At 36.0% G+C, this 72,089-nt stretch overlaps 3 protein-coding genes and 1 long non-coding RNA gene across 4 annotated transcripts; 2 read left to right on the top strand and 2 right to left on the bottom strand.

Moving 5' to 3' along the window:
* Positions 1-19,942: 19,942 nt before the first annotated feature.
* LOC143545550 (uncharacterized) lies at positions 19,943-26,259 on the bottom strand. Its single transcript, XR_013137447.1, has 3 exons — positions 26,198-26,259; positions 25,933-26,128; positions 19,943-20,020 (listed from the first exon to the last, which is right to left on the bottom strand). It is a non-coding gene; the product is annotated as an uncharacterized LOC143545550 (long non-coding RNA).
* Positions 26,260-42,926: 16,667 nt separating this feature from the next.
* Positions 42,927-49,278, top strand: LOC143545549 (dicarboxylate transporter 2.1, chloroplastic-like). Its single transcript, XM_077037420.1, has 4 exons — positions 42,927-43,644; positions 47,536-47,849; positions 48,317-48,765; positions 48,993-49,278. The coding sequence occupies exons 1-4, from the start codon at positions 43,015-43,017 to the stop codon at positions 49,106-49,108; spliced, it is 1,509 nt and encodes a 502-aa protein (XP_076893535.1). The 5' UTR covers positions 42,927-43,014; the 3' UTR covers positions 49,109-49,278.
* A 3,738-nt stretch (positions 49,279-53,016) lies between these two features.
* On the top strand, positions 53,017-57,184 carry LOC143545527 (dicarboxylate transporter 2.1, chloroplastic-like). Its single transcript, XM_077037405.1, has 4 exons — positions 53,017-53,137; positions 55,469-55,754; positions 56,223-56,671; positions 56,899-57,184. The coding sequence occupies exons 1-4, from the start codon at positions 53,017-53,019 to the stop codon at positions 57,012-57,014; spliced, it is 972 nt and encodes a 323-aa protein (XP_076893520.1). The 3' UTR covers positions 57,015-57,184.
* Positions 57,185-68,457: 11,273 nt separating this feature from the next.
* On the bottom strand, positions 68,458-70,913 carry LOC143545526 (uncharacterized). The gene is made up of 12 exons (XM_077037404.1): positions 70,758-70,913; positions 70,495-70,643; positions 70,210-70,275; positions 69,954-70,096; positions 69,856-69,862; positions 69,568-69,703; positions 69,303-69,478; positions 69,091-69,211; positions 68,915-68,983; positions 68,803-68,823; positions 68,635-68,709; positions 68,458-68,532 (listed from the first exon to the last, which is right to left on the bottom strand). Exons 1-12 carry the CDS (start codon positions 70,911-70,913, stop codon positions 68,458-68,460), a joined length of 1,194 nt encoding a protein of 397 aa, XP_076893519.1.
* Positions 70,914-72,089: the final 1,176 nt, after the last annotated feature.

Genomic DNA, 72,089 nt, shown 5'->3' with positions numbered 1-72,089 from the left:
GATGTTCAAATGTGTAAAATCAGTCTTGAATGGCCGTGCCACCTGGCCCACCTTCCGATCCTAATAGAGAATGCTGTCCTGGAAATCCCACCAAAATTTCAATTGAAGGTACAGAGAAGATGATATCAACATAAAGGAAGACTAGAAATTAATATTTTTAATGACCCCACCAAACTAGCTTACTTTAAGATTAGGCTGAGGGGTGTGGGGGGCTCTAACGGGGCGCGAGTGGGGGCTCCAGCCAATAATATTGTGACGTGTGGCAGAGAGAGAAACTGGATAAGGTGGGTGTTGGAGCCCCCGCTGGAGCCCCTGGCCCTGGTGTGGAGGGGCTCCAGCTGGGGCTCCAGCGGATTTTTTTTTTTCTTTTTTTATAAATAAATTCAAAAAACGTATTATTAAAAAAACTCATAAATTATTAAAAAAAACACACATTAAAAAAAAACACATTAATATCTAAAAATAAAATAAAAATTAAAGTACTAAAAAAAACATTATTCTTATTCTTCGGCTTGGTCTTCTTCGATCAACCTCTTTCGGATACGTTCCTTTTGCTTTTCCATCAGCATTTGATCGACCGGATTTAGGTTACTGAAGTCTCTTGTAAGGAAGTCCAAATCTCTCATTCGATTTTTTTCCTTTTTGTCATTAGAGACCACCTCCATGGTTTTGTTGAATTTATTGAGGGATTCAACAAGATCGACGATGTTTACGGCTCCCCCATCAGCCGGTTTTTTCCCCTTGGCGTCCCGTCCCAATGGCCGCCTCCTCGGCGGTGAAGACGTTTCCTCCCCCGCAATGTTTAGGTCGAATCCAACGCGGCAATCCGACCCGGCGGAAGTGCTATACGCTCCAGACGAACTAGTTTTAGTCCGTTTCGGCCCTACTTCCGCATCATGGTCCGGCGCCACAAGCTCAACCCACTTGGAACACCTTTTCAACCTCTCCCACAACTTTAAATCGTCCCACGTCTTCACCGTCCCATACCTCCGCAAACACTCCTGCCTCCACTCTTCGACAGTGAAATTGTAAACCGCCAAATCATCACTGCCACTTGGTCACATACGACCGGCGTTCCTGTTGAAAAGATTAGTAAACAAGCCGACAAATTTTCTGATTTCGGACCACCGACCGGAAATCATATCGGCGTTTCGCTCTGTACTCCCAACGAGCGTATAGACGTCTCCCTAACCTTTGTCCAAAAAACCTTGCTTTTTTGGTAGTCGGCTGCAAAATGAGTAATTAAATTAGATTTCCAGTTAACTTTTTTATTTAACTTTTTTATTAAAAATCATTTTTAAAAACGTTAAAACAATTACCGCAACGCCGATCCTCAGAAATGACTATCCAAGCCCGACACAAGGCTTCCTTCTCATCCGATGACCACGGAGTGGTTTTCCGTTTCGTCCTCGGAGTCGAAGCCTGTCCCGGCCCGTCCGTTGCAGGTTGTTTTTTCCGGTGGACGCGTCTTCTTGCTCCGGTAGCATCACCGTGTGATTCTTGTGTCTCTGGAACAACAAAGTTAGGAGACGGTTGTATGTTGGATGGTTGAAAGCCGGATGTTTCTTGCGGCCCCGAATAAAACATCGGTTGGTCTGGTGACGACCATAAATCGTCGTAACTATAATCTGAATCTAGGTTTGGGTACCAATTTCCAGACATTTTTGGGTATTATATAGGAGTTTGGGATATTATATAAGGGTTTGTAAGGTGAAATTGTGTTTTGATATGGTTGAAATGGGAGTAATTTGGGGTATTATATAGAGGTTTTAAGGGTGTTTTTTTAAAAAAATCGGAGCTCCAACGGCTCTCGCGCGGCGGGCCCAACGGCTCTTTCTCTCTCTTCTCCCGCGACCACACTCACGCCTGCCTGGATTTCCGCGCTCGCGCCCGGCTCGCGCCCCGGTGGTGTGGGGTTAGCGCCCCCAGGCGCGAGCGGAGGGGCTCTCGCGCCCAGGTTTGCGCCCCACACCCCTCAGCCTTAACATGAGACGATGAGTAGTCATAACACTTCAACCCCAGGTATTGTGCGTCACGTGGCGTCCAGTCAGAGTTATGGTTTTTTACAAAAACAGGGTGTAGTTATAACTCTCCACCCCCAGACGTCATGTGTCACGTGGCGCCCAATCACTATTAATTTTATTTGGCTTTTTTAAATAATAATTCATTTAAAAAATTAAACATAAAATTAAAAAACAACATTAAAATTTAAAAAATACATTAAACTTACAAATAAAAACTAAATTAAAATTAAAAAATACATTAAATTAAAAAAAATGCATAAATAATACTAATAAAACTACATGATGTATTTTTCTAAAATTTTCGCTTGTCGAGCTGCTTTTAAAGATCGGACTCTCGGGTCGTCTTCGATTGGCTCGCTTGATAAAATCTCGATGTCTTTGTCCATTTCATTCCTTTTAAGTACTTCAACGGCGTCCAAGTTTACTTTAAGTTGTTGGGTTCCAAGTTCGTGTAAATCTTTGAGTCGAGTGTTTATTTCTTTGAATTGACTTTCCATTTCGGCATTCGTACCCGTTGCCGACGACGAAGCGACCCCTTTCCCTTGCCCTTGCTTCTTCTACCCCCCGCCGAGGCATCTCGGTAGTATTCGCGGCTTCATTATCGCTTAGGTTGAAGTTTCGAGCGTCGGAACGGGGCGTGTCTGGATCAACCGAAGACGATGTTTTAGACTTTTTTTACGCGGACCACCTTCGGCGTTGGCATCCAAAACCAGGCCCCATTTTGGGTGAAACCTCAACTCGTCTTTCCAAATGCCAAAGTAATTGAAGGCCCCCGAGACCTTATATTGATACTCTGTCAACGCGTTTTCTATGACTTCCGCGTCCGAGACACCGCTACTCCTCGTTCGATTCATCCGAGAGAAAACCGTATGGAAACCCAAGCATTTGGTGTTTATGTCGCCCCATTTTGACAGTAAGGAATCTTTTTCTCGGCGCGAGTCCCCGCCAAGGTCATGGAACAACTCTTTAATTTTGTGCCAAAATACCCCCGTTTTTGATAGTTCGCTAAAAAAAATAAAAACATTACAAGTTCAATGTTTGTTCTAAGAAATATAAAAAAATATATATGTATTTTAAAAACCTACCGCACTTGGCATCTTCCAATATCGCGCACCAAGCACGAGCACATAGTACGCACTCGTCGATACTCCACGGTAACACCGTCTTTTTAACCCGAGGTTCGCCGGTGGGCTTCTTTGCGTGTTTTCTCGGACGTCCGCGTTGGCTCGAACCGCCGATGGTCTCCAGGACGGGTTGTGTCTCCGGCACGAACTCGTCGTCGGGTTGGGAACTCGAACCGACAAAAATGTTTGTGGTTGGGTTTTGGAAACCGGACACCGCATTTGGCATATATTTTACTAGATATGCAATGTATGCGGCCATTTGCGCGTCGAACGGATGTGGGGGTTGAGGGACGGGGACGGTTGCATCGGGGCGGTAGATGGGTTCGGTTGTGGATTTTGGTTGCTTGCGTTGCCTTGACGGGCAAATTGACCGAAACCGAGAACATTCTGGTTGTTATTCGGAAACATTTTGGTAGTATTGTAGCAGAAATAATTGTGTTATATTTGGTAGAGAAGTAGAAGAGTAGTGTTAAAAAAATGAGGTTTAGGTTGATTTTTATAGTATAGATTTTAGTTAAAATGTTTTTTTTAATCCAAACTTTCCAACGGTAACATAGCTTTCCAACGGTAACTTTTTTTGATTTTTGAGCCAATTGCAACGTTATAGATAAAACATGGAAAAAAAATTTCACAATTCGCCCGGGGGGGGGGGGGGTATGTGCCCCCGGCGTTATAGGCTAAAACGCCTTCACAACTTAGCCACCACGGGTGGTCTGATATTATTCTATAGGCATGTACTTATTTATTATACAATCAATAAAAATATAAATATTACTAAGCTAATAAAATTTGTATATTGACTTCTTCAGTTCTTCATAATCGGCTTCAAGTACGATTCTTACTGTTGATTCGGTAGGAATGCCCTCCAATAGTAACACTATTTGGTATCAACTGTCTTCTTTGGTTGCAACAATACCTAAGGAAAATAATCGTAATATTTATGTTATTACATAAAGATACGACGATACTTACGCAAACACACTCTTTCCCTGTGAAGGTTATTTTGATAGCATTAGCTTAGTGATGTGAAGTTTCAGTTTTTAACCGGGTTATTTCATTTAAGCCACGAATAATAATTAATTGAAACTACGAGAAATGAACAATTGTATTTCATAGAAAATGTATACGTAAAAGAAGCGAGGCTAAAAAACTTATAAGGAAGTTTATGTTCCTTGAGAATTTCCAGTGGTCGTTTGAATACATGAATGAATAAGGAGACGTGGGTCGAAGAATATCAACACGTATACTGAAGAAACGTGGATCGACTCACTGGTAGACGATCTACTTTCCTCGGGTGTGATTATGCTATTCCACCGATGGTTTCTCTTGGATCTGGGTTCTTCCACCTACAAAACGAACAGCACCGTAAACTTACCCCTCAGAAAGGGACAGAGGGGTCCTCTTTGGGGTAACCCTCCGGTGTGAGAATAAGTATTTGTGGAAGAAGATAATAATATCAGAGTAAGGAAATCTGAAGAGTATTGCTTAATAGCTGAATACTCTGTGATTGGATGTGATTGAGTGTGTTACTGGCTGTAACTGTCTGTGATTGAATGTAATTGAATATGATTGAATATCAGTGAATGTCTCTCCTTGTGGAATTGATGCTGTATTTATAGTGCTAGGGTTTCCACTGATTGGGCTCAGCCTTGTTGGCCTCCTCCAATTGCTCTGCGCCACGTGTCCTCTGGGACACCTGGTGCTTTCTCATTGGTTATAATCACGTGGTAGCACATGGGTTATGCTGAGTTGTCCACATTTCATTGGCAGTTGTCAACATCAGCATATTCTTATTCCTTAAAAAGATACCTTCTGGAAGGTTGTCTGACGTGCACAATCAAGGTTGCCCTAATCCTGATTTGGATAAGGGCGAGGTTGATTATGTGCATGTGTGATACGCGCCTATCCTGAGGATGCGCGAGGTCTTCTCTTTATTCTCACGCGCAGATGTTTCATGCGCAGATGTGATATGCACGAGCATGTGATATGCGCCGCGCGCTGATGCGCCACGCGCATATATGATATGCGTGAGCATATGTGGTGCCTGGGCATATGATGCCTGAGCATGTGTGGTGCCTGGGCATATGATGCCTGAGCATGTGATGCATGAGCATATGTGATATGCGTGAGCATATGTGATATGCGCCATGCGCATAGGTTTTGGCTTTGTGCCTTCGTAATGTCTTGATTTCAAGCCTCTTGTCTATATCTTGTGGGTTGACCCGCCTCGCTCGGTGTTGAGGCGGGTACATACCTCTTCAAGCCCCCCCAGTCTAATGTGTGTCTTGTCTCGCGCGAGCGAGGTAAGATAGATGTTAGACTAAATAGTTTGCTCTTTTAGTAGGGGTTTGTCTTTTTCTTCTTATTACTCGTCATTGCGCGAAATTCTATCCTTTTGGTTGAAAACGAATCGTCTATGTACGTGATGGAGACGTGTCAGACCTTTCGTGTGCTCGAGGTGCTACAGTTGCCTTTCGTGTCCCCTCACAGAGTGTCAGGAACACGTGTCACGCTCGCATTGGTCCGTTCCTGCGAGTGGTGGCGCGTGAACTCTGGCAACAGCTGTATTATTTCTTTTCGTGTCCCCTCACACAGTGTGATTGACACGTGTCGCGCTTCCGTTGGCTTACACCTGCGAGTGGGGGCGTGTGAAGTCCGATCAGCACCCATTTTTCTCTCTCCTGGGCCTATAAAAGCCAGCCCTTAGAGTTTTATTCTTCATCTTCTTTGCTGTATTCAGAGCTTTTTTCTTTCTTTCATTGTATTCCGATTACCGTCTTCTGCTTCTAGGTTTCTGTTCTTCAGAAGCATCCTCCGTTCGTTTTTACACTTGTATGTCTGATAGTTCAGACCACACAATCTCCCCCATCCATTGCCGTAGAAAATCGTTAGTAATGTCTACATTGAAGAAGACCGGCAAGGGGAAGAAGGCTGCTGAGGTCTCATCGGAGGAGGTAGGGAGGACCAAGGCGGTGAAGAGGTGGAATGAAATCCCCTGCAAACTGAGGCAGGCCGATCTTGACAGCCTCATCGCCTCTCAGGGTTTCCTCCCTGTGTTTGGCTGCATGTTGCCTGGGGCCGGGCAAACGGCGGCGGACCCGCCTGCCGGCTATATATCCTTGTATAGCCATTTTTTCACCCACTGCAACCTTCGTCTCCCGATGACAAGGTTTGTGGGTGCACTGCTTAAGTTTTATGGGATTCATATATCCCAAGTCCATCCGTTTGGACTCGTGCGCATGACTCATTTTGAGTTCATGTGCAAATCTCAGCGCGAGGAGCCCACCCCTCGGCGCTTTCAGTTTTTTTACAAGCCCAAGATCCAAGATTCTTGGTTCTCATTTATTCCTCGCAGTCAGAAGGTGAAGTGCTCCACTGTTTCATTCAAGAGCCTTCATGACTGGTCTGAGAGGTTTTTCTATATAAGGGCTGGTGTGATCCCCATCCGCATGACCATGCGCGCGATTTCTTCTGCGCCTGCGGATGTGGGTGTCCTCAAGAACCCAACTGGCGCCTGGGTTAAAAAGTTGACCGCTGAACCATCCCCCGCCAAGAACATTTGTGAGGAGGCGCTGGTGGGGGTTGGTATGAGCAGGAGGTGGGCGGACAGCGCGACTGAGCCCGTTATCCAAGTGGACGGCTTGTGTAAGTTAATCTCATTGCTTTACTTCTGCGCGAATATAATTCTTTTTGCTGATATCATTTGACTTGTTTTGTGCAGTCACCAAGGAGTATATCCACGCCGCATATGATGAGCATATGGAGGGTGGCTCCGTCGCGCTCGGCGCTGGGGAGGTTGGTTTCCCCGATCGCTTTGATGACATGTTCATCCCTGTTGATCTGGGATTTGTCTTCGACAGCGATGCGCCTGGTAATCCTTTGTACTTATGCATTTTCCCTTATAATACCAAATTTTGCTAACACTTCTGTTGCGTGTATTGTAGATGCGCTCGAAAACTACGAGCTGGAGCTCGCGGAAGAGGAGGAGGAGGAGGAGGCGCCCCAACTAAAGCGTAAAGCTAAGGGGAAAACTGGCGCGGGGGCCAGTAAGAAACAGAAGAAAGATGTTGCCCCTGTTGTTCAGGATCCTCCTACTCAGGCGGGGGGATTTGGGAAAACCCAGGAGTTTACCACCAAGGTTTCCTTGTCTTCCCTGCCTCAAAAAGTGGGCAGACCTCCTGTCCACCTGAGATATGGTGCCACTACCTCCTCCCTTCGCGCGGCGGAAAAGGGAAGCGGTGCTGCGCCTTCGACAGGTATACTTTGCTTATCCTTTGCTTATCTTTTATGGTTCTATGAGCGCGATTCTGATAGAATTACTAATGAATCTTTGCTCACTCAAATGTTTGTAGAGCCGGCGACAGCGCAACAAGATGCCGAGGCTGCGCCGGAGGTCGCTTCGAAGTCCCCTGTTTTACCCTCAAAGAAGGGTAGAATGGACTTCATGGCGATGTTTGCTTCGCGAACGGAGTTGCGCCAAGGTACGTATTGCGCTCTTTTTTTCTGACTTTCTTTTAGATCAAGTCATGAACCATTTGTTGTTGTTGATTTTTTCATAGAAGCCGTAGCTGGCGTACAAGCTGCTGGCGACACTCCTGGCGCCGGTGCCAGCGCTGTTGGCTCTGCTCCTGCTCCTGCAAGCGATGAGTCTCCCCTCATTGGGATTACTAAGGAGCAGGAGGCCGTTTTGCGCGCCGACCTGGCGGCGTCGAGGCCTCCCTCACCTCCTCCTGCGCACAGCCCTCCTCGCGAGACCGATTTTGGCTCTAGGTCGCAGGAGAAAAGGCCTGTTTCCGAGGAGGATGAGGAGTTTGAAGTTGAAGACTCCTACCGCGGTCGCGCCAGTCCTGCAGCGCCACGAGGCTTCGTGGCTGAGCCTTCTCGTGGGGCTGGCGCTGACTTTTCTGCTTCATCCCCGCAGGTATAGGTTCTTTTTTGCTCCGCTGCGCGGACTTCCATCTTAATGTGTTGACTTAGATAATTACTTTGTTTTTGCAGGAAGCCGATCACATTTACCGCCCGAGATGGACTATTACTGAAGACAGCACATTTTAGTCCATGGGTGTGTGTGCGGAATTCTGGGCTCATGCTGTGCCTCCATCTGAAAGGAGGTTCCAGGAGGACCGCGCTCGCGACGACCTGCTCAACGATCATATGTTTGCTGGGTCGGCCTTCTTTGCTGCCTCCCAAGAGCTTCGCTCTGATTACGTAAAAGTACGTGATGCTCTTGCGGAAGCCAAGCAAGAGGCTAAGGTGTCTGCTTGGCATCTTTCTGATGCTCGCGAGAGAGCTGAAAAGCTCCAAGCAGAGCTCAGTGAGAACAGAGCCAGTGCCAACAGCGCCTTCGTGAAGCGCGGTCATGAGCTTCAGGCTGCGCGGGAGAAGCTGCAGGCGGCGGAGGCGGACGCGGCCAAGTTCGCGCGCAGAGCGCGCGACTTGGAGCTGGAGGCGGAGGCGCGTGACCAGGCTCTTGTCCAGTCTATCACTGAAAAATCATCACTGGAGAGTGAGGTTGCGCGCCTGAAGAAGGAGCTGGCGGCCGCGCAGGCCGATAAAGATGAAGCCTTGGCGACGGCAGCGTCTAGCCAGGAAGCACTTGATGCTGCGCGGGCGGAAAAAGAAGAAACCTTGGCGGCAGCAGCGTCCGACAAAGAGGAGCTGAAAAAGACTAAGGAAACTGTTGAGTTATTAAACTCTCAGGTTCCTGCCCTCGAGACGTCTGTTGCTGGCCTCGCGCAGGATCGCCAATGGCTAATCTCACAGGGCATGACTCGTTGCGCTTTCGCGATGAAATACTCGGACGAGTTTCAGGCCCTTGTGATGGACTGCAACGCTGCCGCGCGCTTGGTTGGTCGAGCTGAAGGGTTTATGGATGGCTATGAATATGGGATGTTGAAGAAGAACCCATCCGAGTACCCTTATCAGAGCGACGCTGCCTGCGCGGAGATGGCCGCGATGGGGGAGAAGTATATGAATACTCCCATTCCCATCCTTGCGCAGGTATTTTAACCTTAATGAGATTACCTTGACTTATTTTCTAAGTCTTTTTGTACTCATATTTTTGCTTATGATTTGCAGATATCCGCGCTTGCTGACCAGCCCGACCTCGGCGCGCTAAAGAAATTACTTGACGAGTGCGAAGGGGCTGGTGGCGGCAATGATGGCGCGGGGAATGCTGGCGTTGCTAGCGGCTCTGGCGTGGCCAAAAGATCCGCTCCTGACACTATTGTAATAGAAGAATCCATTCAAGATGAACAACTTGACTACGGTCAGTATGGAGATGACGAGGAGCAGGCTGCGCCAGATGCCGAGGGCGATGATGAGGATGATGAAGAGGCTGATGTCAACGTGGAGACTTGAGAAGCCCTTCATGTTTTTTATTTTTATTTGTAGTTTGTATCTCATCTTGTAAACTTGTAAATTTCAATGCTTTGGAATGAAATTCTGTTTTTCCCTTCTTCGCATCTTGCGCATTCCCCATTCATCTCTTTATATTGAATGTTTGTTTGTTGAATATAAGATATGCTTGCACGTTGGAATAAGAGCAAGGTTGTAAGGAATTTATTATACTTAACCCTTGTCATATTGTAAGTGATTTTGCCATATCTTGATTATGTTGACACGTGTCTTGGCGCTTTCATTATTCCTCTTTTGCGCGACGTTATCGCTCGTTTATGGAATTATGAGTTTTTTAGCCTTTACGCGTCAATGTGTTACTCAGATATCCACTACAATTTTATGCGCGACCCCAACCTGAGACCTTTTTGCTTTGCCTTAGTTGTGTTTAGGTGTTTTATGGTCAGGCTGCGCAGCATGTAAGAGGGATGTTGTGAGTGATTTGAGCTAAGGCTCACATTATTGGGCTAAGGCCCTGGCGTTTTAGAGTTAAGACTCATTAACGCGTTTGAGCTTGAAGCTCGCGCATGTATGTTTTACTTCGTTTTATTTCGTTTTGATGTCAATACCATGTTGTCATATTGCTCAAAATTAATAAAGAGAAGTGTGAAACATGTATGCAAAAGGTAATAGAATTGGGCTAAGGCCCTGACGTTTTAGAGTTAAGACTCGTTAACGCGTTTGAGCTTGAAGCTCGCGCATGTATGTTTTACTTTGTTTTTATTTCGTTTTGATGTCAATACAATGTTGTCATATTGCTCAAAACTAATAAAGAGAAGTGTGAAACATGTATGCAAAAGGTAATAGAATCCACATTAAGAGAAGATAGCGCGTATCATTATTCATAATGGCCTAAAAAGCCTTGATTACAAACTTGACATTTTTACATGAAACATTTTCTAAGCTGTGCCGCGTTCCATGCGCGCGGGATCTTCTTTCCATTCAAATCTTTTAAAGCGTATGCGCCTTTTCCCAATTCTTCCGAGACTTGATAAGGTCCCTCCCAATTGGGGGACATTTTTCCCGGGGGTATCGCGCGGCTTGCTTCATTGTTTCGAAGGACAAAATCATTTTTCTTGAAGTGGCATTCTTTCACGCGCTGGTTGTAATATTTTTCCAGTTTTTTCTTGTATTTGGCTTCACTGATGATAGCCGCCTCTCTGCGCCCTTCAAGTAAGTTGAGATCCAACCTTCTTTCGCGCTCGTTATCAATCTTGCTCATCATGAGCACTCTATGGGATGGGCATCCAACTTCTGCTGGAATCATTGCCTCTGTTCCATAGGTTAGGCTGAACGGGGATTCGCCATTGCTGGTTTTGCTTAATGTCCTGTGTGCCCACAGGACATTAGGTAGCTCTTCGACCCAAGAATGAGATTCTCCCTCCAACCTTTTCTTCAGCCCATTTAACAAGCTTTGGTTCGCGCGTTCCACTTGTCCATTCCCCTGAGGGTGATAAACTGAAGTGAAAATTTGGTTGATGCGCAATTCCTTGAGCCAGCTGGATATCTTCTTGTCAGTGAATTGCTTGCCATTATCGCTCACAATTTCCATGGGCAAGCCAAAACGGCATATGATGTGGCTCCAGATAAACTGCTTCATCGCTTCGGCTGTTATTTTTGCTAGTGGCTTGGCTTCAACCCATTTTGTAAAATAATCTACTGCCACTACCAAAAATTTTACTCACCCAGGCGCTTGCGGTAGGGGACCCACAATGTCGATTGCCCATTTGTGGAAAGGCCATGCTGAGGTTACTGGAATCAAGTTGTTCTTTGGCCGCATGGTGTTTGGCGCATAGCTCTGACATGCTTTGCATTTTTGGATCTCCTTTAGAGCGTCCAAGTACATGCCTGGCCAATAGTAACCTGCGCTCATTGCCTTGGCAACCACCATGCGCGGGCCAGCATGTATTCCGCAGATTCCTTCGTGTATCTCTCTGATCACATAGCTTGCTTCCTCATCATCTAGGCATTTCATGAGCGGCCCAAGATAAGAGCGTCGATAAAGTGTACCATCAAGCAGTTCATAGTTTTGTGACTTGTGTCTTATCTTCCTCGCCTGCGCGCGATCGTCTGGTACTTTTCCCTCCTTCAAGAATTCCATTATTGGAGTTATCCATGATGAAGGGGTTGTATGAGTTACAAGGACAGACTTCGCTCCCACCGACGGGTTGCTCATTACTTCTACCCTGACATCTTTGCCAAAGTGATCGAAACTGGTTGATGCCATTTTACTCAGCGCGTCGGCAGATTTATTTTCACTGCGCGGAATATGAATGATTCTGAAGCAGTCAAATTGCTCGATGAGCTTTTTCGCCTGCTCTAGATACAGAGGCATGGTGTTCTCCTTGGCATCATAAAGGCCATTGACCTGTGCTGCTACCAAGTATGAATCAACATGGGCCTCTAGATTTTTAACTCCGAATTTTTGCGCGATGCGCAGGCCAGCCAGCAGGGCTTCATACTCAGCCTCATTGTTGGTGCTCTTGAAGTCCAACCTGATGGCGTAAGTATATTCCTGATTCTCTGGATCCACCAGCTTGAGGCCTGCGCCGGATCCTTCGTTGTTTGAAGCTCCGTCGGTGAACAATCTCCAAACATTTTCTTGATCATTGGCTCGCGGAGGGTCTACCTCGCGCTGAGCCTCTTCAATTTTTCCTTCGGGGACCTCGGCAATGAAATCAGCCAAGACTTGTCCCTTTATTGCTGGACGGGGCTTATAGGCGATCGTGTGCTCGCCTAATTCCAGCGCCCACTTTGTCAACCTTCCTGAGAGCGCGGGGCGCCGCAAGACTTGCTGGATGTTGTAACCAGTCAGAACTTCAATGGGATGACCATTGAAATATCTATGAAGCTTGCGCGACGCGTGTGTTAGTGACAAAACTAACTTTTCCATGATGGAGTAGCGCGTCTCAGGATCTGTCAGCACCCGACTCACATAGTATATTGGCGTTTGGATTCCCTTGCGATCCACCAACAATACTGCGCCGATGGCGCGCTCTCCTGCTGATAGGTACAATGTCAAAGTTTCACCAGGAAGTGGAGCTGTGAGCGCGGGCAGATTTATCAAACATTCTTTAATCTCACTGAAAGCTTGTTCGGCCTCAGGAGTCCATTTGAACTGGCTTTTCTTTAAGCAGTTTCTCAATGTATTGACAAATGGGGTAGATTTGCTTGCATGATTCGCTAGGAACCTGTTGATTGAAACCAATCTACCATTCAGCTTCTGGACCTCTTTCATGGTGGATGGCGAGGGCATGTCAAGGATGGCCTCCACCTTCTCAGGGTTCACCTTGAAACCATCCTTGGTGACCATTACACCTAGAAATTTTCCCTCTAGTACGCCGAAAGTACATTTGCTCGGATTGAGCTTCATGTTAACTTCCTTTAGGCGCCCAAGGGTTTCTTCGATGTCTTTGAGCATTTGCTTTTCCTCCCTGCTCTTGATCACCAAATCATCCACATAGACTTCTAGGTTTCTTCCGATTTGCTCGTTGAAAACGGCATCCATAAGTCTTTGGTAGGTTGCGCCCGCATTCTTCAAACCAAAGGGCATTTTTGTGTAACAAAAAACACCCTTGTCGGTTCTGAAGGCGGTCTTGTCCTCATCTTGTGGTGCCATTTGAATCTGGTGATAGCCCTTGTAGGCATCCGGGAAACATTTAAGTTTGAATGGCGCCACGGAGTCCACCTTTGCGTCGATGTTTGGGAGGGGGTAACAATCCTTTGGGCACGCTTTGTTGAGGTCCTTGAAGTCAATGCACATCCTCCACGACCCGTTACTTTTCTTTACCATCACAGGATTGGCAACCCATGTCTGGTATCGTATCGGGCGGATGATGTTTGCGCGCAATAGATCCTCAACCTGCTCATTCATGGCCCTCGCCTTCTCATCCCCCATGACTCTCTTCTTTTGAGCAATTGGCTCTATAGACTTGAACGTGTTGAGAGAATGTTGCGCCAGGTCTCGCGGAACCCCAGTCATATCAGAGTGTTGCCACGCGAAGACCGACATATAGGCTGTGAGCAACCTTTTCATTCTCAACCTCGTGTCGTCTGATATCGTAGCGCCAATTGTGATTTTTTGCTCCGGGAATTTTGGGTTGAGAATCCATTCCTCTGGCGCGTTGTCTGCCATTGGAAGTTTCATTCTCCCCTCCCGCGGAGTACTTGTCACTGCACACAAATGATCCCGGTATACAAAAGTTACACCTGTTGGAGTTGGGAACCCCAACGCGCCGTGCGCTGGCGACGGTATGGCGTTGAATTGGGCAATCGTTTCCCTACCCAAGATCATATTGTGGCAAGAAGTGGTGGGCAAGACCAGGAAGTTAACAACTTCGGATCGCTTGTGTTTCTCATCCCCCATGGTTAGTTCAAATTGTATTTGACCTAGGGGATGAATGATTTCATTTGAAACACCAGAGATTGGTGCATTCACAATTTCAAGCCTTGCTTGGTCTGCCGGATCCAGTTTCATGAAACATTGCTCATACATGATGTCTGATTCGCTGCCCGTGTCCACCAGGACTTTTGACACTTCATAATGAGCAATGTGTGTAGTGATGACCAGAGGACTGCTGATAGAAGGGCCTCCCCTGATTCTTGGGAAGATGACTTGTTGCTCGCGCCAATCTCCTTGGATTTGCGCGCTTCTCTTTCTTGATACTTGCCCTTGCCTTCCTCCCTCGGCTACACAAATTCTTTTGTACTTTTTGCTGGCTGAGGCTCCTGGTTGTTCGTTTTCTGGTCTTGAGTCTTTCACCAGGTGAGCCAGCTTGCCTGATTTCACATCCTTTTCAATTGCATCCTTCAAGTGGTGGCACGCATCAGTGTTGTGTCCTGTTGACTTGTGAAACTCACAGTACTTGCCACTGTCTGATGGTCCCTTGTAGTGTAGTGGCTTGGGGCTTTTGAATTGGACATTCTCAGTGCTTAACACCTGTGAAGGCGTTTTAGTGAGGGGAGTCCATATTCTTGGCAGAGGTCTGCTAGGATCTCTGCCGCCTTCCCTCTTGTCACCCTCCCCGCGATTACGAACATCTTTTTGGGGCTGGGGTGAGCTTGGTTGCGCCTGCTTTTCTGCGGAAGAAAAACTGGTTGGTTGCAACCTGGACCATACAGAGTTCTGTTTGCCCCTTTTTTCTTTGCTGCGCGGTGACTCAGCTTGATGCGCTCTTTCTCTTGCCCTATCTTGGGCAATTTGTTTTTCATTTCTCGCGAAAACTCGCGATGCTTCCATTAACTTGGCCCACGTGGTGGGCATGCCATCTCTGCTTCCGAGAGCTCGGCGGAGTTGATCACTGCGCGCGCCTTGTATAAAGGCCACGCGCAATAGTTGCTCAGTGATACCTCCGATTGCCAGAGACTCCTGATTGAAACGAGTGATGTAGTCTTCAATCGTTTCATCATTCCTGCGCACGCAATGCATGATGTCATCAGGGTCGCGCGTGTGTCTGCGCTGCTGTACGAAGTGGGCTTGGAATTTTTCCAATAGTTCCTCGAACCCATCGATTTGCCCAGTCGGCAAGCTCTCGAACCAGACACGCGCCGCGCCCGTGAGGCAGCGAGCAAACATGTGACACCATGTTGGCATCGTCCAGCTCTCTAGGTTTCCCGTGTTGTAAAAACCTTGCAAGAAATCATCTGGATCTGTTGTGCCGTCATATTTGCCCAAACCACTTGGCATCTTTGTTTTGTGCTGGATGGGAGCCTTCGCGATGCGCTCAGTAAACTTTGAATGTTTCACCAAGATGGCTGGTCTGTACGGTGTGGTTACGTCCACTTGCCCTCTAACTGGTGGGCTGTACGGTATGTGCAGATCCAGATCGGCTCTAGCTCCAGGCGCCATGTTCACAGGCGCGCGGAGCTGTGAGCCTCCTGCATGAGTATCTCGCGTCTTCCTCATGCTGTGCACTTCTTCATCACTGAACTCAGTGTGTGCAGTGTGAACAGAATGTCTTTCTTCCGGCACGCGCGGCCTTTTTGTTCCATGAACAGTTTGCTTATCAAACGCTTGCCTTTGTGTTAAGTCGGCTAGCTTTTTCTGTTTGACCATCTCATTGTACTTGTCCATTAGACGCCGCTGCTCGTTTATGAGCCATTCTTTAGGATCATTTGTTTCATCTTCTGGACCCATTGGTCCTTTTTGTTTCACGCCGGCAAGATTTTGTAACGTAAGATCGTCTGGAGGAGTTTTAGTCTGGCCATGAGGAGTTGTGATGAAAGGACGGTTACTGGTGGCGCGCGTAGAATCACGCTGCGCCCTCAGAAACTGTTGTCCCTCATTAACATCCTCACGTTCAATATCCTCCAGAGCTTGATCAACGTTACGAACGCCAGAAACCATGGTGAAAATTGGTTTTTTATATAGATCTGAGTAGATCTTGTTGCCGTTGTAACAGTGGATGGCGCCAATGAAGAAACGTGGATCGACTCACTGGTAGACGATCTACTTTCCTCGGGTGTGATTATGCTATTCCACCGATGGTTTCTCTTGGATCTGGGTTCTTCCACCTACAAAACGAACATCACCGTAAACTTACCCCTCAGAAAGGGACAGAGGGGTCCTCTTTGGGGTAACCCTCCGGTGTGAGAATAAGTATTTGTGGAAGAAGATAATAATATCAGAGTAAGGAAATCTGAAGAGTATTGCTTAATAGCTGAATACTCTGTGATTGGATGTGATTGAGTGTGTTACTGGCTGTAACTGTCTGTGATTGAATGTAATTGAATATGATTGAATATCAGTGAATGTCTCTCCTTGTGGAGTTGATGCTGTATTTATAGTGCTAGGGTTTCCACTGATTGGGCTCAGCCTTGTTGGCCTCCTCCAATTGCTCTGCGCCACGTGTCCTCTGGGACACCTGGTGCTTTCTCATTGGTTATAATCACGTGGTAGCACATGGGTTATGCTGAGTTGTCCACATTTCATTGGCAGTTGTCAACATCAGCATATTCTTATTCCTTAAAAAGATACCTTCTGGAAGGTTGTCTGACGTGCACAATCAAGGTTGCCATAATCCTGATTTGGATAAGGGCGAGGTTGATTATGTGCATGTGTGATACGCGCCTATCCTGAGGATGTTCGAGGTCTTCTCTTTATTCTCACGCGCAGATGTTTCATGCGCAGATGTGATATGCACGAGCATGTGATATGCGCCGCGCGCTGATGCGCCACGCGCATATATGATATGCGTGAGCATATGTGGTGCCTGGGCATATGATGCCTGGGCATATGATGCCTGAGCATGTGTGGTGCCTGGGCATATGATGCCTGAGCATGTGATGCATGAGCATATGTGATATGCGTGAGCATATGTGATATGCGCCATGCGCATAGGTTTTGGCTTTGTGCCTTCGTAATGTCTTGATTTCAAGCCTCTTGTCTATATCTTGTGGGTTGACCCGCCTCGCTCGATGTTGAGGCGGGTACATACCTCTTCATATACTATATCTAATTAAGTTCTTGTAATGATTCATGCATGTAGGTATAAAATAAAATATGTAAATAGTTGTAATAATATGGCTAGGATTATTTGAATGTATTAAGTTAATCGCAAGCATTACACCCACACCCACACTAACACAAACAAATGTTGGCTTGTAAGTTATAAATAATGCTATGCAATTTCTTGGTGTGAAAACAATAGAAAAGTAATCACCAATTTCCAAATATTTTTGCTTATATTGACCCAGAAATTTTAATGAAGTGCCTATTTGTTGATATATGCTCCAGCTTTCCTTCAATTGGGAGGCTACGAGTTTAGACACAAGGTTAACTTCAAGGGTATGAAACCCAAACACGACCAATAGTGGTAAAATGTGTATTTAGATGGAGATTAATCAAGGGTAGCTATTGTAGGAACCGAATTCGTGAATTGAGTAAATAAACAGAAAATTAACAAACAATTTTATTACTCATACAATACAATACAAGAATCTGAAATACAATACATAATCAAATAAATAAACCAAATACAATACAAAAAAAATGCAAATGGTTTGGCTGAGAATCGTGTTGAACACGGGGCCCTTAAAACAATATTACGAGTCTCCCAAGAGAACTCGTTGTTTCCTAGGGTACAACAGCCAGAGCAGTAGTGCTGTCGGAGTTAACCGTAAACCTGAAAAAGGTTCGAATAAAAGAAACCAGAAATGTAGAAGAAGAAGAAGTTGGAAAAACCTTGCAACAATGCTTGTGTTGTGTGTAAGGTTTGGTGTGTGTTGCAACTTAGTTTACCTCTCTATTTATAGAGGAAAAACAAGGCACAAGTTCTCTATCCCACCGATGTGGGATACACCACTATAGTATTTTCTTTCAAATACACACAATCACGCATCGATATCTCATTTATCAATATCTATTAGTGTGCATTTGTTGTGTCATAACAACCTACTAATGCACACGTAACAAATTTTCCAACAGCTATTACCTAATTAGTGACCACCTTAGATGGGTTTGATCATGAGTGGATCTAAAATGCAAATCGCAAACTTCAGTGATCTTTAATATGTACTTGTACAATTGCTTATATGTTACTTACGACTTATTGTTGACCTATTACCTCTTTTGAGCACATTTCAAGTTAATGATTGAGAGTGATTATATATATAGATGGGCATAATTGTTGTGCTCGGTACCAAAGGAAGGTGATTACCTTAGCTTCTTGAAGACGGGTTTTAAACAACTAGCTAGTGAAATCTCATATTCAAACGGGGTCGTTAGATATTTGTTTATCGTATAACCATTCATTTTGTTTTTTGACTTAAAAATTAATATAGTTTTTTTACAGGCAAAAATTACTATAGTTTAGTTATTACTTTCTATGCTTTTATAATGATATCCAGTTTGTACCGCACGACGACTCGACAAGTTCTGAGGACATTCATACTTTGCCCATGGACATACGTTGGTACGCCATTGCTGTCAACTCAAGATTAAGATGCATGTAGTTAGCTTTGTGTGGTTTTCAATTGTAGTGAATCACATGCTATCACTTTTCCCAGTTGCATAAGAACACTTAGAAGACCAAGATATGAAGCATCCGATACAAAACTAGATCATCAGTCCCTTTTGGTAATGATCACACCGGTGCTCGGATTAGCTTTTCTTTCTCATCCATGCACATCACAATCGCTTGCCCGACCATCAGAACCCGCCACAAGAACCACTACAATATCCAGTACTTGATTCCTGGTTTTTCATGCTCCACGAACGTACAACGACAACCCCCCCCCCCCCCTTAATACACCAAGTCTTGTCGATTGCATCTTTGACTCCTGATTAAGTATTTCATCTCATCTCTTGCTTGGCCGACACCATTCGTTCCCTTTGTTCACAACAACCCTTAAACTTGACTCCCACAACCCCAAAGTAATTATGTTAGAACCGAAAACCAATGGCTACATGCACTTACCTTGCAAACTGATCGCATCAATCCCCGGTTCTCTCAACAAATCGAATTCAGTGTGGTGTTCGAGACAATGAAACCTCGACCTCCACTTTCATGTTTCTCATCTTTTGCCCACTCCATGGTCGAACCAAATAGGAGTGACGAGAATTGGTTACCTCCCTAACTTTCTCTCTAAGCTTCCCAAAATTCGAATCTAATTTTAAATCTCCTTTTATCACTAAAATAAGTAACAATAACAATCTTTTACAATCATCTAAATCTATATTCGATAATTACCCATCAATTATCCACAAACCACCTTAAATTAACACACTTTAGTTAGTTAACAAATAATTAATTACTCACACACACACATGTTAAAATCGGGGCACACACTGACACAAATATATGCACATTTCAATTTTAATCAGATTAATCTAAATTAAGGACCACAAAACGCGGTGTTGCATTTGTATAGGGGGTGGGTATATATGAAAGGAGATGTTAAATTTCTAAACATAAATGAAACTCTCACCAAAATTTCCGTAAGCTGTAGAAATAAAAATGGATATATCAACATATATAGGAAGACTCTAGGAATGTTTGTAATGACCCTACCAAACTAGCTTACTTCTGTTTATTGATTTCTAAGCAGAGATAATGAACTTTTGGTGCGTCTTCTTCACCACCACCACCAACCGATTCCAACAATGGTTTTAGGGGAACCTCAATAACTGGGGGCTTTTAGCACAAACATTTGAATTGTTTTCATGGCATGATGAAGATAAACGTAATTGCAAATTGGGAAATACCTAATTCAAAATCACACACATACAGATTTGATTACAAGCACGTAAATTAGGTCAAGTGGTTCTCTTTATTATAAGAAACATATTACTGACATTCAGTTGTAAATGATAATGGATAATTGCTATACTAAAATACAAATATAAATGGTAATAAAATTTGTATCTTGTCGGTCTTTTCAAAATCCTCTTCAAGTGCGCTGTTGGTACGATAGGAATTCCCTTCAACACTAAAACTATTCGGTATCAACTGTCTTCGTCTTCGGTAGCAAGAATACCTAAGGAAAAAAAACGTAATATATATATATTATTCCATAAAAGATATTTAAGCAAATGTACTCTTTCCCTATTAACCTTACGGACGGTGAAGAGTGGCTTGATAATATTAGCTTAGTGACGTGAAGTTTCAGTGGTTTAGCCAGGTAATTTCATTTAAGGCATGAAAAATAATCAAGAAATAACGAGAAATCAACACTTACGTACATTTCATAGAAAATGCATATGTAAAAGAGACGACACTAATAAAAAATTATAAGGAAGTTTCAGTTCCTTCCGACGGTCGTTTGAATATATGTTAGAATTAATAAGGAGATGTGGATCAAACAAAACAGTGAGAAGGGTAAGATGTAGACAATCTTGTCTCTACCCTGTAGGAATAGAGAAGTTATTTCCGGTGAGACCCCCCGCTTGATAGTAGTTTTGCACCAAACCTTAGACATAAGGCACATAACACTAAACCATTGGAACACCGGCTGATTGGTGCTTGTACCATTGTCTTTCGGCCATCAACGCCACCACATGATGCATGATTAACCTTTCGTCAATTTTAACGTTATTTTCACAAAATTATTAAAAAAACGTCAAAATTAGCACAATTTCATTTTTTTGTCCACCCTAAAATCCACATGTATTATATGTGCGCATTGCAAGTAGGGCATTCAAACAAAATCAACACACTATATCTAATTTCTTTTAGTGTTTTATTATGCAATATAAAATAAAATATATAATATATTATATATTTTATATATATATAATATATAATATATTATTAATAGTTGTAATGATGCGGCTATTGGCTAGGATGATTTGAAAGTGTAAGTTAATACCAAGCACACAGCCCTACTTGCGGTGCGCACATATGATGTATATATGTGTGAACCCTTGGGTGGGCAAAAGTGAAATTGCACTAATTTTGACGTTATTTTACTAATCTCGTGAAAATAACGTTAAAAGTGACGGACGGTTAATCAGGCATCATGTAGTGGCGTTGATAGCTGAAAGATAAGGGTACATGCACCGATCAGCCGGTGTCCCGATGATTGAGTGCTATGTGCCTTATGTCCAAGGCTTGATGCAAAACTACTATCGAGCCGGGGGTCTCACCGGAAGCAGCCTCTCTATCCCTATGGGGTAGAGGTAAGGCTGCCTACATCTTACCCTCCTCAGACCCTACCATAGCTTTGCTATTGGTGGGATATACTGAGTACGATGATGATGATGAAGTTAATACCAAGCACCACACCCACACCCACACCCACACCCACACCCACATTTTCCTTACATAAACCCCAAAAACTGATATATAAATTAATGGTGCAATTTCTTGGTGTGATACATAGCTAGGAAAGTAATTACCAATTTCCAAATTTTCCTTACATATACCCAAAAACTGATATTTATATATATGCTCCAACCTTCATATTCAAGACACAACATATATCGAGTCGATCTGGTTTAAGAATTTCAGTTACTTCCAACCGTAATTAGTTGTCTTCGTTGTATTAGTTATGGAAAAACTATAAGAATAATAGTCCTTTTGATTTTTGACCACCCATTCCCAAATTTAGCCATTGTTTTAAGAAATCCAGAAAATAGCCACCTAAACCGTCACCGTCGACATTTCTTCATCAACCGCCGTTGGTTTAACCTTGCCAACCGATCGTCGACCAACGAAGCTGAAGATGGATCTGGTAGAACTCTCTCTCTAAAAATGAAAACACACCGTTTCGGTTTTGTATTATTCTTATATATGCTAATTTTTTTTAGCAGCCTCTCTATCCCTATGGGGTAGAGGTAAGGCTGCCTACATCTTACCCTCCTCAGACCCTACCATAGCTTTGCTATTGGTGGGATATACTGAGTACGATGATGATGCTAATTTTTTTTAGTGGAATGCTTGGAAAACTCGACTATTATTAGGTGATGAATTTCCGAATCATATATACATAAATTCTTAGTTAGTATAACCGAATTTCTACGTTTGTCCACTTCGTCATTGAAATTATAGAATTATGAACATTTTGTAAGTTATATATTAGTCTATTAATATTAGTCACTTGTTTATAAGAGTAAATGAACATACTTTATGAAGGAAACCTAACCAAATCATGTCTTTCAATAACGTGATTGTTTTATGTATTTGTTTAGGGTTTGCGCATGATAGAAGATCGAAGAATGTTAGTTCAGTTGGTAACCGATAACGTTCAGAAGCTGTGGAACGAGCAGGGACTGCGGGGATTGCTCCTAGTCAGCATTGCTTTGCAGATCATGTTATTGGTACAAGGAATCCGTAGGAAATACAATCCCAGAACTCTAGTGGCAACTAGTATTCTGTGGTGTGTCTATAATTCGGCATATGCAGTCATACCAACAGCCCTCAGTATCACTGCTCAAACGACCTCACACGTGTCCACAAGGGAGCTCATGTCTCTCTGGGCATCACTCCTCTTTGTCCATCTTGGCGGTCCAGACATCTTTACCGCCTACTCGATGGAAGACAATGAGCTTTGGTTAAGACACTTGGTGCTTATGGCCTCTCAAGCACTATTCACACTCTATATCCTCTTGTTATCCTTACCTGGCTGCTCTCATCTCCCATATCTAAGCATATTAGTTTATGTAGCCGGTTTAATCAAGTGTTTTGGGCGCATTCAGACTCTCAGATTAGCAAGCACCGAGCACCACCGAGCGTCCATGCTTGGTCATCCTGACCCTGGTCCAGATTATGCTAAGCTTATGGAGGAGCACGATTTGAAATCAAAACAAGGTTTTATTGTGAATGTAGACGAGTTTGCTAAACACGAACACTATCCTTCAGCTATTAATGAAGATCAAGAAACCCGAAGCAAGGAAATAGTTGAAGCGCATCGTTTGTTCAAAATCTTCAGACCGCTTTTTGTTGATCACATACTCACATATGAAGATAGGGATATTAGCACATCCTACTTTAGTAATCTTAATTCATGTAAAGCTTTTCGGGCTGTCGAGATTGAACTTGGATTTGCATATGACAAGCTTTACACAAAAGCAAATGTGGTTTGTACTAACAAGGGCCTCATAGTTCGCGGTGCTAGTGTTGTTCTCATTCTTGTGGTACTTGTGGGGTTTTATTTTCTCAGCGATTTTGGCAACTATCGAGCGGTTGAGGTTTCCATTACTTACATAGCACTCTCAGCGGAGATTTTGAAGGAAGTATGTGCGCTTTTCACTATGGTATGCTCATTTAATTTTAGCCGAATAAATGATCGAGTATGAACAATTAACCGAACTTGGTTTTCTTGTTCGTGTTTGTTCATTAAGAAAATGTGTGTGTTTGTGTTCGCTTATGTTCATCCGTTAACAACATAAACAAACGTTTCACGAACGTAAATGAAAAAATATAACTGAAAATAGATGAAAAAATGTAACTAAGCGAACACCAATTAAAAATTAACAAATAAATATGCGTTCATTTACTTAAATGAGCAAAAAAATTTGTTCATTTTCATGCATTTGATAAATAAACAAACTTTCCGGCTAATGGTTCAAGAACAGTTCACTAAACTATTGGTTCGCTTACAGGTGTGCTCGGATTGGACTGATCTCTGGTTAAACCGACACAACCGAACGCGTGACATCCTCTTTTTCCAATGTTTGAAACAACCAACTAAACAAAGATGGTGCAACACCATTACGCAGTTAGACGTACTAAGTGTCACGTTCAACGAGAAGCCTACAAGGGTTTTAAGAGTTCAGAAATGGTTTAGAGTGGATGAGTATCTTGAGAAGCAACGTTACGAGACATATACAGAAGTGTCTGCCAACCTAAAAGACATGATTCACAGCCAGTTTAAGGAGTTCATGGGAATCATGGCTAAGAACCCTAATGAAAAACCTTTATGTGTTCACAGAGGTAGTTATTCTCTCCGAGAATACGAGTGCGATAATCTTCTATGGAGTACCGATGACGTGGACTTCGATCAGAGTATTCTTATATGGCATATAGCTACAACTCTTTGTTACGACTTGGCGGTTGATGATGAACGTGGAGTCAACCGCATTGAAAGCAATCACATGTCCAAGTATTTGCTGAATCTTCTTGTTTCAAACCCTGAAATGATGCCAAAAGGTATTGGCATGATGAGGTATCGCGACACGTGTGCTGACGCCAAACGTTTCTTCAATAGAAAAGGTCCTTTTACCAGCAAAGCTGAAGCATACAATATTTTGCTTCAAGTTAATTGTAATGAGGTCTTGCCTATTGTAGTGACTGGGGATCGGTCCAAAACCGTGTTGTTTGATGGTTGTAGACTTGCACTAGTTTTGAGGGAGATGAAAGTGGAACTCATGTGGAAAGTTATCAGCCAGGTTTGGATAGAGATGTTAGGTTATGCTGCGGCTAACTGTGGCGGGTATCATCATTCGCAACAGCTTGGGAGAGGAGGCCAACTTTTAACTCATGTTTGGCTGCTAATGGCACATTTAGGGCTCACTGATCATTTTCAAGTGGCTAAGGGACATGCTAGAGCTAAGTTAATTGTGTCATAGAGATATATAACTGTTTTAAGTGTTTATAGTTTTTGTTGTTTTTTTTGTAAACTGGTGGTTTTTGATTGGGCACTCATTGTACAATTGTACTCTTGTTTGTAGATTATGATTAATAATATTATGCCACTTTCATATATTTCTTCCAGTTAAGGTTATCTTGCAATTCATGTGCTGTTACTGATGCTTATATATGGTTACGCTGGATATGTGTTTTACATATTCTAATATATTGGTTGCAAGGGCTATCAGTAGCAATACGAGTCAATAGCTAGTAATGCTCATCGGTAGCAATGATCCTAGGTAGCAAGGTGTAGTCGGCAACGACACTTGGCTTTTCCACTAGTAACAAATTTTGGTAGAAACTACTTTTGGAATGAACAAGCTTCAGTAGAATGACTTAACTTTTTCTGGTTGTGTACTATTAGTGCTTTTTGTTGAACTCAGTAGTTTGTGTTTAATTATAATCGTCTTAGTATAATTGGTTGTTGTTACTACTTGTTAGTAGTAGTGAATATATAGGATCTACATAATCTATAGTAATTTACAACTATTTATCAATGACTGACTGTGCTCGACTCTAGACCTTTTTCTTGGAATTTAGTTTTTGGAGAACTAATTAAACTCTCATATAAGTAAATGCATGCTAACTTATTGGTGCTCAATTCATTAATTAGTGAATTAGCAACACGCGGCTCAGAGTTAGTTTCTCACTTGTTTTTTAGAACGGCAAACTAACCTAATACAAAATACTCCTATAAAACATCCATCCCTACAACTTCCAAGATTTGAACCGACCACCTTTAGGATAGTTGAAACTTGAAAGACACGTTACCATCACACCTCGCATTTCCCTTAGGGAGGAGTTAGTTTAATTATTATGTATGTTATCATGTAATTAACATTGAATTAATGTAACAAAGTAGAATTAAAAAAATTGATAGTTAGTTGCGTATAGTAAATTCAAGGAAACTATGGAAGTTGAGAAGTTTTAAAATAGGGTATTTGATAACGATATAAACAATTAATCTTAGTTTTTCTTTATTCTTAGTAAACCTTATTTTGGGTGTCCATATGACTTAAGGTTTGTTTGGGATGCAATTCTTGAGAAGTGGACTGGTCCACATAGGCCCCCGTTGAAGATGTGTTTAACCACCTCATGAAAAGAAAATGAAAATATATATAAATATATATATGATGATGATGATAACACTTATGTGGACGACAAAAGATATGAGAAATATTTATTTTAAGTTTGTAAGACACTTATACCTTTTCTTTTTTCTTAAAATCTGTAGCTGCAAATTGAATTAATATCTTTACTAAACAAATTTAATTGTGTTATACTAAAAGCAATATTTTAGAAAGCTAGTATAATAAAAACCTGATTTAATGACAGCTTCCTTTATCACCATAGCCCAATGGGAAGACGGGCGACTTCAAGTCGATGTTGCGCTACTTGACTGACTAGTTTTCCCACTGGCAAACCGAACCTTCACAGGCGACTATTAATACCTTTATGGTTGCAACCGTCCTCAGTTTCTTTTACGTCTCCTTGTCTATTACTCAATTAATGAAACCTTAGTGAGTTAATGAGCATAAAAACCTAAAGGCATAATAAAGTGTATATGATAAGAGCTGATACTCACAAGTTTACATAGGGATCTAGCTCTGTATCGATCTGCCATAGAAAGATGAAACCAGAAGAATGTAACTAGCTTGGGTTAGCTTCAAGGTCGTAAAACATATCTGTACTATATAGAACTTAAAGTATACACAAGACCAAGTCATGGTTGACCCAAGTCAACTGTTGTTGGAGCTTCGCTTTCATTCTTATGAAATCACTTTAACATTTTGGATTCAAAATAAATATGGGTTGACCAAGTCGTCGCTGCTTAAAATAATAAAATATATACAAACAAAAAAATTAAAATTAAAATAATAATAATAATAATAATAATAATAATAATAATAATAATAATAATAAAAAACTAGCTACTTGATTGGTTAATTGCTCCCTATATATATTTATGTGATTTATTGTATATATTAATGCAGTAATTTTCAATTATATAATTTACATTACTATAGCCAGTATAGGGTAAGTGTAGTAGATAAACCATTGAACTTGCCTTTTTATTTTAATAAAATTTAATTAATTCATTATTCTTGCATCTAAACCGATAAACAAGTTGTATGACATGCGTCACATGAGTACATGAAACAGTTATGAATGTGTCTACTCTATTATTTAGTTTTTTATTTGTTATAATCTTTAAAACTAAATATCTTTATCCCAGGGTACACCTTTTATAGGGTAGTATTTAAAATTTTAACATAAAAAGGTAGAAACATTAAATCTTGGCAAAACCTTCAAATGATCATCTATCTAGACCTGCAAAATACGTATTTGAATGAATCAACCTTTGATACAACTTTGAAAAGTCGTAATTAACTCGTTATGTTATGTCTCCACTTGTTTTTGTTTTCAAACAACTAGCCCTAATTTAATATTTCAAGTTTGAATAATTATTGCTTTCCATGTTTATCTTCTTTCTTTAAGTTAAATATCTAATTAACACTAATGATCATTAACTTCTTGGAGTCATCATCATGTTTATGAGATAACTATTATATGTCATTAAAATGACCGCCATCGATCTTCCTATAATCAACCCCGTCAGTGTCAATGCTTGCTCGGTTGTTCTTCACCAGCAGAAACTGCTCGACTAGTAAGTCCCCCCCTGTTTCCGAAGGTCATAAAAAAGAGTAAAGGAAAAACAAATCAACATCTGTGTGGTCTAGGCTGTCTAGCTAGCAACATCAAGTAAAACTGTAAAAGTAAAGGAGAAAATTGGGCTAAGATGATATATAAGTGGTTTTTAAATAAAGCTAGACGCATTACCTACCTATCAATTAAAAGAAGCCCAGGCCCAAAGGAATTAGAGAACAAAAGCCCGCGAGGAAACTTAAAAAGACACTGCTGCGACAATTTTGTAAAAGGCCTAGAAGGTGCGACATATTTTTGTGGTAACTCATCATGACTCTTTCAATATTATTAACTCAAACGAAAGCTTGAATCAAGAAATTACAATTCTCTATCAATCTATTTATACTAGACTCAAAACCTAAGCCAACTATGAATCAAAACACTTTTAAATTTATCCTCATCTTTTAAAACTAAGAAACTCACATGAACCAGTTAGAACTAACATTTAATAAAAACCAACTCAAAAGTGTATCAATTTTTTTTATGAATTATGTACATTTAGAGCGTATCGGTTATCAAACCCAACCGATATGTGATAGCTTGTGTCTTGCCCAGTGTTTTTGTGTGCCTTCTTATTTGTCTTCCTTTATTAATTGCAAGTTAGATCAATATTTGTCACAAATACTGAGTCTCGTAATATTGATCTCAAACCATAAAATGTTTACTCAAGAAATGAACAAGAACAAAGAAATACAATCTGGAACATTAAAATGAGAACCAAGCTAGAACAAAGACGACTCCCCGAATGATGAGAGATAACGAGATCGAAGACAATTTTTGAATGTTGTATGTTATTAACCGCATATGCAATTTGATGAGCGTATATATGTATTGAAAGTTGCAACAACACACTCCATATATAATGAGATCAGAAACAACATGAAAAGAAATATATGTGCTTGATATTGAATTGACATTATATATTGTAACAATATTAAACCAAGTAAATCTTTGTATATTACCTTTCACAATTAAACTAAAAGTGTAATGGTAATCACATGTTTTTCGTTGATACGATACCCTACTTTCCCTAGTTATCTAGGTTATTGGTGTTTTTAATTGACTTCACAATGCTTAACAAATTGGACTAGTATGACTTATGTAAAACCAGGCACCATTCTCATCAGAGGAAGGGGTTGCTTACTTTGGATGGGTGAACTTATAGGCATCCGAGCATTTCTGAACACTACTAGAAAACTGACATTAATTTGTGATTGAAAATGATCGCAAAGTTAGCATCGATATAAAACATAATTAATAAAATTTAAATTTTTAAGTGTTGGCTGCAAACGAGTCACAAATTTGCGTAAAACAATAGGATAAAAACAGAACACGAAACAGTCATCGCAACACTAGCTAGCCCTGACAACCCGGTCACAAAAATGAATTAGTCTCAAAACAGTAGCAACACCACGTTGTTTGTTCCATGCTTACAACTTAACTAACAAAATCAGTTTCTCAGTCAATTTCTGGTTGAACCAACATACTACATAGGAAGTTAAGAACATGCACATGATCACAGGCTGGTGGAATCATGCTGAACTGATGCTTTATTTGCCAAACATTCTGGTCATGTTGAATGTCTCTAAAAGCCAGCAAACCATGGACCTACCACTATTAAGCTAGCCTTTTCTATAATTGCTAATGCTACTGCCAAATTTTCACCAGATAATACAGTATAGACTTAAAGGGAACATTAGACCGGTTTATAAATGAAATCATGATGTCACACTCCGGGCATTTGAGTCAAGGTGTTGATGAGTTTAAGAATGAAGTCATTTGCATTTCAAACTTGAACACCGAATTCTTATGGCTTCTTGGCAGTGGCGGCTTAAAGTTTTTGAAGGCCTCAAGCAAACTAAAAAGTTGAGGCTCTTTAAAAAAAATTATTTGATATAAACCCTCATTCTTTACCCAGGCTTGGAACCTGCAATAATGATCTAAAAAGTTTATTTTCTTTAGCAAAATCTCATGCACAAACTACATAATTTCACTCTTTGATCATGTTTTGAAGCCTTTCATAGAAAGACAGCATAAATAACTAACCAAAATGTTTGGCATATAAAGCATGTTATAGATTGGACAAAGCACTTTGTTGTTGTTGTTATTATTATTATTATTATTATTATTATCAAACAAATCGCTCGAGGACTTATTTACCTAGATCAAGATTCATGATTATGGGTCATCCATAGAGATCTTCAACTCTTCAAGAGTTCAAGCTAGCAACATTTTATTTGATCTAGATATTAGACTTTGATAGACGTTGAAGTTTTGGAAGAAACGAGAGCTAGCAAACTCGAAAAGAGTTATTGGATCATAGTAATAAGACAGTTTGTTGTTCGTTTACTTGTCACTTTATTGTAATTTTTTTGAGTTTAGCAATATAAATGAGGTTGATTCCATCAATAATAATAATAAGTCTGTACGCCAACTATTCCTTTATTCTGTCATTAACTGTTAAGTCTTCTGGTAAACTTATTGAGATATAATCTTGAAACGGGTTATCGAAAGTTGAAGGGGCTAAGTGAAAGTATCTTATTATGTTTATTTTGGTACGCTTATTTAGTATGGTAAGACTATTAAATATTATTTAGTTGCCTAGAATAAGTTGTCTTGTTTTGCAAGTTGTTAATTTATTATTAATAGATGGCTAGAGTTTATGTAATTTGAATGAGTCAAGAATTATAATAATAAGAAAGAGTCGATCTTGGTTGAGATCAAACTTTTGTGTTCGTGTTCTTGGGCCTGATTTCAAACAATTGTTATCAGAGCCAAGTTCAAGAAATCGATAATCGGTAGTTAGCGAGCGGTGGCTTGAGGAGGAGCTATCACCGGCACATATCGGAACCAGGTTGGGTTTCTGAATCGGAGTCTCTTTTCACACACGGGTCAGACGGAGTCAGAATCAGACCTGTGGTGGTGGTTTATTGTTGTCCCCTTACGGCAAGCGGAAGAATCAACGGCGAGTTTACGAATCAACCGTAGGTTAGTTTGACGAAACAAGGTCTCTTTGGTGGGGACATGTTTTTGGTAAATAAAGAAAGAAAAGGGGCACACGTGGAGTCACAACAAGCACATTTTGCTTTGTTTGACTTTTGTAGTTTAATTAATTAATAAAAAAAGAACCTACTAGGCAGGTAGGTGAAGCAAACACACACCTTTATTTGGGTGCTACTGTTGATCGAAATAGAATTAAGCTTCCTGTGTGCTAGCTAGCTATATTAATTCATCAAGTTGCTTTTGACTCAAGCAAGCAAACAAGTTGTTGTTAAGCAAGTAGCAAGAAAAGAAAATATGATCAGCAAGTAGGTTAGTCAGATCAGCAAGTGAGTCTGCAACAAGAAAAACCGGTTAGCAAGTAGGCTGGAAACTGATTAGCAAGTTGGTCAATAGAACGTTTAGCAAGAAAACTGGTTAGCAAATTGGTCAGAGCAAGTTTGGATCAAGTAATCTGATAGGAAGCAAGAGCAAATAACCCAACTCGGGTTATAGTAAGAGAAAGAACGAAGTAAGAAACCACAAGAGCAATAAAGCATAGCAGAAGACAAAGAAGTTGGACCAGTTCGTGAGCAAGGCAATGTGTCCTTACAATGCCCTAAGTTGACAGAAACAAACTACACTGTGTGGGCAATTTTGATAGAGCAAATCTTGAAGGCTTATGGCCTTTGGGGAATGGTTAGTAAAACAGAAGGAGATGATGAGAAGAAGGTTGCTACAACAAAAGCAATGATTTTTCAAACACTACCGGAAGATATTTTGATGCAGGTTGCACAATAGCCGAGTGCAAAAGAGGTGTGGGAATCAATCAAGGTTTGGTATGTAGGAGAAGATCGGGTTCAGAAAGCACGCTTATCAACATTAAGGAACGAGTTAGAGATGTTGAAGATGAAGGAGAACGAGACCGTGAATGAGTTTGCAAGCAAGTTAACTGGCATGAGAGCAAAGTTTAGAACTCTCGGTTATAATCTCAAAGATAAGGTGATTGTAAGAAAGCTAATTAATTCTGTTCCTAAGAAATTCCTACCAATCATAGCCCCTATGGAATAATATTCAGATATTGATAGTATATCTTTTGAAGAAGCTGTGGGGAGGATAAAAACCTTTGAAGAACGTCTTAAAGCTCTTTATGAACTAGAAGAGAATGATCAAAGTAAGCTATTATTAGGAAGTTCAAGTAATCCCAGAGTTGATGATCCTGAAAGTCGGCACTATGGAAAGAGAAGATGTGGTGATCAAAACCGTGGTAGGGGAAGAGGTTTTGGTAGAGGAGAAGAGGACGTGGAAGAGGCGTGGGACAAGGAAACAAAGACAAAAGTGGGTTTAGGTGCTATGAATGCGGTGAACTCGGTCACTTTGCATACGAGTGCACTAAGTGGGAGGAAAAGAAAGATGACAAGAACGAAGAAGCAAACCTTGTTCGAGATGATCACGATCCGGCTTTGTGGTGAAGAATGAATTAGTCGGTTTCAAGATTAAGGGGGAATATTGAGATATAATCTTGAAACGGGTTATCGAAAGTTGAAGGGGCTAAGTGAAAGTATCTTATTATGTTTATTTTGGTACGTTTATTTAGTATAATAAGACTATTAAATATTATTTAGTTGCCTAGAATAAGTTGTCTTGTTTTGGAAGTTGTAAGTTTATTATAAATAGATAGCTATGGTTTATGTAATTTGAATGAGTCAAGATTATAATAATATGAAAGAGTCGATCTTGGTTGAGATCAAACTTTTGTGTTCGTGTTCTTGGGCCTGATTTCCAACAAAACTTACTCTACTACATGCAATAGTTACTCACTTACTTGTCTCCTAAATATGCATTATATTGTCTTCTCAAATAAGTTAGATGTATTTAACTTTGGTGTCATGTTGTGGAGTTAATGAGTGGGAAGAGAATAAAGGAGTTCACCCAAACAAGAGGACGACCACAAATTTTTTAGGACATGTATGTTCAATGGTCAAAAACCACACCTTTGATTTCAACTAGCCGTCATTTGATGTACAATAAAACTAGTGTTGATTGGACCAGGAATATAATCAGGCCCTCCGCCGGTTCGATTTAATTGTTTCTAATTTTCTTTTCCTTGAAAAGGTTTTCTAGTAAAGAAGAGGGCCACCATCAACTGTTACCAGAGCTTTTTAAACAATCTCTATATACTTAGATCGGTTCGTCATCGTCAAGAGAGATGTGATAAATACCTACCTTGAGAGAAAATTTTCGCTAGAAAAGTTATTTAACGAGTCCAAAACAACATAATGTCACAAGAGTTTATTTTTAGTTAGTGTAATTTAATCTTAAGTTCTACTTAGATTAAATTCCTGATTTTATATTTAATTTTAAGCTTTTATTAATTTCCAAAATTGTATTAATAACACTACAAAAAAATTGGCATATAGCAACCTTTGTTTCACAAAAAAAACTGCATTAGGTGAAGTTGCATTAGATCTAGTGCAACTTTTTTGTTGGATAACGCAACTGTTTTTTTCAATTGCAACACTTTTAAAGGGTTGCATTTGAAAGAAACGGTTGCATTATCTAACAAAAAAGTTGCATTAGGTCTAACGCAACTTCACCTAATGCAGTTTTTTTGGTGAAATAAAGGTTGTCTAAAACCAATTTTTGTTTGTAGTGAATATTTCAACAAATATAGTTAAAAACGTTATTTCAATGACTTGTTTGTATGTAGACGATATGTATGCTCCATCGGTCCACTAGAAAAGACGTGGTTGTCTGGAAACTATTTGTCAGACATTAGCACTGAAACTTATGTTGCTAACATTCAATAATTTGTCAGACATTAGCACTGAAACTTATGTTGCTAAACATTCAATAATTTGTCAGCAAGTAACTTACTTAGGCTCTTATTACCGACATACATTTACAGATGGATGAGCACCGATAGTGACCATCGACTTTGTTTTAAGTTATTCATGATATTTTATTGTCATTTTAGAAAAAAAAAATAAATCTCTTTAAATATCAAACCCCCCCCCCCCTTCTCTTTTTTAACAAACACACTAGAAAGGTGTTCGCATAATGCGGTGAGAAACATAAACACCGCTAATCACGTTAAATGTTTCTTTTAACTATAAAGAAAAAAAACTATATTGATATAATTCTCAAATTAAGGATAACAAAATGCTCATTTTGTGGCTTAGTTTAATAAAGTACCGATGAACATATGAAAAAAGTTATAACTGTTTAAAAATCGTGAGAAAAGTTGATATAGGAATGAAATTAAAATAAATATATGAGTAAAAATGAGTTGCTGAAAGTCTAAGTATTTTTTAAATAACCAAAAAAAACTTTGGTAAAGATAGGGAGAGCAAAATTATAAATATTATTTAGATAACTACAAAAGTTTGTGAATTATTATCCTAAAATTACAAATTTGCACCCTTAAACTATTAATCACATGTATCAAATGTTTACAATAAGCAATAACTAAAATTTAAAATGCCCGCGTTATGTATCATAATCTACCTATCTACCTATTATAATAAAAGAAAATAATTTTGGACACATGACATTCCGGAGTTAATTCTCATTATCAAATTCCCGTCAAAATCACTTCTCTTCTATTGAAAGAAAATAAAAAAAAATATTGGTTCTAAATGTAGTATTGATTATAATTTCAGCATACTGTTACCAATCTCTATATCAACTGTTACCAGAGCTTTTTAAACAATCTCTATATACTTAGATCGGTTCGTCATCGTCAAGAGAGATGTGATAAATACCTACCTTGAGAGAAAATTTTCGCGAGAAAAGTTGCTTAAACGAGTCCAAAACAACATAATGTCACAAGAGTTTATTTTTAGTTAGTGTAATTTAATAAGTTCTACTTAGATTAAATTCCTGATTTTATATTTAATTTTAAGCTTTTATTAATTTCCAAAATTGTATTAATAACACTACAAAAAAATTGGCATATAGCAACCTTTGTTTCACAAAAAAAACTGCATTAGGTGAAGTTGCATTAGATCTAGTGCAACTTTTTTGTTGGATAACGCAACTGTTTTTTTCAATTGCAACACTTTTAAAGGGTTGCATTTGAAAGAAACGGTTGCATTATCTAACAAAAAAGTTGCATTAGGTCTAACGCAACTTCACCTAATGCAGTTTTTTTGGTGAAATAAAGGTTGTCTAAAACCAATTTTTGTTTGTAGTGAATATTTCAACAAATATAGTTAAAAACGTTATTTCAATGACTTGTTTGTATGTAGACGATATGTATGCTCCATCGGTCCACTAGAAAAGACGTGGTTGTCTGGAAACTATTTGTCAGACATTAGCACTGAAACTTATGTTGCTAACATTCAATAATTTGTCAGACATTAGCACTGAAACTTATGTTGCTAAACATTCAATAATTTGTCAGCAAGTAACTTACTTAGGCTCTTATTACCGACATACATTTACAGATGGATGAGCACCGATAGTGACCATCGACTTTGTTTTAAGTTATTCATGATATTTTATTGTCATTTTAGAAAAAAAAAATAAATCTCTTTAAATATCAAACCCCCCCCCCCCCCCTTCTCTTTTTTAACAAACACACTAGAAAGGTGTTCGCATAATGCGGTGAGAAACATAAACACCGCTAATCACGTTAAATGTTTCTTTTAACTATAAAGAAAAAAAACTATATTGATATAATTCTCAAATTAAAGATAACAAAATGCTCATTTTGTGGCTTAGTTTAATAAAGTACCGATGAACATATGAAAAAAGTTATAACTATTTAAAAATCGTGAGAAAAGTTGATATAGGAATGAAATTAAAATAAATATATGAGTAAAAATGAGTTGCTGAAAGTCTAAGTATTTTTTAAATAACCAAAAAAAACTTTGGTAAAGATAGGGAGAGCAAAATTATAAATATTATTTAGATAACTACAAAAGTTTGTGAATTATTATCCTAAAATTACAAATTTGCACCCTTAAACTATTAATCACATGTATCAAATGTTTACAATAAGCAATAACTAAAATTTAAAATGCCCGCGTTATGTATCATAATCTACCTATCTACCTATTCTAATAAAAGAAAATAATTTTGGACACATGACATTCCGGAGTTAATTCTCATTATCAAATTCCCGTCAAAATCACTTCTCTTCTATTGAAAGAAAATAAAAAAAAAATATTGGTTCTAAATGTAGTATTGATTATAATTTCAGCATACTGTATTAATTGGTCAATCCCCATTAATTGAATTATTAATGCCATAAATTATATCAATAAATACTTAATATAAAAAAATTTAATATAATAATTACGTGTTATAAATAATTTTCTTTAAAATTAAAATGTATATATAAAAAAGTTTATGTTTAAAGAGTACATTAGCATTCAATTTTTAAGGCATCTTCATATTAAAGAAAACTATAATAATTTTTTCAATTTTTTTTTAAATATCCAGTCTTAAAAATCATAGACAAATTTTTCAATTTTTGTATTTTTTATAAGACTATTATGATAGTTGAACAACAATGTGTTTATGAAGACAACATGAAAGATGTTCAAAAAGGAAAATTTGGTGTCTTTTTATGTTTATTGTTGAGTATGGAATGTAAAACATTTTTGTGAAATACTGTGGCTATATCTTTCATATCGAAATGCCTCATTGTTTTAAATGTTGCTTCAAGTGGCATTGCTTCATTATTGTATACTGATTGTAGGACAACTCATTCTCAATTTAAAATTCAAATATATTTGATGATATAAAACGAGTATATTTGTAATACATTTCTTTTACATGATATAAAGAGACTTAATTATCATTTTTTATTTGTATTAAATTTACTCATTGTAATTTATATATTAATTTATCTCGTGTAATACACGGGTTTCTAAAGCTAGTATAGTATATACACATGTGTGATTCATGTGAATGTATACACACATATATATAAGTTGGATATGCCCGAAGCCCTTGACCATGAGGATAAAGTCTATATATAAGGATTAGGTGGAGTATTGGTGCACATTTCGGTTCGTAGCCCTAAAAGGGTTTGGGTTGAAACTGATTTGAAGGGCCAAGGATCACGAAATGGAACTGGTCGGGTTCGATTTGGGGACTGATTCATATAGAAACCAGTTTTTTCTAAATTAATGTCAATTCACGAATCAGTTGTTCCAAACCAGTTCTCGTATGAAAAACGGAAACTTGTTTTAAACAAGTGGGTTCAATTGGTACGAAACGGTTCCTAGGAAAATGTTTCTAAGCCCGTTCGGTTCCAAGTTGTGTTGTCAGGTCAGGCTGGTTAACTTTTTGTGCACCTCTATGGTGAACGAAGGTTAAAATGCATTAACTTTTTGTATCAACACAATTAGGTGTATACTTTACAACCACCTTACACATGATTTTCTTTTTTTTAACTGCCCTTACAACTTTATGTGTTTTATCTTTAGAATCCCTTTCTTTTTATCAATTTATTACTATTATTTTATTTACTAAATAGCACATTTTTTTCACACACCATCAAATCTTTCAAACTTTACACTTACAAGGATTTGAACCAAGCATCTTACAGTTATAATAAGAATTAACATAACACTAAACCAATAAGTCATGGTTTACTATTATCATATTTCTCATACGTAATATTTTACTGTCGGATATCCGAAATATTAAAATTTGTAACCATAATTATATCAGGCTTTTTAATTTCCAAATACAACCTTTCAACTTTATGTATTTTATCTTTAGAATGTCATTCATGCTTTTTTTTAGTTGACCCGTGTTTGTTTGTCTTTCTCATCCCACCATTATCACTTCACCATCGCTATCGAAGTGATTGCTACTAGTCATCAATCTCCACAATAGTAATAGGAAAAGCCAATAAACAGAAAGTCTAAACACTTAGTATATCAACTTATCAAAATATTTACTTTGCTACCATTTTAAGCAACATAGTTTTTAAGACATGATAAAAAATTTAAATATGAGTTTATATAATGATATTTCTTATAAATACATAGTCTTGTCCAGATGGCATAGACTTTTGTATTTAGAAGTGGTGATTATGGTTCAAAACCTATTATGAGGGTTGATTTTATCTTGCACTAATTTCAGAGTAGGAGTTATGTTTGTGTCGCCTTTCAAAAACAATTTTTTAAGAAACATAAAAAAGATAGGGTATTACAGTATAATTAGCAAAATTCAAAGTTTTATTTTATGAAAATACATAATACTCGATTTGTTTGAACGAACTCGACTATTAGACGGTTTATAATGCAACCTGTTAAATTTGATTGAGTTTAACAAATAACTGTGAGAGAATGATTCAATCGATATTCACATTCAATCTATCAAGGAGTTATCTAATTAAGAATACAGTTTACGTAAGATTAATCCAAATACTAATTGATACTTTTAATATAATGAGCTTGGGTCCTTACATTAAGGCAGTCCTTAGCCTTCATGCTCCTTCGTGCCCCTTCGGCACGGTGTTTAGCTCCTATCACCTGTAAAAGCTTTGCTTACTCAATCGGTGCCCTCCATGGTATTAAACCATAAAGCGTAAGATAACGATATAATTAGACTGAAAATTGTTGATATGATTAGAATAAAATCTTTTCCAATACTATAGTGTTGTAATTTCATACGTAAACACTTAGCAAACACTTATTATACTTTATGACAGTTTTATGGTATACAATTAAAGTGTTGGTGCATTGGTGGCCCCCTCACTCCTCCACCCTAAGGTTGTCAACTTGTCATGTTGGTCCATTTCTTTTTGTACTATGTTGCAACTTGTAAGGGAAATAAGATTTATATTGTTTATTTTCATCATTTGGCCATCCCAAAATTTCACCATATTTAACAATGAGTATCTTTAAGAATGTTGTTCTGTTTCTTGGTTCTTTATACACGCACAACACAAAACGACATAGTTAATGTCAAATGATCTTTATACGGTTACACACATTAAATGAATTGACATCAATATAAATATGTTTGGAGCATGTCCTAAACATATTTACCGCCAAAAAAAATTAATTAATAGAATTCGGGTTTTGGATTGATACCGTAGTACTTGAACCGAATCTCTTTATCCCAATTTTAACATTTGGAATTTTTAGTTTTGGTCAGATTGAATATCCAACTTATAGACCAAATTGTGGCGGAATATGTGAATACGAGATTTATTGTCTAATTGAAGAACTCAAGAACACACAATACCTTCACATAATTTGAAGAAAAAAATTATGTTTAGAATTTTAAAATAATTTTGAAACCAATAACGCGTTTATCATTTATAAAATCATCAAATTTAATAAAAAAACGTGCATATACCCAAGTTGTTTATAAAAATATAGGAGTACCCCCCACTACTGAGGAAAACTCTTTTGAGTCAAGTTTCAAACCTGAGATCTCAAAGATCTTAAGTGTTAATCATCACTCCTATGTCATTAGACCGGACGGTTAATAACTAGAAACATGGAATGTTACATTTTGGAAAAATTTTCACAAATGGTGTTTATGTAAAATTTGTTTCAAAAATGGTATGGTTTCGTGGGTTTTTATAAAAATGGTGTAACTGTGGTTTGAAACCACGTTTTTGACTATTTTCTTTATGAACATGTCATATGGGTATTTTAGAAAATAATATTTTTGATTAAAATAAGACAACCCGTGATTGAAACCACGGATTGCATCAAAAAGTCAAACCTAATACCACTTCCAATTGTGTGGTTTTCCTAGTCAATCCGTGGTTTGAAATCACGGTTTGACCCTTTAATATTTTAAATGCCGATAAGCATATATGTTCACATGTGTTTTTTTTTGTGTTTTTAATCAACCCGTGGTTTCGAACCAAGGTTTGATTGTTCATAAAGTATCACATGTGAACATACTAAATTAAAGTAGAGAAGGAAGAAAAAAAACCAAACCTTGATTCGAAATCCAGGGTTGATTAAAAAATGAACATATATACTTATCGGCATTTAAAAAATAAAAGAAAAATGTCAAACCGTGGTTTCAAACCACGGCTTAACTAGCAAAACCACCACACACTTGGAAGTAGTATTAGGTTTAACTTTTTGATGCAATCCGTGGTTTCAAACCACGGCTTGCCCTTTTTTAATAAAAAAAATTATTGTTTTTTAAAATACACATCTGACACGTACATAGAGAAAATAGCTAAACCGTGGTTTCAAACCACGGTTACACTATTTTTGTAACAACCCTCAAAACCATACCATTTTTGAACTAGCTTTTTCATAAACACCATTTATGAAAAATTTTCTTACATGTTGAATAGCATTTAAGTTAGAACTAAAAGAAAATTAATTTGTGCATGCATTTGATTTTGGTGCAGTCTCCATAGTCCCTTTCTTCCCGTTGCCGCAATGCTTTTTGGAAATTACTACCGACTTTATGGCATCTTTAAAACTTCACCAAGGATTCACAATTCCTTATTAGCTCTCCGATTTTTTTGCACATTGTCGATCTACTAAGGTAAACTACATGTTTTTTCTTTTTCGTCGTTTTACGTTCACAAACACGTTTGAACTTAAGCAATTAAGCTAAATCATTTCTTTGATCATTGCTATTATTAATAGAGGAGACAGCTGACTCTTTTTTTTATGCATCAGTAGTACTAGTGGATATTGAATTGATAATTGATCTGGTACATATACATTTTATTTAGCATTTAAATTGGTATATAGATTGGTCGAGTTAATTTAGATATTATGTAGCCCCAACTTAGTTTTTAATGTATTTTATTATATATATTATTTTTTGAAAAAAAAAAGTTTTTTAAAAAATTGTTATCCTTCACTTGTGGCCTAGTGGCATGAGGCTTGGATTCTTCAGTCGATACTCAAGTTCGAATCCCACTTGTGTCACTTTCAGTGGATATTAGCAATGAAAGATTTGAGTTAGGCTTTGTTCAAAGGCTGTTAGTTCGAACCTTGAGTTCACCTGAGTTTTCGTCCCACCGTATGTTACGCCAAAGAGTTCTACTATTGTGTTGGCACAACTATCAAGTGGTAACTGGCGGTATGGTTTCCCGGGTGAACACACAAGCCAAACTCTGAAGCCAGCGTGGGCCGGTTAAGACAATATAGTCTTGCCAGAGGGATATCAGGGCTCTCCAAATTTGAAAAGTGTGATAACTTAAATACAAGAAAGTCACATTTCTAAAAAAAACTATTAAACACATCCACACAATTAATAATGATCATAAATAAAACATGTAATCAAGCAAATTTAAAATGATGTTGGATCTTCTTTTGCTCTCATTTGTCTTAACAACTCTATTGTTCCGTTTTCTGTTTTTGTAAATTCTAAGTTCTTAATGTTTTGGCCATTAATCTTTCAAATAGTCAACAAAAGAATCCTATTCTTATACAAGTACATAATTTAGAAAAAAAAATTGCCTTCCAAAACAGCCAAAACCAAAATACAACTAAGAATTACAAAATGTAAATACAACAAAAACTCATATAATGCCTAGTTAGATTCAGTTCTAGATTAAAAATCAACCCCTTTTTTTGGGTTTATCAAATAAACCGAATCAATGTTCTAAGACATGCAAAAACGGCTCTGATATCATTGTTAGATTTCTTGCCTTCATCTTTTTATATTAATGTTAAATGTGGGAATATGCACGACATGTTTTTGGTTTACACCAGGAATGCCACCAAAAGTCCAGTTGCACGTATATTAAAAAAAACATCATAGAAACTTTGAGACAATGCCTTAGTTGGTTGTAGAGAATGAGTCGACTATCGAGCGCACAACGTATCAATGATCCTCGATTTTTTTGTCAAAACGAAAACTTATAACTGTTCTTTTTGTACTCAATCGATCACCGCTAAGAATCAAGACTTTGGCCTTGGTTTCACTTGATCTCGGCTATGACCGAACGTGAGAATGGGAAGGGGGAAACGGATCAAGTGTGTGGTGGCTAAAGTTTTGTTTGAGTTGTTTTTTATTGTGACATTAAAACATAAGTCTTTATTAACTTGTATGAAGACCAATTCTTATGTTTTGACATATTTGAATTGAATTTCAAATTCTAATAATCCTTTAATAAATGATTATTCTAAATTAGCATCATAACCTAATCTCACGTACATAAGAAATTCATGTGTCTTCTCTCTCTCCTAAATCATGCAAAATAAATAGGTTCATTGTACCCGAGATGATAAGTGATATATAGTGGTTACTGAATCCTCTCATTTATCCTCCGTATTATGGGGTTGCTTTATATTATTTGTTTATAATATTTATATATATATATATATATATATATATATATTTTATTTTAATTTTATTTATTGTAAAGAAGTTATAATATACTTAGAGTTTGATGATTAAAGAGTTTCACAAATAAAGGAAATGTTATTACCCGGCTTAAAAGCTATCTAGAGTTGGTGAGACTCATGACACGCTTATTTTTTTTCTATAAAATTGTTTCTTAATTATAAATAGTATATCTTTTTTTATAAAAAAATCGGATATTGATTTTAGTATATTCATATTTTATAAGATTTTCATATAAAATATTTTATGATATTAATTGTTAATATACTGAGATGTTATAACCCGTTTAAGGGCTATATGGGTTTGATGAGTCCCATACCCGTGAAGTCGAGTCAAATGCATGATGGCTTGAAAAAATGTATGGATGCTTCGTTTATACATAACATATACAGTTAGATTAAAAAAACCCTTTATTTATCTATATATTTGTGAAATGCATCGTTAAACCATTGTTACATTTAAAGGTTTACTCTAAATAAACATTCATTAATTATTAACTGTAAATAGTTTTTTTTTTTCTAAATAATAACAATTAAAATTATATGATTATAATTTATAATATAATCATTTCTCTAAATTATCATATCCACGTCAATGATTAGCGTTAATGTGTCTAAGCTCTTCAAACACATAGAATGTATAATCGTTGTTCGTCTTGTGACCGCTTAGGATCAAACATGATTAGTAGCAAGCTGTCATCGGTAGTAACTGTTTTCATATTCATATTCATATGAACATAAAACATGACACGCTTAGATGTGGAAAATCGTGTTCTTGGCCCAGACTAACTCGGTTTGAAATTGGTTCGGGTTTTGTCAAACTTCATCAGGTTTTGGATCAAACCGGCTCAGGCTGAAACCAAATTAAAAAATGAAAAGTACAATTCAAGTTGTAAAAAGGTTACTTTGGGTTTAACCGGTTTAGTTTTGGGCTCAAACCGGTGTCTAAATGTATTGTCTAGGATTAATCTTTAAAAACCTTACATACACATGTAATTAGTTAATTAGTTAGTAGTCCATTTATCAGTTAGCTAAGTTGTGTGAATGTTTCTAACTCCAAGTACAAAAATTTGGCAATATTTTCGACCATTTGACATGAGATTCGTAATCTTGTGGTCAGATAAGATCCCAAGTAAAAGATGCATGTTTTGTAACTTATGACCAAATCTGTTGTAACAATTACCATATTTGTCGAATTTAGAATCAAAATCAGTTATTCCAACATACACATACACATACACATACACACATACACGTACACGTACACGTACACGTACACGTACACGTACACGTACACGTACACGTACACGTACACGTACACGTACACGTACAGACAAACATAAACATACACTCACTCCTATATATCCCACCATAATAAGTTCATAACCATTTCCATAATTCCAACCTACATATGTCAAATCCACCACCGGATACCGCCGCAGCCACGGTCATAACCATCCCGACCCACACCCACCGTCGCGCCATCCGGTTCCCCAACTTCCCGGGCGCGAAACCGATCCCGCTCGCAATTTCGCTAGCTATCGGGCTCCTCGTGTGCTTCGCGATCCCCAAACCGGATGAGGTCACGAAACAAGCGTGGCGCTTATTCGCGATATTTTTAACAACCATAACCGGGCTCATACTCGGGCCATTACCCGTGGGGGCATGGGCTTTCGTGTGCCTAACAATAACTGTGATAACAAGAACATTAACGTTCGATGACGCGTTTAAGGCGTTCACGAACGAGGTCATATGGTTGATTGTCGTGTCGTTTTTCTTTAGCCGAGGGTTTGTTAAGACGGGGCTAGGGGATCGGCTAGCGATGTATTTTGTGAGGTGGCTAGGGAAGAGTACGTTGGGGTTGGCTTACGGGTTAGCGATCAGTGAAGCGCTTATATCGCCAGCGATGCCGAGCACGACGGCCCGAGCCGGGGGGATATTTTTGCCGATTATTAATTCGTTGGCGATTGCGGCTGAGAGTAAGCCGAAAGATACGTCGTCTCGGAAGCTTGGGGCGTTTCTTATTCAGTCACAGTTTCAGGTGCGTAGTTATGTTTTATTATTATTTGTTACGTTAGTTTTTATAAGTTACTTAAATTGTGAATTGTCATATGTTATGGTTGAAGCTAGGGTAAAATTATAAAATATCATTAGAAAAGTTACCAAACGTGGTTTATTTTCTCTTTATTTAAAGGGGGAAAAAAACATTAAACTTAAGTTTTCTATGTTAGAAAACGCCAGCCACCAAAAACAAGCCTAAAACGGGCTAGGGTGGTGTTAGTCTCGCTATTTTGAACCGTTTTCACGTTTGGGAAATATTCATTACGCATGGTCTTAGACATGGGCGAATCCGTACAATTTTTTTATTGTTATATATTCATGTATATTGATATCAGTCCCACATAAATTTCAACATTGAACCCGTTAAAACTTTTACAACATAACCCTTAAAATCCTTGACGACGAACCTTAACCCACATTTCAATTAAAAATTATAAGTTGTTAAACCTGTAACATTAAACTTTTGCATTTCGATTTGATATTTGTTATTTTTATATGTGAGTCGACCCGAATCGCTTAACAGTATCAGGCAGAAAAACCTGGCAGTTAATGATAGATAGACAGTTGATCATCTGTCCTTCGAAGATTTTCAAAATCGTAGGAAAAATTCATGGCTACACCACTTGCATTAGACATGGAAAAAACATAAAAAAGTATCTAGACCGAATTTTAGTATTTTAAATATTTTTTTAACTTATTTAGAATTCAAGTAAATGTGGAAAAAGTCTTTTTCGTCTAAAATTGTGTAAATGAACTGGCATAACTTTTATTCAAATAGGTAGAATGTCACTTAATTTTTGACTAATTTAAGGGTAACCGTTACTGTATTAAATATTTTGATAATAATAAAAGTCCTTGACTAATTCATGAAAATTCGGTTGAGAAACACATTTTTTACGTTCAAACAAATAAAAGTTTTGTCAAATAAGTTGGAAATCTTGTTTTAATGATAGAAATCTCCCTCCATCAACACGATAAAGCAAATATAGAAAAATATTATTATTAATATGAAATATGCTGGAAATCTTATCTTAATGATTGAATCTCCCTCGATTCATTTGTGGTAAATAATTGCTTTTGATGCTTTTTTCTATCCTCAATAATGAATGCACGACCAGAAATACAAAGTCAGCATTTGGGATATTGATGGGATTGGGATATAATCATTCAACACTCAAAACAAGTTATTTGGAATTACCATAAAAGTTGAAACACATAAAAAGAAAATTACACAAACACAAATATTTACTAAAACAAATTTTCAAATAGTTTGGAAAATTTAGCTTTCGCTAACTGACTAAAGTACTTGGTCCTTATTTCCACTAATCAAAAGGCATCACATCAACTTCGTCGGCATAGAATCTAGGATTTGGTCTACACATTTGACCGCTGAATAAGGCTTAACCCGCGATTTTGGTGGCTTAGCCTAGGGTTTTGGTAGCTTAGCCCGCTCTTACGATCAAACCCACGTTTTCGCCTGTTCTTTTGGGTGCCAACTAAAGGTTATAACACATATTAAAAACAGCTAATGTTCAATGAATACTTTTGAAAAAACTTTTGGCGTATAAACTATTGTGCTAATTATTTTGTGTATGAAACATATCAAAAACTCAAAAAGTTTGTTATTGGTTTATATTAGGGGACCTAGTTTTATTGTATTTGCTAGGTTTGTCTTACTTTTATTAAATTATATTTTATTTGAAATAATTATTATCAATATACATTTACTTATAGCTTGACTGTCACGATATAAGTATAGGTTAATTGACAAAGGAGTAGCCATGAAAGCTTAATTTCACACAACCGAGTTTGGATGGCATAGTGCTAACTTACGGAATCCTTAATCATCCAGACGTCCAGTAAATATTAGCAATTAGTGTGTCACGTATGCGTCATCTAGGCAAGGCTTGTGATCATACACATACGCACTAAGGGATGTAATGGTTTGGTAAGTGAGACCAGCTTTTTTAAATAAAATATTTGAAAAAACACTCACAAGGATACATACCACACTTGCGAGTCCGCTCACGATGAGCTGATCACGCGCTGGCGATTTGACGTTCACCACGCCTCACAGCTAGGCGGAAAGGCCACACCCCTACTCACGCCTCACAGCTAGCAAAGTAAAAGCCTCTTCTTAAATCAATTGAGTAGTTCACTTGTTGTCGTCTTTGAACTTTGATGGGGTTCATATCTATCCCAACTCCCATCCTTTTGATTGCTATTTTCCATAATATATGTACTTACAAATATAAAACAATTACAAACCTTTTATCGGGATGTTAGTAACCATGATTTCTGTATTTAACATTTTTACCAATTTCCATCAAAAGAAATAATATATACTTTTATTTTTTTTGTTTATCGTTATTTCTTTATTAAAATTCTTAGTACATATGACTGAAATACTAAATTAATAATACAAAATCACTCTTTCATTAATTGTTTATTTGTTGTTCTCAAAGATTCTTAAACAAAAGAAGGTATCCGTCAAACCAAAGGAACATGTCATGACACCTTTCTCAATTTCTCTATATAATAAAAAGGAATAAATTATAATGTTAGGTTGTACGTTTAATTATTATTAATGATATTTGATTATTTTGTTTTTCAATATTATTTTTCATTATGGAAAATTTTCATTTTTTGGATGTATATTTGCACGTGACATATATGTACAAATAATAAACTTTTTTATTTTCATGACCAAGACAAAATTTAGGTATATTACTTTAAAAAGTATAATATTGGCTTTACTTTTTATTGTTTATGTTTGCTTGTCTACAGTTATTTTTCGTGTTTTGGTTTGTGTTCATGTATATGTTCTATTTTATTTAAGAGAGGGCGAGATTTATCACATAAAGTAAATTGTAATTATGTTAACTGTAGGTATGTTATGGCTATGAAGTTGTAAACTTAAATGATAAATCCAAAATTCTTGTTTTTTTTTTAAATTTCTCTAATCGTTAATCAATTAATAAATACATGTATAAACATATCTAAAACTATATGTTTAATACAAAATTGTTCATTTTATAAACAAAACCACATATATACAATGAAATCCTCTTTAACCACATAAATATATAAATACGAAACCAAGTGTCTTGATTAATAACCTTAAAAATTGCATGTATATACATAATGTGCATTTCGTTTAAAAAATTAAAAATAAAAAAATGTGTTTTTTGTAAAAAAATACATAGATATAAAAGAAAATAAGAAAAACGTTTTTTTACTATTTTTTTTTGTTTAAAAAGTTGCATGAAAATAATATATCAAATTTGTTACCATAACAAAATTAACATACAAATACGACACCTTACCATTTGTTGCAAAAGTTAACGGTTTTGGAGTTAAAGTTAACGCAAGTTAGATTTTAACAATCTAAACTATTACCTTCATTCGATAATAATTTATATTGTCAAATTTACCCTTGACGCTCGTAAGTTTTACTTCATTTCCAAACACAATCCCAGTCTATCACAGAAGCTACTCCATCTGCCCTAACTATCATTTACGTCATATCTAAATAAATTACGATATTCAGGCTAAAGGGCATGCGGGATTACATCTCTGTTAAAGCGGAATTGTCCATGGTAACGAAATGTAAAAGTTCATTTTATTGGTAAAATTCTCCGTATATATTATTATTAGCTAGTTGATCATAACTAAAGTTATCGAAATTCAATTTTCTGAAATTTAAATAACTTAAAATATATCTTATTCATGACTGAATAAAATAGATACCATTGGGCTAGGCTTGGATTTCGATCATTGAGTTCTTTTTAAATATGTAATGGGCTTTGGAAGAATAATAATACTACTAGTCTACTACTAATATAGTTTTTTAAAATTGTATAAATGACAGTCGTCTAGCAGCTCGAGTGCTCTATTTTTAACGGCTGCAGCACAAAACATGTTGTGTATCAAACTAGCGGACAGTTTAGGGGTGAAAATAAAGAGCCCATGGGTTTCATGGTTCAAAGCTGCCTGTTTCCCAGCACTGGCTTCTCTCATGTTGACACCATTAATCATTTACAAGATCTTTCCACCCGAGATCAAGCACACCGCCGATGCTCCCAACATGGCTAAAACCAAACTTGAACAAATGGGTCCCGTCAAAAGGAACGAGTGGATCATGTTAGGAACCATGCTTGTCACCGTCGCATTATGGATCGATGGGTAACTTGATAATTTCTTCAGTATTATATTTAACGAGTTAATTAACGGCTAAGCTGGTCATGCAAACGAACTCAAAAATTTTACACAAGCCTAGGGGAACCATGTCACACGTGAATCCAAACATGTTGTATTCATTTGTCACAAATACATAACCGCTTAACCTTAAATGAAAATTGTATGACTTTTTATTTTTGCATATTAATAATTTTAAGTTACAAATATACATATACTTTATTAGTTTTTTTGTATATTAATAATTTTGATATAAAAATGCTCTTACATAAAAAAATGGTTTAAACCGGCCATGTTGTGAACACATTTGGTCAACACCATGATCCGTTTAGTTAACGTGTTAGTTGGTTTAACCATAAGTTGGTTTGACCACGTTTAGACTAAACTCAAACCCACGAAATTCTTGTCGTGTCAGAATTCTACACCCTGATTAACACATGTGTGTGCGCACGCAGAGAAAGTTTGGACATTAAAAGTGTGGTGGCGGCAATGTTGGGTCTATCGGCCCTATTGATTCTTGGAGTATTAAGTTGGGACGATTGCTTAAGTGAAAAATCGGCATGGGACACACTGGCTTGGTTTGCGGTGCTTATAGGCATGGCAGGGGAATTAACTACTCTAGGTGTGGTATCATGGTTGTCGAAATGCGTAGCCAACTTACTAAAAGCTTTATCAGTCGGATGGCATCTAGAGATTCTTATTCTTCAATCTGTATACTTCCTCATTCATTATCTATTTGCCGGTCAAACCGCACATGTTGGTGCTTTATACTCGGCTTTCCTTCAAATGCACCTAACGGCTAAAGTCCCTGGAACGCTTTCCGCCTTGGCTTTGGCATTCAACACCTGTCTGTTTGGTGCACTTACACATTACAGTAGTGGTCAGGCTGCTGTATATTATGGAGGTACATCTCATTATTCAACTTACTTAATATGATAATACATTTCTTTTCATATAAAGTGATTAAAGAGTGTCTAGGATTGCTTATTAAACAATAGTGTAACAAAATGAATAAAGAGATTAAATGTTTAATAAGCAATCTTAAAACACCACATATGAGGTTGTACGCATTGAAAACATTCAAATACTTTCAACATGTTTTGACGCGTTTGAATAATGATGTTATTACAGCTGGTTACGTAAAACTTCCAGACGTTTTTAAGCTTGGAATCGTGATGGCTTTTATCAACATAATAATATGGGGACTAATTGGAAGTCCATGGTGGAAGATTTTAGGACTTTATTGAGTCCGAATATGAGTATTTTTGGATTCGAATGCGATACGCATTTGTTTAACCAAAAAATGCTTATATAGTCTAATCTCATGTAATTATAACCCTTTTACATTCTGTTTATTCTTCTTTTTTTTCTTTTACCATAGTTACTTTTTTTAAGTTATCTATTTCAGTAGATTGGTTATGCCTTTGACTCTTTAGTCAAACATTGTACTTGAATTAGAGCAATGATATTATGAATTGGTTAATTGTCAGTTAAAAATCATTACATCCAATGACACATTGTCATATGTTACCAGCAATGTTTTCATAACCGGACCGGACACCGAACCGGTCAGCCTACCGGTTCACCGGTTCAACCGGCCGAACAATTTGGTCAAAAATGACGGATCAAGCTTAAAAAATGATTTTTCAAAAAAAATAATATTTTTTTCTTAGAAAACCGGTTCAACCGGTCCGGTTTTCCGGTCCGACTGGCCGAACCGGTTCGGACCGGCCGGTTCCCTGGCAGCCGAGCGAACTATGTGAACCGGACCGGTCGGTGGACCGAATCCCGATCGGACCGGTCCGGTTTCAACAACATTGGTTACGAGGACTGCAATGGGTTGGGTTGGGTCAGAATGGGTCACGAGTCAAAATGGGTTACAGTCAAAATAAGTCAAATAAAAAACGTTGTTTTGGTCCGTGTCCAAATGGGTTCACGACTTCACGTCGAAATGGTTTTTTTGTCATTCCGAAAAAACACAATTTCATCATTAATATCAATAATATACATTTGGTTCGAGTCGGGATGGATTCGGGTCAGAACGGGTTTCAAGTCGGAATAGGTTTCAAATGACACAGATTCCATCATTAATAACTACTTCTTTTTAAGTAATATAAAAAACCAGTAATGTTGTTCGTACCGACTTTTCTAAATACCCGAATTGTGAAAAACCAAATAGTGTGTTACATATTTGTCTGATTTCGATGTTACCAAAATGTACAATTTTGTTAAATTACAACTTACAAGTACGTGTTACATAACCTTTATAAAAAGCTATTGATTTGGGTGTAGCTTTTTGAGGCATGATGGTGTATGCTCCATCTCCACTATCAATTTCTTTTGGCTTTGTTCTCTCTTTTTCAACTTTTGTCCTTTATTTTGTCTTTTAATATTTAGTATAAAAAAATTGTAAAACAGTAACGAACTTTTATTAAAATAACAAACCACTTTTAATCCATAAAACAAAATTTTACTCATGTTGATTTGTAATTTATAAGAAAATGGCAAATAGCATATTAATTATAATCTTTTACATTGAAGGTTTAAAAATGATAATGATAGTGTAGTTTATATATCTTCCCACGTTAGGTTAAAACTTTTATGTACCTTTTTGAAATGTTCATTTCAACCCTCGTCGCACTTTTACGAGTTATCACGTGAATAAAAAGATTGGTATAAAATTCTTTGTAAGAATATTTCAAATGCTCTCTATTGGAGGTTTTTTTTAACTGATTTGGAGGAATAATTAGAACTGTTATTGATGTGGTGGATGAGATATAAGAAGGTGTCGTTGATGTAACGAAGAGATAGAAGAGAGGTGTTCATGGAAGGATCGATATTAAATAGGTCTACAGAGAGAGAGCGCGAGAGAAAGAGGGGGGGGGGGGTATGAGGGCATCCGAGATTTTGTTTTACTAATATGTTAATTTATTTTATTTTATTTTTTGTAAATGAGGCAATTGTCACTTGGCAGTGTAATCCGATGCCTATCACTTAGTTATAGATTTTTTGGTTTGGTTTGATTTGGTTCATGTTACATAAAAAAACATAATGTCAAATCCAATAGAATATATTATATAAAAATGTTATTGAAAACTAAATATTAAAATACAATGTCATTACAATTGTTTTCTATTGGTTTTGACCATTATAAAGCTATCCATTATATATTTAGAATGATCGTTAGATATTTCAATCGACGAGTTTTTCTTATGACCATCACGTGGAGAGAGAATGAGTATTGAGATCAATGAAAATAAGCATTTGATACTTGAGAGGTAGTATTACCTGAATCGGACATCGTCACTAGTATATATCGTAGGTAGTATTATCTGTCATTGTCAATGTGTGAAGGACTCGCTTAAGCATATATGCATTGGCGGTGGTGACTAAACTATGATAAAACAAAATCCTATAACATAAAAGTCGTGTGTAACTAAATTGGCTATAGGGTTTGGATCAAATGCAAATGAAAAACGTGCTAATTGTGATAATCAAGTAAAGTAATTATGTAGGCGCCGAACACAACGATTAATCAAGAAGAGTAATTATATATATAAATAGTGTAGCATGCCTAGGCGCCGAGTACTCAATAAGTGATCCCCGCTTAGGCTGAGTTCTTGATGAGCCATCCCCGAGTACTCTCCGACTAAGGCCGAGTACTCCTAACTCCCTAGTTAGCCGGCTAGGATCCGCTTAGCGATTTTTGCAACCTTGATTACATCATGGAGTAATTACATAATTATTCTATTAGTCTATTATTTAGTTACATAACAACTCTACTTATATATATATATATATATAGGATGAGTATCATTACAGATGTATATATATGTATATATATATATATAATTACTCTTCTTGATTCTCACAGTTAACATGCTAATTTCATTTGTACGTTAACTTTTCTCATTAGCTATATGTTAGGATGCGAAGCAGTTGAAATAAAAGAGAAATCACCACATAGCAAAAGAATATATATAGTGGTTCAACCAAGGGTGATCTCGTGCATCCTTTATCAATATCAATATAATTACACTAAAGATCGCTACATTTTTTATATTATTTTTTAAAAAAATAATACTTTTATATACTTATCATTATCTTTTATTTCTTCTCAATTCATATCTATTTTCAGAAAATATTAGAAATGTGAACAACATAAACCCTAATTCAACTTTCTCACATAATGTTTTATCTTTCTCTATTCACAAACACTCGTAACCGTATCATATAATTTGCAAAGCCCACTTATTTTTATTTTTTTTTCACAAAGATTTATCCTAAACCACTATGGGAAGGAATATCAAGAAACAACTAAAAGTTTTTTTAAAAAATCATTAGACGTGGTACGAAGTAAATAACCAGTCTGATTGAGTCTATTTTAATCGCCTCATTTCAACCGTTCATCCTGGTTGGATCAGTTAAACTAGGTTTCTAGGACCTCGTTACAATCAGTGACGAAGCTTGGACATAAATGTTGAGGGGGGCGGACTCAATATGTATAAAACAATTCATAAACTAGAGAGGTGTGGGCTCAAAATTTCGGTCGGAAACGGGTAAATTTACACTATGTGTAAAAATTTTCGGCCGAAAAAGGATAAATTTACACTACTGAGCGAAAAAACGGAGGAGCCGGGCTCAAAATTTCGTTCATAAACGGGTAAATTTACACTATGTATACAAATTTTCGGGAAAAAAAAAAGATAAATTTACACTACCGAGCGAAAAAACGGAGGGGGCCGGACTCAGATTTTCGGCCATAAACGGGTGAATTTACACTATATATAAAAATTTTAACAGTAAAAGAATAAATTTACACTATCGAACGAAAAAACGGAGGGGGTTTGGGCCACCCCTGGCCCCAACTAAGCTTCGTCCTTGGTTACAATATCCTCTTGTAATAAATAAATAAAAAGCTATAACGGAGTCGAAAAAATGTTTTCCTTCCTTTTGTTTTCATAGTCAATTGAATAAAAAGTCATCCTAGAATCACCAAATCACCAACCGAATTGTTATATTAGCATTAAACTTTTAAAAATAAATATTATGCCCCTTTAGTATAATTTCCTTTTTTTAAAAAATCATTAACATACCGCTAATCAAAATTAATCAGTCGGATTCTATAGCATTGGAGGAGAATATTGCTAACCATATGGTTGAAAAACATCTCCGAGATGTTGTGTTAAGTGATGAAGGACTTGATGATTTCCAGGACGTTGTTAAGGATTGTCATACGAAACGTGACAAACAAAGGAGCTTGAGGCTACGATCAGGTTAGCTCGTGACTTGGGGATAAATTTTGAGTACATGAAAGATCTTGCTTGCAAGGTTATCAAGAACAAGGGTTTAAATCTCCTCTCTTTATCGCCGATCTTCAGTCAATCTCCCATGCCTCGTACCTCATCATTGGGGGAAAAAACACCAAACCTTTGGTTGCTTGTAGGGGGGAGGGGGGTAATCGAACTAACCCGAAAACTGAACTGAAACGGACGGGTTGAAACCGATTATGCATAAACCAATTTGGAAGCGATTGAAACCGTAGGTTCGGAACCAGTTTGTAACCTTCTTAAGGAAAGTTAGTTAAAATCACATCAAACTAACAAGACAAGCAATCGAAACGTAATACATGAAACATTACGATTCATAAACAAAGCCTCGAAGTCTCCAAGCCTCGAAGCCTTTAAGCAATAAACAAAATGTGTGCAAAAGTCAGAAGCCCTTGAGCTTACTTCTCAACACCTCTGACTTGGGGGGCTGATGACGGGGGTAGCCCAAGGGAATAATAAAATGGCTGGAACACATTAACGCTAAGAGGGTTAAAAGGTTAAACGCTTCGTTTCCCGCCCAAACTTATGTAAACAAGTACCCACGTGCTACAGTACGATATCACATCACTATTCACATCCTTGTCCCCTCTGAGCAAAGGACATGCTCAGACAAAGTAATATTATTTTAACTATGGACCAGCTGTTCAAAGCTTCCCGCCCATAAAGGTCAACTCTCTAGGCAAACTGGAGGGGAACTAGTTTAGTTACATCTGGACGAAAGGCTTAAGTCTCTTCCCCTATATAAGAGAGACTTAGCCATAAACATGAACACAACAGATTTGGGCAGATAACACCATCTCCCTAATCTTCTCTTCTTCCTTGAGAAATATGCTCTTAGCTTATTTCTTTCTTACTTCAATAACTTCATAGCTTCACCAAGAACATCATTCTAAAACCGATCCCAAACATTACGGTTCTTGATCCTCGGTGAACTATAACAACAAGCAACAAACTAGTGAACCTCCTTCTACGTGTTGCAAACGTAGAGGGACACCACGACCTGCGTTAGGTTAACCGGAACCCTCAAAGCCTGTTAGCCTAACCAGTCCATTCACTATCATTGGTCTTATCTTTATTGTAGCAACAAAGACATATTTAGATATATTAGTTTAAAAAATATAATATTTAATTGGCTTTACTTTTTATTGTTTATGTTTGCTTGTCTACAGTTGGGTGTATATTTTTCGTGTTTTGGTTTGTGTTCATGTATATGCTCTATTTTATTTAAGAGTGGGGGCGAGATTTCTCACATAAAGTAAATTGTAAATATGATAAGTGTAGGTATGTTAGGGCTATAAAGTTGTAAACTTAAATGATAAATCCAAAATTCTTGTTTTATTTTTAAATTTCTCTAATCGTTAATCAATAAATATGTTAATACATGTCTAAACATATTTAAACCTATATGTTCAATAACAAATGATTTACTTATAAACCAAACCACATATATACAATGAAATCCTCTTTAACCACAGTAATACATAAATACGAAACCAAATGTCTTGATTAATAACCTAAAAGTTGCATGAATATACATAATGTGCATTTCGTTTTAAAAATAAAATAAAAACACGTGTTTTTTTTGTTAAAATACATAAATATAAAAGAAAATAAGAAAAACGTTTTTTTACTAATTTTTTGTTTAAAAAGTTGCATGAAAATAATATATCAAATTTGTTTCCATAACAAAATTAAAATACAAATACAATACCTTAGCATTTGTTGCAAAAGCTAACAGTTTCGGATTTAAAGTTAACACAAGTTAGATTTTAACAATCTAAACTATTACCTTCATTCGATAATATTTAAATTGTCAAGTTTACCCTTGTCACTCGTAACTTTTACTTTCATTTCCAAACACAATCCCAGTATATCAGAGATGCTACTTCATCCGCACTAACTTTTATTTACGTCATTTCTAAATAAATTACGATATTTAGGTTGAGTTGAATTATTCTTCAAAGGCAACAGAGTTACATCTCTGTTAAAGCAGAATTGTCCATGGTAACGAAAAGTAAAAGTTCATTTTATTGGTCAAATTCTCCGTATAAATTATTATCTAGTTGATCATAATTAACGTTATTAAAATTTAATTTTCTGAAATTTAAATAAGTTAAAATATATCTTTATCTTATTTATGAGTTATGACTGAATAAAATTAATACCATTGGGCTGGGCATTGATTTCGATCATTGAGTTCTTTTTAAAATTGTAATGGGCTTTGGAAGAAAAATAATAATACTACTACTAACAGTTTTAATATTTTATGAATGACAGTCGTCTCTATCTTTAACGGCTGCAGCACAAAACATGTTGTGTATCAAACTAGCGGACAGTTTAGGGGTGAAAATATTTCATGGTTCAAAGCTGCCTGTTTCCCAGCACTGGCTTCTCTCATGTTGACACCATTAATCATTTACAAGATCTTTCCACCCGAGATCAAGCACACCGCCGATGCTCCCAACATGGCTAAAACCAAACTTGAACAAATGGGTCCCGTCAAAAGGAACGAGTGGATCATGTTAGGAACCATGCTTGTCACCGTCGCATTATGGATCGATGGGTAACTTGATAATTTCTTCAGTATTATATTTAACGAGTTAATTAACGGCTAAGCTGGTCATGCAAACGAACTCAAAAATTTTACACAAGCCTAGGGGAACCATGTCACACGTGAATCCAAACATGTTGTATTCATTTGTCACAAATACATAACCGCTTAACCTTAAAATGAAAATTGTATGACTTTTTATTTTTGCATATTAATAATTTTAAGTTACAAATATACATATACTTTATTAGTTTTTTTGTATATTAATAATTTTGATATAAAAATGCTCTTACATAAAAAAATGGTTTAAACCGGCCATGTTGTGAACACATTTGGTCAACACCATGATCCGTTTAGTTAACGTGTTAGTTGGTTTAACCATAAGTTGGTTTGACCACGTTTAGACTAAACTCAAACCCACGAAATTCTTGTCGTGTCAGAATTCTACACCCTGATTAACACGTGTGTGTGCGCACGCAGAGAAAGTTTGGACATTAAAAGTGTGGTGGCGGCAATGTTGGGTCTATCGGCCCTATTGATTCTTGGAGTATTAAGTTGGGACGATTGCTTAAGTGAAAAATCGGCATGGGACACACTGGCTTGGTTTGCGGTGCTTATAGGCATGGCAGGGGAATTAACTACTCTAGGTGTGGTATCATGGTTGTCGAAATGCGTAGCCAACTTACTAAAAGCTTTATCAGTCGGATGGCATCTAGAGATTCTTATTCTTCAATCTGTATACTTCCTCATTCATTATCTATTTGCCGGTCAAACCGCACATGTTGGTGCTTTATACTCGGCTTTCCTTCAAATGCACCTAACGGCTAAAGTCCCCGGAACGCTTTCCGCCTTGGCTTTGGCATTCAACACCTGTCTGTTTGGTGCACTTACACATTACAGTAGTGGTCAGGCTGCTGTATATTATGGAGGTACATCTCATTATTCAACTTACTTAATATGATAATACATTTCTTTTCATATAAAGTGATTAAAGAGCGTCTAGGATTGCTTATTAAACAATAGTGTAACAAAATGAATAAAGAGATTAAATGTTTAATAAGCAACCTTAAAACACCACATATGAGGTTGTACGCATTGAAAACATTCAAATACTTTCAACATGTTTTGACGCGTTTGAATAATGATGTTATTACAGCTGGTTACGTAAAACTTCCAGACGTTTTTAAGCTTGGAATCGTGATGGCTTTTATCAACATAATAATATGGGGACTAATTGGAAGTCCATGGTGGAAGATTTTAGGACTTTATTGAGTCCGAATATGAGTATTTTTGGATTCGAATGCGATACGCATTTGTTTAACCAAAAAATGCTTATATAGTCTAATCTCATGTAATTATAACCCTTTTACATTCTGTTTATTCTTCTTTTTTTTCTTTTACCATAGTTACTTTTTTTAAGTTATCTATTTCAGTAGATTGGTTATGCCTTTGACTCTTTAGTCAAACATTGTACTTGAATTAGAGCAATGATATTATGAATTGGTTAATTGTCAGTTAAAAATCATTACATCCAATGACGCGTTGTCATATGTTACCACGACTGCGAATGGATTGGGTTGGGTCAGAATGGGTCGTGAGTCAAAATGGGTTAGAGTCAGAATTAGTTAAATATAAAAAACACAATTTCATTGTATCATTAATATCAATAATATACATTTGGTTCGAGTCGGGATGGATTCGGGTCAGAAGGGGTTTCAAGTCGGAATAGGTTTCAGATGACAACGGGTTCCATCATTAATAACTACTCGTTTTTAAGTAATATAAAAAACCAAAAATGTTGTTCGTACCGACTTTTCTAAATACCCGAATTGTGAAAAACCAAATCGTGTGTTACGTAATTGTCTGATTTCGATGTTACCAAAATGTACAATTTTGTTAAATTACAACTTACAAGTACGTGTTACATAACCTTTATAAAAAGCTATTGATTTGGGTGTGTAGCTTTTTGAGGCATGATGCTCCATATATACATATTTCGAGCCGAGGTTTCATCGGAAGCAGCCTCTCTATCCCTATGGGGTAGAGGTAAGGCTGTCTACATCTTATCCTCCTCAAACCCTATCATAGCTTTGCTATTGGTGGGATATACTGAGTACGATGATGATATGTATGCTTCATCTCCACTATCAATTTCTTTTGGCTTTGTTCTCTTTTTTTCAACTTTTGTCCTTTATTTTGTCTTTTAATATTTTAGTATAAAAAAAAGGTTGTAAAACAGTAACAAACTTTTATTAAAATAACAAACCACTTTTAATCCATAAAACAAAATTTTACTCATGTTGATTTATAATTTATAACAAAATGGCAAATAGTATTTTAATTATAATCTTTTACATTGAAGGTTTAAAATGATAATGATAGTATATTTTATATCTTCCCACATAAGGTTAAAACTTTTATGTACCTTTTTGAAATGTTCATTTCAACCCTCGTCGCACTTTGACGAGTTATCACGTGAATAAAAAGATTGGTATAAAATTCTTTGTAAGAATATTTCAAATGCTCTCTATTTGAGCCTTTTTTTAACTCATTTGGAGGAGTGATTAGAAGATGTTATTGATGTGGTGGATGAGATTAGAGGTGCATAAATTGGGTTTTTCAAATACCCGGGTTTGTGGAGTTGGGTATTGGAAAATTGAATATTGGTAAAACCTTGGTCGGGTTCGGGCACGGGTATTGTCTCAAAAAGGCATACCCTATGTATCGGGTTCGGGTCAGGTATAAAACCAGGTTTTCTAAAACCGGGGACTTGATACCGTATTTCCGGGTATTGAAAAAACCCTATTTTCGGGTTTTTTCTGGCTTTTTCCGGGTATTTTTCGAATATATATTAGATTTTTGAAGTGGTTGCACCTTTTAGGATTATTTTTCCATAGATCGGGTATTTGAAAAATCCGGTTCTAGGTATTTGTAAATCCCGGTTCGAGTTTTCGGGTATTAAAGGGTACAAATCGGGTCCGGTTCTGGGTACGGGTTTTGGCACTAAAATGCATACCCTATCCGTACCCTACGGGTAGGATAGGGTCGGGTACGGGTTCGGGTATTAAAAACCCGGATATAAAAAACCAGTTCCAGGTATTTTAATCGGGTCCGGTTCCGGGTTCAGGTTTTTTGTGCACCTCTAGATGAGATATTAGAAGGTGTCGTTGATATGACGAAGAGATAGAAGAGAGGTGTTCATGGAAGGATCGATATCGAATAGGTCTACAAAGAGATCGTGCGAGAGAAAAAGAGGGAGGGGGTATGAGGTGCATTCGAGATGTTTTCCTTGTAATAAATAAATAAAAAAGCTATAACGGTGTCGAAAAAATGTTTTCCTTCCTTTTGTTTTCGTAGTCAATTAAATAAAAAGTCATTCTAGAATCACCAAATCGCCTACCGAATTGTTATATTAATAGCATTAAACTTTTTTAAAATAAATACTATACCCCTTTTAAATAGAATAAAATAAATTAAAAAAATCATTAACCTGCCGCTAATCAAAATTAATCGTCGGATTCTATGTCAGTGGAGGAAATATTGATAATCATATGGTTGAAAAGATCTCTGAGATTATGTGTTAAGTGAGGAAGGGCTTGATGATTTCCAGGATGTTGTTAAAGATTGTCATACAACACGTGACAACACAAAGGAGGTTGAGGCTACGATTAGGTTGGCTTGTGACTTGGGGATAAATTTCGAGAGTATGAAAGATCTTGTTAGCAAGGTTATACAAGAAGAAGGGTTTAAATACTAGGTTGATGATATTTGGTTAACATGGTCAATTTGCTTTTGATGGTTTTTCACGTATTTCATTTTTAGTTTTTCAAGGTTTTTTTATGGTGTTTAGTATGTCTTGTTTTTGTTTCGTTGGTTGTTTGTCTTGAGGTTTTTGCTAGTTTCTTACTGGCTTTTCTTTTTAAATTGTCGTTAAAAAAAAAGAAGAAGCAATCTACTTAACTTATGGTCAGCTCCTCTCTCTATCACCGATCTTCAGTCAATCTCCCACGCCTCGTCCCTCATCATTGGAAAAAAAAACAAACCTTTCGCTTGTAGAGGTGGGGGGAAACCCGGTTAACCGAACTGACCAGAAAACTGTACTGAAACTGAACGGGTTTGAAACCGATTATGTAAAAACCAATTTGGAACCGATTGAAACCGTATGTTCGGAACAGGTTTGTAATTCCCTGCCAAACCCGTTTTCAAATTGGTTAACTAAACCGAAACCCGACTAAAACCGGCCAAAAACCGATCATAATCTGAACCGAAACCAATCATAAACTAGTCAAGAAACCAATTTCAACCCAACCCAACCCAACCAATTTCGAACCAATTTCAACCCGAACTAGTTTAGGGTTTAAAACCGGTGTGTGCACCTCTAGTCGCTCTCGCTTTATTATGAACCTTTCTTAAACTATGGGTTGCTAGAGCACATGGTGCTCGCCTGCTCGGTAGATGCCGGTATGGGGTGAAATATAAAACCAAGTAAATACATTTACCATAAAATGGATTAGATTGAAGATCCAACCAGGCACTTTGTTGCAAGTATAACTCTTTCTATTCAATGAGCTATAAACAATTACGAGTAGCCTATGAATAATATTAGTAGATTGTTCCATTTCGATATTTCATTCCGCATTCACTTATTGCAAGAAACTCTTTTTACCTGATTTTTGGTAAAGTGAGCTATAAATAGCTTGGAGTAATATTGTTTTCAAGTTATCCCGTACGTAATTGATTTTTTTTTTTTGGAAAGGTCGATTTCATAAAAAAGAAAGAACCACTTATAAGCTACAAGAGGCCTAAAAAGAAATTAAAGTATAAAATACAAGACGAGCTACAAACCGCCTACAAATTATAAAGGAAATTAATAAAATTAAATTTGCATCAATCCTCTGAATCCAACCTAACTCTTCGACTTCTATGTTTCACCCATAAAAAAGATATATATAGCTTATATGTCATTGATCATTTTGTCTATTAATATCAACATATTTTTTAATGTTTTTTCATTTCTTGTTTTCCAAATTAAGCAACACGTAACGAATACTATTGTCTTTCGTCTCTAACATCACCCTCAGGACCCCTTAGCGTCGCGCTAAGGGTGTCCGACACAACTTTCTTTATTTTCTTCTTTTATTTTACATAGAAAAGCGTGCCAATCATCATGAGTTTTCTACATCTTCGTTCCAAGCCCGTAATTCTTCCCGCTAAGCGTCCTTAACGTCAAGTATCCTAATACACATAAACACGTTTGAAGTACCAAAGTTCAGATAATATTTAAACTAAAAGTAAACAAATGATATAATAATATACATGACTTTTATCTGACCATCAGTAAGATAGTGGCTCGATCCAAATCCAGTGAAATTTGAAAATGATATTTCACGATGACATCTATAGAACTACAAGCATCATATTCAACAAAAAGGAAGGCACATTTGAGTGATAGTGGAAGAGCTATGTTTACATGATATGCGAGTCGAAAGCAAATTGAAAGATGTAATGGAAAAAAGTTAAGCAGGGAGTGTACCGTTTAATGGCTTTTAATGAATCTACTAAGAGGTTACAAATCGGTTCAATGTAAAGTATGTTTGGAGAACAATTTTATAGAATGGTAACAAAATTTCAAAAGTGTTTCAATCATGTCATTCAACTTTAAAAAGTGTTTCAATTAAGTCACTCAACTTTTATATTTTATTTAATTAAAGGTTTTAACATGTTTTTTTAGCCTTTTTCTTTTTAGTTTCTCATAGGAAATCTTTTTTATCTGTTTTTTTTATGTTAACGTTGATTGGCGACGCAAATTTTATTTTTTATGTTGAAATTTAGTATACTTACGTTTTTAAAATTTTTCTAAATTTAACTACATATATTGCAAATTCCGACCCTCAAATCTTATCCTCCATTTCTTTCTTGACGCACAAAAAATCGGTGAGACTCCATTTGAAGATTTAGTAGCCGATTTGGAAAAAATATGCATGAGTGACCCAATTGAAACACTTTTAAAACTTGGTTACTATTCTATGAGTTATTCTCTTTGGTTTACTAGAAAACTAGACATTTCTTAATGGTTTATAGAACTTTTTAACGATTAAGTTTCATAAACATGTTAAATGATTTGGACACTACCTCTTAATCGACCAAACTTCTTAATGATTTGACACAAAATTACCAAACATCCCATAGTTAATTTTAAGGGAATAACAGATTACATTTAATTGAACAATGGGGACCAAAGTTGCATATCTTTTTATTAATTATAGAATAAATCCATAAAAGGTATGCACTATGCACAAAACCTTTCATATGATTTTTCTAACTACATATAAAAAAAACTAATAATATTGATACAACAAATAGTATTCCATAACCTAGCTAGACCATAATCCTCAAAATCGTGTATGTTTTTCTATGCCACCTCTCGCAACATGCAAATCAACAATTTGGTTCTTTCTCTTTCCATCATTAAGATTCTCCCACCTTTCTCTTTTAACACCACTCACAAAACACAAAAGCAATTCAGAGATAAAAGGTGGTAGGGATGGTGTACCCTACTCACTTAAAGCAATTCTTGCTTTAAACCCGATACTAGATTCTAAGCATTCAGCCCCCTTCATCCTACCAAAACAAAATCTCACTTTCTTTTTTTATCCAAAAGCTTAAACTTTTAGTTTAATGTGAAGAAACAAAAAACAACATTATATAGCTTTACTAATTCAATATTACCAGCGTGTAGAATATAATGCATGATCATTCCAAGGGTTTGTGTAGGGCTGTTCAGAAAGCTCGATCTTAATCTCGTTTAACTTCAAAATCGAGCTAGAGCTTCAGTTGAGTTGTCCCGTTTAGTTTTGAGCCCGAGCTCGAAACCACCCTGGCTCGACTCAGGCTCGACTCGTGAACAACCCTATTTGTGTATAGTTCCACGGAAGGTGTATGATCACGCTAAGGTATATCTCCTAGATGAAACAGGACTTGGGTGGTGCGCATGCAAGAATGACTCAATCATCATTATCATCATATTCAATAAAATCCACCAATAGCAAAGCTATGACAATATCTGATAAGTAAGGCCCCCGACTCGATAACAAAAAAAATTAAGTTGGAGCTTTGGGCTCCTCTATTTAAGAAAATATGTTATATTCAATTTGATTTTTCCTTTTAGATCATAATTTACCCAACTCACAATCTCTCGAATTTTCTATTGGAATTGTGTGATTTGTTGTCATTTTGAGATCGTATAAAGAAAATTGCGTTTCATCAAATTCCCATGAGATAAGATTCTAAGCTATAAATATTTTCTTTAACGAAAACGGCCATGATTTTAGAATACGTTGCTTTAGGCTAATGGCTATCAAAAAGGTTTAGGTGATACGTGATACTATGCGCTTGAGAAGTGTTGGGGGTTCTGATATGAGATTTATAGAAGGAAGTGAGAGAGAAAGAATACAACAGAAGCCAAGGTCAAGAGACCCTTTCATTTCTAACGTACCTTTGAGAGGTTATGTTAAAACAAGGCTTGTATGAATCTAAAATGTTTTCCTAATCGATGTACTTAGGTATGCCACCATATTACTTGAATAGCGTACATGTGTATATGTAACGACTGAGTAGATGATAACACAAGAGGGCGTCAAGAGTAGTTGTACGTGATGAAATCATGATAAGAAATTAAGCACTAGATAGACTCTCATTGATCATATATTAAGAAAACAGAATACTAATGCAAAAACATCATGACTAAACTTTAGGAAATATGCATGTTACAATCAATTTTCATGTTCATCTTGTGTAAGGAAATAAGATCTACAAAATTGATTTCTACAGTGTAGAAAATTTGATGAGATACTAAATACAACCATATAAATTGATATACTCACGCGGGTGAAAGAACATGTCACTACAAATAATAAATTTAAACATACGGTTAAATTAACATAATACTTGTTCATAGCTTGTTACAAAACTATTATAAAATTGCATTGTCTATAGATTCAAACTTCAAAAATACAATAACTTAAATTAAACCATACCACCAAAAGACATTAACAAAAACACTAAACATGTTCTTTGATATTAAAACATCATCAAAGAATTCAAAACATCTAAGCATTACAAAGATGTTGTCAATATACTTTTTTTATTAAATCTATCAACAATATCTAATCTAAAGTATTAATATATTACCTTCTACTTCATCATCGGACAACAAACTTTCGGGAAAACAATCATAATCACTTTCATAGTTGCGACATTGGCCTAATCATTTAACCTTCAAACAAACCTCGCTTTCCAACTCAAGATGTGCAATTTGTTTTCTACAATTAGATATCTTCAAAATATCTAGCATGACACGCGGGTGGAATAACATGTCACTAAACAGATTACACTTAAATATAAATTTAAAGAAAAAGAATATCTTTAACTATTAAAAGTTGATAGATTTAAATTGTCACCAAACACATAACCATATAAACAAAAAGTTAATATATATACTTTGTCTTAATATTATACTCTGTAACTTCCAAAACAAAAAAAACAATTAACTAATAATGTTCTTTTCTACTTAACCATCATCAACATCTTGAAAACTTCAACCAACACGAAATCACTTTTCCTAACACACTTGAAAATTGTTAAAAAAACAATAGAAGATTATATACACTATAAACCAAACAAAACAACATGTATAAGAATTACTAACATATAAACATTAATAAAGCTGTTATATGTAACCAATAAATCTTAACTTCCAAAATACAGTATAGTTATTAGAAAGTGTAAAAGAGGTGTTTAACATCTACTACTTGTATTAAATCTAAGAACAATATGAAAAGAGTTATATTTTACCTTAATGTTCGTCATCAGACTCAAAATTGTCTGGAAAATCTTCATAATCACTCTCATAATTAAAACATTCTTCTAACCATTTGACCTTCGAACTAACCTCAGCTTCCAACTCAAGATGCGCAAGTTCTTTTCTTGCATTCGCTAACTTTAACAGGTCAAGCTCTCTCAACATCACCAAATCATCACACAACAGTAGTTGTTTCGGCTTAAAATTCTTATACTCTCCATTCTCAAACCAGATAACAACCTTGTTTTGATAAGGGTAAAAGAACCACTCACTTACATGTTCATAAGGTAAATCCTCTTGATAAAGATCATAAAGGAAATCATGTAAAACATTTATCAGATTTGTTTCTTGTTGACATGGCAAATTCTTCCTAAGACCAATCTGATGTATTTGATGTTTAAACTGATTATCGAACAACATGACTGATTCAATATTATCTTTTTCTATCGTTACTAAATCGCTAAATACAAATTGATACTTACGGAATACTTTACAAAACCTCCAGTTCATAATCGTAGCCATTATCGGAGTTTAGTTATCTTGACAAAGTTAGGATTGTTAAAGAAGAAGAAGAATAAGAAGATTAAAATGGAAAATTATAAAATAGATATAAGAAGTGACGGTTAGATTTTTCCAAGAAACTTACTAATGAAATCTATCTAGTAATTATAATGCATAGTTAGCCTATAGTTCATAATATTTAATTAGATAGTATGATAAATATCTTAAATAATTTAAATTAAAAAGTAAATATTAAAAAGGTATGTTATAAAACAAATTTTAAACATATAGGTTTATATCCAGAAAATTTGTGTATAATATTAACATTAACAAAGTATTTATAATAAAATAAAAAAATTGATTATAGGATACCAAAAAAATATTAAAAAAAATAAATTTAAGTGCATACATGTAAAGTATAGACCAAAATAAATTACATTATAACCATTACATTTATAATAAAACAAATTTAATTACATAGCAAATTTAAACAATTAACATTCTTTGTTTCCAAAAATATCCTTGTAAACAACATTTGTTGTTTTATTTATAAGCTTTGATTCTTTGTCGAGTATCACTAACTTAATACCGTCTCTAGTCTTCACTCTTGACAAAGCAACACAAGGCTGACCGTGAGAAAATACTGGATCTTTAAGATACAATCCAACTCTTGACAATGATTGACCTTGACTCTTGTTGATTGTCATGGCAAAACATACGGAGATAGGAGACTGTCTTCTTTTTAATCTGAACGGAAGTTTCTTATCAGTTTGTGTAAGACTTACTCGACTAATTAGAGTGCGATATCCGATATTCGTACCAGAGACAACTTTTGCTTCAATTACACGCCTACCGAGACTAACGACATGAAGGCGTGTACCATTGCACAAACCCTTTTTGTGATTAATATTCCTTAATAGCATGACCATAACACCAACTTTGAAGACCAATCTATGATTAGGCATTCCTGACATCTTTAAACCATTTAACAAATCAGGAGAGTACAACTGTAGATCATAATTAATATTCCTCAGATAAATATATGTTACACATAATTAATAAATAAAATTTTTATTAATGTGTAACATTTAGTAATTTATTATACAAAACATTTTAAAAAATATACTATATATTTGTAATACAAAAATTAAAACGAAACTGTTGTATACAAAATTAGACAAAAGTTGAAAAGCAAAAACTAATTTATTTACTTTTAATGAAAAAAAAACATTTTCGTATTATAAAAATAAAAGGTTATTGTAAATTAAGGTATGTTTCGATTATAAAACATATTTGTTTCACCTTAAAAGATTACTTGCATGGCATAAAACAAATTAATAGATTATATATAGACCAAACAAACAAACGGATTACATTAACAACATTTCCAAAATAACCATATATTAACTCAAATTAAGTTTATACTTAAATACAGATTTCAAAAATCAAATGTAACATTAAATATAGGTAAATAAAGTACCAGTTTACACAAGGGTTGACATTAGATAAGTAAGAAATTTATATCAACAACCATACAATATCATAAATATAGAACCATATGAACATTAAAGTAGCCCAAATAAAAAAGTAGGAGTAGTAAATAATATTGTCAAGATAATAAATTGATAGATACACAAACTTGAATGTCTTATCAAAAACATTAAAACATTATATATTAACATGAATTCAGAACGATTATCTTGAAAATTTTCCTCCTTCATGTAAATCATCCACCCATACCACCTGACAATAGAAAACAAACAATGGAAAGTCTTTATTTATAAAAAATTCTTATAAATGTAAACTTATATCACAATGAATGTATGATAATTAATATCAACCTAAGTTTGTTAAAGTATATAAGACAATTTGTGAGTACAACCTAAATATAAACATATAAAGAATATTCAAAAATAATATATAAACATGTGCAAGTTTTGTTTACCAAGTTGAGTCTTGAACACAATATGGGCCAAAAAACCTATTTCAAATAAACATAAACAAACAAAACAAAGTAAAAAATAAAGTGAATCTTTGGACTAATCAAATAAATAAATAACATATTTCATGTGTGTTACCTTAAACTTCCGAATCAGAATCCAAATAGCTTTCAATATCATCAAATTCTGATTCATAGTTTTGACACTCTAACAACCATTTAACCTTCTCACTGACCTCAATCTCCAAATCGAAATGTGCCCTTTGTTTCCTCACATTAGAAAGCTTCAACTCATCCAAATCTCTTAAAAGATAAAGATCAGTGGATTGCAATATTGATTTAGGTTGAAGAGTACTTTGTTTCCCATTCACATACTTTATGACAACATTATTTTGCAAGGGATAATAAAACCACTCACTGACATTAACCATCGGAAGTAGTTTTAGTTCATGTTGTTGAATATTTTGATGAATAACATTCATTAGAGCTTTCTCTTCATCGGTTAGAACTTGTTTTTGAGTACCGATGTTATGTATTTGGTACTTAAACAGAGTGCTAAAAGACATAACATACTCAGTAGAATCCTTGTGGATTATTGAGAGATCGCTAAGAAGAAAGTGATAGTTATTAAAATCGGATGCAAATTTCCAGTGAACAATTGTACCCATGGTGGAAGAGATGGAATACAAGATAGGTATTGATGGAAGAAGTTATGGTGTGTATGTTGATATTGAAAACTGAATTTTGTTAATGATAATGGAGAATGGCGGTTTACAACAATTAATGAAACTCATCATTTACCCTATAAGTTTTAAACTATATATGAAAATTAAACCTATTTTTTTTTACTTTATATTATAGTCAATTGATAAGTTATATAATGCATAGGAAACATATGAGAGTATAGATAAAATCAACTATAATATATTAGGATATAACTAAAAGGTTTAAAATATAAATTTGTTTTAGATTAAATGTATACAAGAAGAATAAAATTAAACTAATATGCACTTAACTTGTTTTCACACTCAGACCTAAAACAACTAAACATTAATTTAATAAAATTAAATAAAAACATAAATATAACCAAACAACAAAGAAGAATAAATTGTTCAAAACAACCAATATTCAAGAATAGCCGTTAAAAAAACAAAAGAGAAAAACCAAACATAAAATATTCAAATCTCTCAAAAAAGCTTAAAATAATTGTAAACCGAAAAAAATGAAAGTGTTCACTTAGATTCCTTCTCCACTTTAGGAGTTAAAAGTATTGCACCTTCGCATGATTCACTGGTGGTCCCCATCTCTTCGATAGTCTTAGACTTCAACTTAGTGGCCGACATGCTAGCATCGCCATCTACTTCAAAAATTTCCACAAGTTTTCTCTTAAGTTTATCGCCAGAAGACGTTGACATTCATTTTGTATCGGTTGCCCCATCCTGACCATCAACATTTGAACTTGGAGTTTGATTATCTCCAATATCAGAAAGCTGTTATTAAAAAATTAAGAGCCAATACACAATCATGTTACAAATGTTTCTGTTAACTATATTTATAGTTTTGAACTATTATATTAAACAAAATATCCATACCTTAATACAAACAGAACCGGATGACTGGAATTCAGAAATAGATGCTCCCAATGTAACAGAATTAGAATCTGATTGCTGATAAGACAAAAATGGAAAATCGACATATGTTAGTTGAAATATTATAGAATTAAATTTAGTAATAAAATAATATTCAGATTATATTAATACCAAACGACCACTCTGCCTTTTCTGTAATTCTGTGATAATATTAGTGTCATCAGTAAGCTTGTTTACCATAGTCCTCGACATTGTTTCTGAAGTTGAAATCTGCCACATCGACCTTAAAAGCGAATATATTTTCTAAAAGACAATCCAATTCAGCAGGGAATCCACCACTTTCAACCTTATTCTGTATAGATGAAAACGAAACAAATATAATATTAATGATTGTTAAACTTACCATCTCTTATATAGATGACATTTATAAATAATAAACTATTTGAATAGAAAACAAACCTCATTTTGAGAATCAATCAATTCTTTTGCTGTTTTGTTAGTCAGCATTTTAGCATCTCTATCAAACAGAGTCAACGACACAACTCCAGTGGAATCCTGCACCCTTATCTTGATCTTGAACCTAAAAAAGTTTATAAATAGGTAAATATCAAGAAAAACATATACTTTTACAATGCACAAATCAAACATTTGAATTTGAATTAAATAAATACCTAGATGTAGGGATAACATCTAAAACATTGCATCTTACTATTTTGCATTCATACTCCTTTCCACCTTCACCATTATTTTCCATGAGATTACGGCTACAAGTATTACAACCAATGTAATACCATTCCGTATCTGGACAAATGGCCTTAATTGTACCAAGGATAATGATACTTTTAGGCTGCATTAAAGTACAAAATCAGTTACTAAATATTCAATTAGGATTGAAAGATAATTATGATAACATAAAGAGTGTAATAATTAACTTACAAGTATAATGGTACAAATATCACCGATGTTAAAAAAATCTGTTGCTCTCAAAAACTCATCATCAACAGATGACAGCATCTTCACCGGAATCGGTTTACGAACAGAAACATCATTGCTATTTAGCAAAGCCAACAAACTACAAAATTTAAAAATTAATGAATTTAGGAATCCGTAAAATAATATGAAATTTAAATCTTTAAATACCTGTTTTTGTATTCTTTTATTTCAAATAAAAAGTCGTTTATAAAGAAACGGCTAACATTAGATCCAAAAGAATTCGACACATACACTTTCTCTAACAAAAATAAAAATTATACAACGACACATTAGTTTAAGTTAGTGACATGCTAAAATTCAAGAAACTTCAAAACAGTGGACATAATTACCTTTACCATCAGAACTGGTATAATACTTAACCCTACCAAACTGCAGTACAATAATGGCCTGGCCTTCATCAAAATGTTCAATTACATATTTAGATAGCTCAGACGCATAATGATCCCATAGTGTGAAATATACACAATTTCCACTGAAATGGGAGAAATTTTAAATACAGTATAAAATATAAAGTATATTAATAAAATTATGTCACCAAATGTTAGGTTTAACAGTAATACCTTTAATCATATATCTCTATTGTACGCTTGTTTTTGTCCTTGACGTTTAAAACATTGCTCTTGAACACATGAACCACGTGACCAATAATATCTAATACAAAGAAAAATAAATTAAATAATTAATTAACAGATTTAATGGAAATATACCGCTAAATTATAAATCAATTTATTTGAATTAAAATTTTTTTATACCAATAATGGATTTCAAATAAACATCTTTATTGATTAGTGATTCAAATGAAATCATCTTGAAACCAAACACGCGACCACCAAACTCTTGACATGGATTGACATGTGTGTTGGTCCGAACACCAATTTGTTGAAACAGTCAATCACACGGTAGTTTGATCCATTTAGACCAACGCTAGGATTAACAATAGTCATAGTAGAGCTTTCCTTCAAGAATCTTTTGAAACGAAAGATATCATGTTTGTAAACGGTTGCTTGGATCTGATTCTCCTGTCATCAAAGAACATAATATATATGAGAATTACAATTACAAGTCAATCAATAATTAAGATATAAAAAATGTAGAATCTGTAACATATATAAAATTCATAAATATATACTTACATCTTCATCCATTAACACCATCTCGATCGAAAAATCCTCGTTCACATTTTTGTTGTCTTTGATGCTCCAAAGTCTTAGAACTCTAACCTTAAGAGTTGATGGTGATGTATTGAGAACATCGATTTCATTTAGCTTGGTAAATTTTTGAGCTTCCATTGTCCTATGAATAAAATTAAAATATAAAAGAATAGACAAAATTATTTGAAACATAAAAAAAATTATTAAAAGGGTAGGAGCTTACATTGTTGCATAAATTATAATTATGAAAAGTATGATAAAGGCTTATATGATTAGTTAGATATTATATAGTATGATGTAAAGAATATAAATTTTGTTAATCGTATTTCGTTTAGAAACTTTCTAAATAAAGTTTGAATATAATTTAAGCGGTTTATTGTAATTCCTTATTCCAAAAATAAACGATTAATTATAGTCAATATTTATAATTAGAATGTATTATTATACAATAAAAATTATTTAAATATTTAACGTAACTGAAAACAATTATTAATATAATTAAACCGGTTTATTGTAGAAGTTTTTTTCCAAAAATAAACGATTGAATATATTCAAAATGTAAATTTAGAATGTATTATTATACAATAAATATTTGATTTTATTATTTAAGGTTAATGAATCAGTTAATATATTCGAAAAATAAATTGCTTAATTTAGGAATTAAAGATAATAACAATAATACAAAAAATCATAAATTCTTTACTTAATTACTATTTTTATTGTCGATTTTAAAATTATTTTTTTGTTTTAAAAAATCACAATTATGATTTAGAAAGCTTAACAAATTTATAATCTTAACAAAATTATAAGTTTCTGTTTTTAGTTTAATCTAAAATTAAATTGGTCGGAAAAATAAATTGAACAGAAATTAGCCGGAAGTCAAAATATAAAGATTTACCGAACAAAACTATAATAACAGGTTAGCCGGAAAAAATTAATAATTGGACAAAGAAAACAATTATAAATTTAACAGAAATATATCCTGAAATTGGTCGGATATAAAATAATTAAAAGTCAATAAAAAAGCAATAAAAAAATGTCCGGAAAAATAAATTGAACGGAAATTAGCCGGAAATTAAAATATAAAGATTTGAGGAACAAAAAAATAAGAACAGGTTAGCCGGGAAATTTTAATACTTGCACAAAGAAAAAAATTATAAATTTAACTTAAATATATCCAGAAATCGGTCGGATATAAAGTACTTAAAATTCAATATAGAAAACAATAAAAAAATGTCCAAAAAAATACTTAAAGAACAAAACTATGAAAAAAGGTTAGCCGGAAGTAGTTAAGAATTGGAGAAAAAAACAATA

Source organism: Bidens hawaiensis, unplaced genomic scaffold (genome assembly GCF_021521415.1).
Source record: "Bidens hawaiensis isolate Kalapana, Puna unplaced genomic scaffold, B.hawaiensis_p1.1 tig00013980_1, whole genome shotgun sequence".
NCBI classification, from domain to species: domain Eukaryota; kingdom Viridiplantae; phylum Streptophyta; class Magnoliopsida; order Asterales; family Asteraceae; genus Bidens; species Bidens hawaiensis.
The sequence above is the reverse complement of the archived record's forward strand: the minus strand, read 5'-3'. Positions and strand labels throughout refer to the sequence as shown.

What these genes read in the sequence shown, in the direction of transcription:
- LOC143545549 (XM_077037420.1), top strand. Translation starts at nt 43,015, where the DNA reads ATGTCAAATCCACCACCGGATACCGCCGCAGCCACGGTCATAACCATC. An exon ending in GTCGCATTATGGATCGATGG is followed by an intron (nt 47,850 to 48,316) that starts GTAACTTGATAA and finishes GTGCGCACGCAG; the next exon opens with AGAAAGTTTGGACATTAAAA. An exon ending in GGCTGCTGTATATTATGGAG is followed by an intron (nt 48,766 to 48,992) that starts GTACATCTCATT and finishes ATGTTATTACAG; the next exon opens with CTGGTTACGTAAAACTTCCA.
- LOC143545527 (XM_077037405.1), top strand. Translation starts at nt 53,017, where the DNA reads ATGGTTGAAAAACATCTCCGAGATGTTGTGTTAAGTGATGAAGGACTT. An exon ending in GTCGCATTATGGATCGATGG is followed by an intron (nt 55,755 to 56,222) that starts GTAACTTGATAA and finishes GTGCGCACGCAG; the next exon opens with AGAAAGTTTGGACATTAAAA. An exon ending in GGCTGCTGTATATTATGGAG is followed by an intron (nt 56,672 to 56,898) that starts GTACATCTCATT and finishes ATGTTATTACAG; the next exon opens with CTGGTTACGTAAAACTTCCA.
- LOC143545526 (XM_077037404.1), bottom strand. Translation starts at nt 70,913, where the DNA reads ATGGAAGCTCAAAAATTTACCAAGCTAAATGAAATCGATGTTCTCAAT. An exon ending in TGGTGTTAATGGATGAAGAT is followed by an intron (nt 70,644 to 70,757) that starts GTAAGTATATAT and finishes CTTTGATGACAG; the next exon opens with GAGAATCAGATCCAAGCAAC. An exon ending in CCGGTTCTGTTTGTATTAAG is followed by an intron (nt 68,533 to 68,634) that starts GTATGGATATTT and finishes TTTTAATAACAG; the next exon opens with CTTTCTGATATTGGAGATAA.